Genomic DNA, 72,089 nt, shown 5'->3' with positions numbered 1-72,089 from the left:
ACGGGGTCGAGCGTGTGGCCAGTGAGGTGGGTGGGAGTGTCCACCAGTTGTTTGAGTCCGAGATTGGCAAGGTTGTCGAACAGGGTGGTGCTGTTGCTGTTGTTGTTTTTTCCAGGTGGAAGTTCAGGTCACCTAGGAGGATGTATTCTGGTGAGCCTAGGGCGTGCGGGCTGACGAAGTCGGCGATTGTTTCGCTGAATTGTGTGCGCGGGCTCGGGGGTCTGTAGATGAGTGTTCCTCTGAGGGTGGTCTTAGGGTCGGTGTGAATCTGGAAGTGTAGGTGTTCGGCGGAGGAGAGTGTGTCCTCAGCGTTGGTCGGGATGTTGATGGTGTTCTTGGAGATGATGGCGATTCCTCCTCTGATTTGGTTGATGCGGTCCTTCCGGGTGATCTTGTAGCCATCTGGGATGGCTATGGCAATGTCGGGGGCCGAGGAGGCGTTCATCCAGGTTTCCGTGAGGAAGGCGATGTCTGGTGCTGTTGTGTCGAGGAGGTCCCAGAGTTTGACGACGTGCTTGTGGACAGAGCTTGTGTTGAGGAGGATGCACTTGAGGTGGTTGTTGTTGCTTGGCTTGGCGGGCGGGGGGCAGGTTCGGAGGCAGGTGAATTTTAAGGCTAGGCAGGTGAAGGGTCCGTGGGTGCACTTTGGGGTGGCTCGGTAGCAGGTAGTTGGTGGTCGGTGTTGAGTGCGTTGAGGGCGGCGGTGTCGTATCTTAGTCGGGTAGCCTGGCTCCAGCGGGGGCCAGGCGTTCTGGCGCTGGGCGCGGTCCGGGCGCGGACGGGCGCAGACGGGCTTGCCTTTGGCTTGCCTTTCGCGCCTGCTGCGCGGCCTCCATATAAGGGGCTGTGGGAGGGATTAGCAGCTGGGAGGCTGGAGCGAGGCGGCGTATGGGAACAGCGGGGGCGGGGCCGCAGGGTCACAGCGGCGGCAAAAGTGGCACAGAACGAAAACGGGAAAAGGACACAGAAGGCAAATCAGGGGAGAGGGGCACAAAGGGCACACACCAGTTGAAAATAGGTGGTACAAAAGGCAACAAGGCAACAGGGCAACAAAATACAAAAGGCAGCAAGGCAACAGGGCAACAAAATACAAAAGGCAGCAAGGCAACAAAAGGGGCGAGGGACAAAGACCTGAGTAGGTAAAGGGGACGGCCGGGGACTCACGTTACAACAGGCAGCAGCAGGAGCAGGCACCAGCTAATTGCGGGGGCAGCATCACAGGAGGACCGTCTGGCGGCTGAGGGGGCGACCTACATGAGGGCAGGGTCAAAGGTTGCTCTCTTGCTAGGTTTGTACGGTGCTTTAATCATACTAATAGATTCATTGCATGTTGGTGTTTGTTTCCAAGATGTGACATCCAGCCCTCCCCCTCCACTTCCCCTCCCCGTCTCCAAGATGGGCTGATTCCAAGTTCTTACATGTCTTCCAGTGGCGATTTTTGGATTTTGGTGTTTGTAGTCCAGGAATTATAATGCAAACCAAAAATGACGGACCAGAATCCAAAGCTAATCGGTCTTGCCTATGTAAGAGCTGTTGGCTTTGCCAGTGTCTCTTAGCCATGTTATCAAGTAGCGCGGCTGCTGTGCAACATGGCTGAAAGTTAGGCAAAAAGTGCTATGTTGTTGTCAGCACTGATCACGAGGGGCAGTGATCAATTTCTTAGTACTAATTAATTTTTGCCTTCACAACAAAAATAAATCTGGAGCAAATGATAATAACACTTTGTGAGCAAATGTAAACTAACAAAAAATAAATAAAATATGCATTTATTCATCAATCTTTATATTAATGGGTAGGGAATGTGAGCCAAAGGCTGAGAGTGCTATGCAAAACACAAATTAAGTAACAGCAACAAAAGCAAATGGTAACTGCCATCCATAAACTGGTGAATTGGCTGCAATCTACTTGAAGCTGTCTGAAGTTGTCAAAAGTGAAAAGGATCATAGCATGACTGCGATGTCTGAATCTCGCAAATACATAAAAGGTAGTTCAGGAAAAGATCTCACCTTTTTAATCATCTCACCTCAAAGCTGAAGTTTGCTATATTGGCCCGCATGAAGACAGCAACAAAAGGCCATACAGAGCAGACTTCAGTGCCATCTACATTTTTGTAGCATCTTTGTTAGACCTGACAGTTTTTTGGTGCCCCCCCCCCCTCTCACACTGCCCCCCCACACACTTTTCGCCTACCTCCTCAGTTTTTCTAACCTTGTTTAGTTAGTGCATGCTAACACTGCAAACCATTGCTAAAGTGATTGTGCTCTCTCTCCTAAACATGGTAATATTGTCTCATCCCCAACTGGAATGTTTAATGTGTTCACAAACAACTAGTAAAGTGCACTACATGTGCCCAGAGCCTGTAAATTAAATGCTACTAGTGATCCTGTAGAACTTCTGGAGCCACCCACTTAAGTAGCCCCACTAACCATGTCTCGGGCCTGCCATTGCAGAGCCTGTGTGCAATTTACACTGCCATTTTGCCAGGATCAATCCTTCCCTCTTTATACCCCTATGGTAGGCCCTGGATAATCCAGAGGCCAGGGTGCAATGTATTTTAAAGGCAGGGCATGTACTTTTCTGTTTTGCTGAGCACTTTATGACCAGGTGTGTGTCACGTTTGCACCATGCAAAATCGTTCATGCGTGGTGTAAACCTTAAATGCGATTTCTGAAGCCAGGCGAAGCCATTGGGACTGAGAAGCTTCAAAAATCTGATGTAAAATAACGAAAAGCAAATCACAGAATTGCCTTATTCTGGGAAAGCATTCCATGGACGTTACATGGGTGTTCCCATGCATCTCCCATGGTTTTTGACACTTACCCAGATTTACCAGAATTGGTAAATAAGCAAATGCGACAAAAAACATATGTTATCCCTGGGAAGATGTAAAAAGGAGAAATATCTTTATTTGTCCCTGTCACCTATTCTTTCTAAGTGTGCTGCATTCTGCAGGAATTTGCCTATCAGGATTGGTGGCCTTCCTGCACAGAAACAATATTGCATGCTACATAGACACCCTTGAACCATGGTGCAAGGGTGCCTGCGCTGGCATTAGACAGCTAAAAGGGTGCCAGATCAGGGGAAATGGGCAAGAATATGCCCAGTTGTCTGAAATGCAGCTCATTCCTATCCTTTCCTTGTCCCTCAGTGCAGTACAGTAAGGTTACTTCCTGCAATACACTGCGTGAAAATCTCGTAAATATGCCCCCTACATGTCCTGGTAGTGAAAAACTCAGGAATTCGTTTTTCACCAGTACAAGGCCTATCTCTCCCATGGGATAACATTGGGATTACCTTGTTCCCTTTTTTAAGTGTGATCACAATTTTATGGCTAGGCACGGCGGCCAATATTATGCATATTTCTTTAATTGCCAACCCACAAGCAGCAACAGCAAACAATGTAAAAGAACTTAGAATAGTAGTCTTAAACATTCCAATGACCATATAATCCAGAGTGAGGCAGCCATCTTCCTTCTTTGTTGCTGCTCACAGCTGAGGTACGTTCGCCCTTTCTTGTACTTACTTTTCTGATTGACTGATGTTATAATTAAACTAAATCGTAGTTTGTCAAAAAATAACCTAACATACAAGTGAAAATGTATCATTCATATATCAAAGTCAAATAATGGCAATTCCAGCAGAAGTTGTATCTCCAAATCCTTTAATAATTATTTCTTTTTTCTTTTTTTCAACAAGTTAAAAAAAGACCATAGGCAACGCTTTTCATCCTCGCGGACTTCTTCAGAGCTACAAACAGGATAGAACACTCTGTCTAAATATCTTCACCATATATTTTCACTTTTATAACTTTTCTTTTAGCTCTAGAGAAGGGTCATTATCTAATATGTGAGATCTGGAGTATAATCAAAATCTGTCCTCCTTAATTCGGAGCCAGCACAGTTGAAAGTCAACCAGTTTCAAGGGAAGTAAATATCTTATATTTCAGATATAAAATGAGCATACAGCTGTCCTCCTAAGGCGAGGTACACATAATTGTTGAGCGACTGGGTTGGAGACAAGGGTATCCTCTGCGTTATTTATTATGTAATTCAATTAGTCGTTTGGTCGGCAGGGTAGCGTGGCGTCTATGTTCGTGCCCAGAACATAAACAAACATAGACAAATTTAGCTCATCAGTGATGTGGAAATATAGAAGTCTGTGAAATACAGGAACAAGTATAGTAGATACTCCAGTCAGTAACTCTGGTGTCCTACGGAGAATACCCCATGGCCATTTAGAGACTGTTCTTCACATAGACTTTGCACAGACCTCTCTAGGTACACATCACTGATGAGCTTGATTGGATGACATTAATTAGAGAGCTTGACCTGGGCTTCAAATGGACCCGTGTCTGACTTGGAATATTGAGCTGTGGTCAGGCCCTTATACAGTCCAGTATTCTTGTCTCTGTGCATCACGCTTGCCAAGTCATTTGATTCCCTCTTCGTAAGGGTTATTGCCTTTAGAAGCCCTGACAAAGTTCTCCCTAGAGAGCCAAATGCGTTGGCTGAACCTTCAGTTTTGAACTTTCATATAAATCAATCGATAAAGAACTTTGAAAATCCTACTTTCGATAGCTGGACTTTTGTCATCCTAAGCATGCCTTTCACTAAGCGCTTCACTTCTGCTTCAGTAGATGCTGGGAGTGTGGGCAAGTGATAGGGAGGCAGAGAAAAATGTGTTCTTGTTTTATCTTTCAGATAAGTTCTACATGCCACATACATATACATACCGACATACATACATACATGTTGAGGAGAATTGAGCAATAGGACATGTTGGCTTAAGAAGATTGACTATGGTTTGATCGGAACCATTTTTTATTTTTTTTATTTGGCAAGGCGTACAGCACTTAATAAAGTTACTTTGAGCTAATAAGCTTTATCAATTTTTAACAGTGAGAAATATTTGCCTATATTCTCAAGGGGGTCCAATGGGCACTTGCTATGATAGTATGCACAGATAGTTTATTCACATTCAGGTTTCTCTATCTTTCTTTCTGATTTCATGGGTTTGAGATTTCTTTACGATAGAACACACACTTGTTTTCTCTGGAGAGAAAGTAACCTATGATGATAAGCGGGCTTGCTGGTGAGTACCAGCCAGCGGCCTTCTCAGTGTTACGACTGTGAGGTGCTTTCTCTCTTTTCCCACACTTTTTTTTTCAGCTTATGGATGGGTTATGATGATAGGTTGATTAAATTAAGACACACCACAACACTTAGACTAAAGATGTATGAGAGGGAGTCAAAAAAAGGTTTAAGAAACCCCTCCAGTGTTGGAACCTTAGAATTCGGTTTTGTCCCGTTTGGTCAGGCCTTGTTGTCGTTAGTACAGCTGGGCTAAAGATCAAGCGTCATGGCCAGACTACGTTGGGTTTCTAAACCACAAACTTCATAAAGCCCCCGGGAACAAAGAAGTCTTAAAGTGGTATTGGCATTTGGTGGAAAAGATGGAAGCCGAAAACGACACCCCAGAGATTAATTGGAAGAAGTTCTTTCCAGCTCAAGACCTGCAACAAGCATGGGAAGTATCCTGCACTTTTTTATGGCACATTATAATTTCTACACCTCTTAGGAAAAATCATTTGTTTACTTTACACATATCTTATTGTACCCCCGAAAGGCTATCCAAAATGAATACCCAGGTGATTAAGAATTGTCCAAAATGTGGAGAGAGGGAGGCCGATGATATCCATATGTTTCATTCATGTCATCAATTAGACATATTCTGGAGTCAAATTGGTAAGATTATTAATGAAAGTTTAAAAACGTCCATTAAGGTAAGAACCTTTAATGTTATTTTTGGCCTATTAGATACCAACAAACTTAATACTTTTCTAATAGGGAACCAAAAATGTGTCTTGTTTACACTAATATTAATTGCCGAATGCCAGATCTGTATAAATTGGATTCTTCCCTCTCCCCCTAAGGTAGAAGACTGGGTTAGATCAGTAGACAAATTCAGGAATTTGGATAGACTCAGAGGGGAAAGTAAGCGTACAAAGTACTGGGGTCTGTGGGACACTTACAGATGGTAGGATAGGAAGGGATATCCAATGATTTAAACGAATACGATCAGGAGCCGCATGAGGTTTATAGGGGCTGGGATAGCAATGTATAAACCTGTGTGCAGATGGTAATCTGTTGGCATCAAGGCATGGTCTCCTACCTCTTTCCCAGGGGCGCGTAGTAAGAGGTGACCCTGTTGCTCTTCACAATAAGATCGTACAAATGAGGACAACAAAAAAGAAAATATAAAAAAAGACTTTATAACTGTGTGTGAAGATAGTGTGTTTGTGGACGGGGAGCCAGTGGAGCCCTTTGATGTCTGAGGTTATGTGCATGCTGGCTGTGAGCCTGAGTGTGAGCCTGACTGCTGTGTTTTGTGTCCATCCCATCTGTGACAACTATATTGTACACGCCACCAGTGCAAGAGCCATATCAGACACTATGTAGTATCAGAGTATCTCACAATCATTCAACTGTGTGAGAGTTAAACCATGAACTTCAGGCAGGAGAGCTCGGAAACAGCGGGAGGCAAGCACTGCTCACTTCTTCCAATTTGTGCTGTCTTTCATGAAGATGTTAGTTGTGAAGTATGGGTGCAGCCTAAGTCTGCATGAGTTCCTCCTGGAGGATTCCAGCATGAGTGATGTCAATGTTCTGCTTTACTAAGAACATTAATGCACATTGCGTATGGTGAAGCTGACATTGACATAGGGAGACTTAGGTAAGTAATTTATTCAACAGTGTTGTGTATCATGGACCTTGCATGTGGAAAGACTCTGTTTTCTGGATAGTGTTTAGTTCACACCACCTGGCGTTTACCAGGTGACAGCAATGGAAGCCTTCATATATCATGGTGTTTAACATACCAACTTTGCTTTGCTGCATTTATATTAGTTCCCTAAAGCTCTTGCCTGCTTTCTCAGATGCCGCCAGATTTTTATGTTCCCAACTACTTCTGTAAGTGTTTTGGAGTCCCAGAATTGGATCAGTCTCAAAATTGAAATGAGCCTAAAGCAAGCAAGAAAAAACAAAACAACATTTTCTAAAATATAACCTTTTGAGGCTTACCGTTTTTGCAGCTATTTTATTCTTTACAGAAGTCCAGTCTATCACCTGTGATCTCCTATATTTGTTTGCTGGAGATGTAGGAATGGCTCAGACTCGTCTTCTTGTTTGAACATTGAAAATTACATAGAATTGTCTCAAAGGTAGTGGAAATCACACAATGACGTTCCTTTACTGCATTCATGGTTTCTATTCCTGAAAAAACTGAAAGTTATCAGCATATGAAACTAAGCTTCCTATATCTGCCACAAGTGAATTAATTCCTGAACTGGACTAGCTGAAAATAAAGCAATAACTCAATGAACTATTGGAATGTTAGACCTGGCATCATTGGCATGGGTCTCCCTTTCTCTGTTTGCTTCCTATCTGTTATGTTGGATGGATTTAGATGCTCTGGAGTCTGTGTCACTGCTAGTCAGTGCCACAGCGCAAATACTCCCTGTGTAAAGATGACTGTATGACTTGGGCTAACCATAATGCCTTGGTCTGTGTAGCATGCTCTAATAGTGAGATACCCTCCAATTTACTGTTTACAATTGGTAAATTATCCGTTCTCATATACCACAATGGGCAAGCTGAGGATTACCTTCCCTAATCCTATCTGAGCTCAGGAACTTGATAGGAAATTCGAATTTGATATGCTTAAGTTCAGGACATTGAGCTACACCTTTTAGTAAGGACCCTTTATATATTCCATGTTTGAAAATGTCTCTTCTGGAAATGCGGTATTTTCTTGCCTAAGCTTTCCTGTAGACTTTGCTAGTATGTGAATTGACCGTCTGGTTTTGAAGCAGCAGGGCCAGCTGGGTCAGACCTGGCTGGGGAGAGAGATTGGCATTCAGCACATGGGGAGGGGTGACTCTTTAATCTGAGCAGGGCTGTGCCTGGCAAGGTGAGTGATGGCTCCACCTCCCACTTTTCGTCTGATAGCAGACCCCCTCATTCTGAAAGGGCAGGATGTCGCCTCATAAACCAAGTGCTCCCTGACCCCACCAAACTGGTTCTGGGTGGATTGAGTGATTTGTGACTTTAGAGAACAAAGACTTTTTAGGTATAAAACGCTGCGCTGGAACCTTGTATAAGTGTGTTCCTTCTGGATGTCAAGCCGAGACTCTGTCCAAGTGAACAGAGGAAAGGACTTTGAAATTTTCACCAAGCTTGCTGAAGAAACTACCCGAGGGCCTGAATTGAGAGCACCTCCTGCTGAAGTCTCAAATGGTCCCGATTCACAGAATGAACTTAAGACTCAATCCTAAACTTACTACTATTTTGGTATTCACAGAATGCACTTACTACTTTTGGTATTCACAGAATGAACTTACTACTTTTGGTATTCACAGAAGTTAGGATTTTGTCTTAAGTTTGTCTTAAGACAAACTTAAGACAGACTTAAGTTAGGATTTTGACTTAAGGGGAAGGTGTCGGGACAAAACCCAACCCTTTGTTGAGTACTCTTTCTTCATTCATGGTCAATTGATGATCCGATAAATTGACCACAATACTTTTCAGACTGGTCTCCTCCCTCTGCTCCGTGTCTGTCGTGGGGAGAATGTTTGCCATTGGGGTGGAGGTCGGTTGCCTCGTCCCTTCCCTATTCCCTGTTGGCCGGTCCCTTGTTTGTAGCTTGTCCCTGTTCTAAAAAATTCCGCAATAATGCACTTAGATCTGAATTGGAGGACTCCAATTGGTTGAATCTCACTCTACTAGTACTTGGTCCAGGTTCGGGCTCTTCCTCGCTGGACGTGTTATCAAACGTCCAGTTTGATGGTGTCCGCCTCTGATGTTGTTGCCTGGCTCCTCTTCCTCTCCTTGCCCCTCCAAAATGTTGTTGTTGTTCTTGGGCAGGTTGATAGTGTGAATCATTTACATAGGGAAACGCTCATTCGTGTGTATAGCGCTGTAAATTTCGCTGTAACCCTCTGATTTTCTTGGTCACCATATACTGTTTGTATTCATCTAGATCTTCCTTAATTTTCTGCAGATGTTCTTTTACGTCGGTAAAGCTACTATCACGACTGATGGTCTCCTCAAGCTCAATGATCTCTTTGAGCACCTCCTCACTAAGCCTCTGGGCTGTACTAATTATCAGAATCAACCAATCTCTGTTACATTTATTTGCAATATAGCTCCAGTCAAGGCGGAACTGTTTGTCATCCAGGAAAATACGAGGTTCAATCCTCACTATTAAGCTAGCTGGGGAGGCTCCTGCTCGATAGTACTCAGACATAAGACCCCCATGTAGGGCAATCCTTATGTGTTTTTTCTTTAAGTTACTCAATTTCTCCCATTCTTCTCTTATTGTATTACTACCTGTTAGGGGATTACCTTCAAGCAGCGATGGACCCGCCAAAATAGCAGCAATCTGTTCGTCCGTAAAGGCCAAACAGATTTTGACCATTCTAAGAATGTAGACTTATTCACTGTTAGACTGCGCAGCAAAAACACAATTTGTGTAAAGGGTGTCATGACAGGATTTACCAACCTCGAATAAAAATCAGAGTAACTGAAAGGGCTAGTCAGAAATACTCTCATAGCTGAGCCGCCGTACACAATATGGGAAAAAATTAGGATCAAAGAGGGAAACAAACAGCTAGGACGCCCTAGAGAAAAAAGCTGGACACTATCTTCACAGTGTGACTGGAATGATAGTCAGGTTTCACTTACCTATTCAGATATCTTCTAATCTGGGGTAGCCAAAGCCCAATAATACCTTCTGAGCCCAAACATTTGATGTGTTACAATATTGTGTTACTGCTGAATTGATACAAACACATACATTTTTGGGTACCAAGAGAAATGAATGGTGCGCATCTAACACAGGTTTTCACAGAGAATGTGAAGCTGCAAGAGCACAAATACATTTTAATGGGTTCTAAGCTTACACGGAAAGCAGTTACACCCACTGGTCTCCAAGTTATAACACTGAAGTTCCTTAGCATAATCAGACAATAGCTTGCACACCAAATCACTAAAGAGAGTACCAGGCATTAGATGGGAGGGCACTGCGCTGGGCAAGTCTGAGGTCAAGGTAAAGAGCCATGTCCTCAGTGTCTCGCGGAATCAAGGGAGTGGGGAGCTGGATCTGATGCTATTGTTTGGGCGTGAGTGACAAGAAGGTGTAGACATCGGCTCTGGATCTGTGGATACAGAGCATGTCAGTGAGTAGAAGACTAGCCGCACATAGGCTTGTGGTCGGGGATTGGAAATTGGTGAGGCTGTTAAGGTTGAGAGACCTAGATTGTGTGAGACTTACTAACTGTGTGTGAGGAGCATGAAGAGATTATGTTTGTGGACGGGGAGCCAGTGGAGCTCTTTGAGGTCTGAGGTGATGTGTGTGCAGGGTGGGAGCCTGAGTGTGAGTCTGGCTGCTGCATTTTGTGTGCATCCCATGTGTGACAACTATATTATGTCCACCACCAGTGCAAGAGTGTTTTCGTGTTGTGTTTGTATAGTGATTGTAATTCTATGTTGGGTCAGGAATAAGTGATAGTCATGAGTGTATAAGAGGGTGTGTGTGTAGAGAGAGTGGTCTTCTATGCATGGGGTTATGAAAATAAATTGGACATACTTATTCAGCACATCTACCGTTCAACAACATCCGTTGTCTTGTGGTTTCGGATGTATTTTTGTTCGTAGGCTAATTTCCTAAGAGGAAAAAACTAAATATCAACTCCAAGTTTTTTTAATTAAATTGTGTAATTGTATATATGCATTGTGTATATGTATTTTTTGGTTTTATTGAATAATCAAATGCACACATTGGACAGCACTTTACATATACCATGTATGTATTTATTGTCGTATGTTTCTCCTTACTGTGAAAAATAATATTTACAAAAATGATTAATCAAAGAAATAAAAAAGTCAATGAACATAATAAACTAAGAATAACATGATAATCCTACAAGGATGTTGTTTTTCATTAGAACAGCCGTCAGCTCATTCTAGCCGTAGTAGAAGCAATACAGGTCTGATAGGACACCCTTCTTATTTCATTAGACTTCTGCAACACACTCTACATCGGCATCCAAAACGAGCTCACGCTAAGACTCTAGACCATCCAAAACAACGCTGTCAGACTCATCCTAGACGTCCCCAGAAGCGCCCACATCATTCCCCACCTCGCTGAACGACACTGGCTACGCATCCAAATTAAAGCTGTTCATCAATACCTACAAAGCCCTCCACAAACCAGGACCAGCATACCTCAACAGCTGACTCCAACTCTACAAAACCAGCCAGTTATGCTCCACCTTTCTATCCTTAACATGAATCCCCCAGCGTCCGCAGAAGCAAGAGAGGAGGACATGCTTTCTCGTTCACTGGCGCCAAAAACTGGAACGACCACTGCATCTAACCTCCAAAGAAAAATGAACACCTGGCAGTTCAACTAGGCCTTACACCTGCACCTGCTGCAGAGCCTGGATACCCTCACAGGTAATAAGCTACACCTTTTAAATCTAAATAACATAACATAACAATAGATGGAAGCCACAATATTCCTATCCAATTCTGAGCCATGCTTATTGCTCATGCCACCTCTACCAACTTAAACTACGCCTAATTAACTCCCTTCTTCATGCCATCCACCTTCCCTATGTTCTTGCCTTGGTGACCTGTACCTCACTCCTTTACACCCAAAATACTGCTTATGGTGGTAATATCCAAATTGCAGCCATTTCCTTACTCATGATCCTTCCTGCCTGCACCATATACTTCATCTATGTGCTGAACATCTCTTCCTCCTCCTTTCCCTCCCCATCTGATCTTCCCCAGCTATTGCAATCCCTCATCACAGGCGCACCTCATACTGATATAATTCTCCCTATTACAGGATATCCTCTTTGGTTCTGCAATGCCACTGCACTGGTTAACCATTACTTTAATGAGCAGGGTCTTCCTAACATAATTCCGATTTCCAAACATCCCTCCCGGTTGTCCTTTTGTGTATTTGGTCTTAGTGCCCCCTCTTCTTACCCCTTGGTGAGGTTCTTCTAATAGACAATCTGGGCGCCCAGCAGGATTACAATACTCTCTACTGAGGAAAAATAAAACAGTCAAGCAGGAGAGTAAAAGAAAACATTAGCTTTTTTGACATGCTTTGAAATAAGTAGACTATAGTCATGAAATTTCCTATTGCAGTTTATTGCTAAATCTGGAAATGTCTACATGCTTCTGTTCATTTATCTTTTTTTAAAGAAAAACAAACAATCGATGAACGGAATGCAGAACAATATCATACATTCACCCCAGTACAGAGCCCCGGGCCTAAATCCATCGTTTTTTTGCTCCATATGCCATTCCAGTTTGAGGCCAGCCATATGCAAATCAGGATTCACCCTGTGCCCAATGAGAACAGTCCAGCCCGAACTGCCACGCCATGTCCTCCCTGGACTAGAAACAAGCATCCTAGGACAGGTTTTGGGGTTTGACCCCTCATCAGCCAGGATAGCTTGAATCCAGCGGCATGGAGATTACGGGACCCACATCTGGGCATACACGTCCTACTCTGGGCGACAAATGCAAAAAGAACAATTTATGAACAGAATGCAGAACAATGTCATACATTTCACTTCAGAACAGAGATCTGGACCTAAATCAGTCTATCGTTTATCTGCTCCCCATGCTATTCCAGTTTGAGCCAGCCATATGCAACTCAGTCTTGACCCTGCGCCCAATGGGAACAGTCCAGCCCGAATTACCAGGCCAGGTCTTCCCTATACTGAAAACAAGCATCATCGATCAGCCATGATAGCTTGAGTCCAGTGGCCCACATCTGGGTATACACGTCCTACTCGGGGCGACAAACGCAAAAAGAACAATTGATGAACAGAATGCAGAACGATGTCATAAATTCACTCGAGAACATGGACGTGGGCCTAAACAAATCCATTTTTTTTTTTTGGTCCCCATGCCGTTCCAGTTTGAGCCCCGCCATATGCATATCAGATTGACCCTGTGCCAAAATGGCAATAGTCCACCCTGAACTACCAGGCCAGGTCATCTCTGGACTGGAAAAAAGCATACTAGGACCGGTTTCGGGGTTTCGCCCTCATCAGCCAGGATAGCTTGAATCAAGTGGCATGGAGAGCACAAGACCCACTTTTGAGCATGCTGTTCCTACTCGGGACAACAAATCCAAACAGAACAATTGATGGACAGAATGCAAAACAATCTCATACATTCACTTCAATACAGAGATCAGGGCCTAAATCCATCATGTATTTGCTCCCCATGCCATTCCAGTTTGATCCCAGCCATATGCAGATGAGTCTTGACCCTGCGCCATATGGGAACAGTCCAGCCCGAACTGCAAATCCAGGTCCTCCCTGGACTGGAAACAAGCATCCTAGGACCAATTTCGGGGCTGATGAGGAGTTTTACCCTGAAGTCAGCCCCAGGATGCTTGTTTCAGGTCCAGGGAAGACCTGGCTTCGCAATTCGGGCTGGAGTGTTCCCATGAGCAACAGGGTCAAAACTAATTTGCATATAGCTGGGTCTAAACTGGGGTGGTGAAGTGAGCTAAAGAACGATGATGGATTCAACCCAGATATGTAACTGGGGGAGAGTGTCTGAAAAGTTTCAGCACTATGTCCATCATCTACTTCTGTTTGCTTTGTTTGCCTTAAGTTGGCATGGTATGCCCAGACGTGGGTACCTTGTTCACTTTGCCACTGGATTCAATCTAGCCTGGCTGGTGAGAGGTATTACCCTGAAACAGGTCCCAGGAAGCTTGTTTCCAAACCAGGGAAGACCTGGCTTGGCAGTTCGGGCTGGACTGTTCCCATGAGGTCCCAGGTCAAGACTGATTTGCATATAGCTATATCGGCACTGGGATGGTGAAGTGAGCTGGAGAAATATGATGGATTCAACCCAGATCTCCGACTGGGGGTGAGTGTCTGAAAAATGTCAGCACTCCTTCCATCGTCTCCTTGTGTTTGCTCTGTTTATTTTTAATCATTTTTCATAAATAACTTTAAGAGTTAAAAGGTTTTTAGTTTATTAATCTAACATGCTTCATTTATGGATTAACTGATTTATGTGGCATTTGTTTAATTGTATGTCTAAATAGCAGACACAATAACTTAAACTTTTAATATAATTTAGTTAATGCTATTTGACATCCTTAATGCTAAACCCATCAGAGCACTGTACTAAACATTGTGTATATATAGAATTACAAATCACACAACAATCAGATGCATCCTCTCATTGATGTTGAGTTTTAAAACTTCCATTGTCATCGTAGAACATTTTTGTCCTCAGAAATTCAGAGTGAATTAATTTGTATAATAATGTAATTTGTGCAGCATATTTTTCAATGTAATATATTGGTATCTTCCTCATTCAACCCATTAATATTTTAAATATTTTATATTTTCTGTATGTTTTATGTTGTAGCTGGGCGTCCCATTCATAAAATAACCTGGAAATGTACTCAGATTGGATTAAGTTGATATAGTGATTGCATTTCTGACTTTATTGATAATTTTCAAAGAATTCCAAGAGTACTTATGGTAATCTGTGACTGTCACAGATTTGCAGAAGACACACAATTGATGGACGGAATGCAGAACAAATCAAAAGATTCAACCCTAGTCAACAGATCTGGGTTAAATTCATCATTCTTTTGCTCACCATACCACCCCAGTTTAGACCTGGCCATATGCAAATCAGTCGTGACCCTGTCCCTCATGGAAACAGGCTAGCCCAAACTGCCAAGACAGACCCGCTCTGGATCGGAAACAAGCATCCTAGAACCAGTTTCAGGGTCTTACCCCTCAACAGCCAGGATAGCTTGAATACAGTGGCACAGTGAGCCTGGGTCTCACGTCTGGGCATGGCCGGCACACTTAGGGCGAGAAAGCAAAAGACACACAGATTTGGGCAAGTTTTCACAAGGGCAAACCTTTTCACATAAAACACATTATTCTGAATATGTCAGTTTTATTTATTTATTTGTTTCTCCCACCGGCAAAATATTTTTCCTGTGGAGATGAGATAGGATTTCTTGTACACCCCTGCCAATTTTGGCATGTTCACTCCCCTTTCCACCCAGAAAACCTATTCATTTCTGTCCTCAATATTCAGAATGGGAAGCTACCAGTAGAGCAGATGTAAAAGGGTTGTGAATAGCAGAAACCCATACCTTAGTGGATGTTCACCAGGTGTGTTCTTAAATACTTGCCCACCAACAAGCCCCTGTAAATGGATTTGTTCACAAAGAAATTCTAGCACACTGGCTTTCTGGCAATTTTCTGCATTAACACATCTATTTATTTGTGTGAAATCACATACTGTGGACCTGTAATGAGGATTTGCACTCATAAATTAACCTGTTAGCGCACCAAAGTACAACGTAGGTGCACAAATACAGTGTGTATTGGGCACTGTGCTATTAGATCACACTAGATCCCCCTTCTCAATCAGGCCTGTTCTCATTGGTCTAGTATTTCAGAAAACATTTGTTCTGCTCTATTTATCCATGGTTTTGGTTTTCTTATCGTGGAAGAATGAACTCTGATCTAATGTGGCCATAATTAACTCTAATGACCGCATCTACTGTACTTTATTGTTTCTAGAAAATATCTCTTCCTGGCTAGATCCCCTGGAGACGTTGCGAGAGCTCCCTGGCCTCTTCTCTTCTGCCATCTCGCTCAAACATACGAACTATCTTTAAAAGCCCTTTTTTGCATGTATTACCGTTCTTTGTTTCAGTAGAGATTCTGAAGCCCATTGCAAATACGTTGGCTGCATCATTTAGCAAATGTTGCTTGTAGAGTAGAAATTTCCCGACGCTGACATAAAAAGCTTGTTGACATTTCTTACTGGCATTAGGGAGCTCCCTCTCTAGATTATCATATATCTCTTGCTGGTAGGCCTCTTGGTTATTAGCTCCATACATTTCTGCTAAGTCAAGTTTTGCATAGACACAAAGTGGATCCAATTGAATGGCACGTTTGTAAGCCTGGATCCCTGCTGCTATAACATTCTCTGATGGCAAAATGTGTGCATGTATATTATTCATTAGTAGTTTCTGGTAGAAATAGCCCAGGTCTCTATGGAGAATGTTATAATCTCCATTGATGGAAATGGCCTGCTCTAGAATGTCACGGTATCTTAGAATGTCACGGTATATTTTAAACTTTTTTGTTAGAAAGACGTGTGCCACATTCCTCAGGACCTCAGGATCACGACTGTTCTGCACCACATCTTCTGCAAGTTCTTGACCAAAGTCTGAATGCTTAAGCAGTATAGCCAGGTAGGCCCTACACTCATAATTGATTGGCTCTTGGTGGATGACTTCCTTAAGTTTGGAAATAGCTTCTTCTTCGAGTTCACTGCCTGCATCATAGCGTGTGGCCACTGCATAACGTGCTATAGCCAGCCCAGCACAGAATTCCATATTTTTGGGGTTTTCTGACAATGCTGCCTGGAAACAGCTTGCTGCCCGCTCTCCGTATCGAAAACCAATCGCCATTAGGGACCAACCAATGATTCCTCTTATCTCAGGAATAGTTGCTGTAGATTGAGAAGACTGAGAAAGGAACTGACTGATTGTGTCAGACTTGTCGAGGTATTGCTCTACCATCTCATAGTTGCACAAGTGATAGTAAATCCAGGCATAGTTACCATAGATGACCAACTTATATCCGATCGAGTTGGCTTGTTGAACTTCTTCCAAAAGCTCTTCAGCTGTCTTAAGACTTTCAAGGGCCTCCTGGTATCTTCCTTCCCGCTGGTGTATATAGGCCTGCAGAGCGTAAAAGGCGGAACGGTTGTTGTAAGGCGTGTATTGAAGTCTGAGGTTGAGAGCTTGTTTCACGTGCCCTATATTAATTTTGTCCTGCTCCTCCTCAAGACTCCAGGTGAAGTGACACTGAAGCTCCTCTAGTCGCTCCTTTAAAGGCATGGTACTGCAAAGAAAAGAGGGTCAGGGAGAACATGTTATACATCCCTCACTTCTTGAGAACAATCAGCAGAACTTGTCAGCTTTGCAGTGCTTCATTTCTTTTCCACAACCTGTGAGCAGCATTATTTTTGCCTTCAAGTATGTGTAAGTGATTGTGTGTATGAGAGTGGGTTTTGAGAAGAAGGCTTGGTTCAGTTGCTTGGGGCTATGACAGGTGGTGAACTTTGAAACAGATGGGGGGGGGGGGGGCAAATACCTGACACAATTGTATGGAGCTAGTGAGGGGTATGAGTTAAAGTGAATTGGAAGTTGAGGAAATCTGGGGTGCCTCTGTCTAAGAAAATGTTAAAAGAAAGAAACATTTGAGACAAGTTGTGCATTCTACTTCACACCTACACAAATAAAGTGATCAACAAATCAATGCGTATCCAGGCAGTAATAATAGAACATTCATGGAATATTGCAAAACATCAAGGAAACTCAATACTATCTAGGGGTGTTTGGAGGCTTCCCTCTATAGGAAAGCAAAACATTTGGCCCAGCCAGTGCCTTTCACTACATAACTTCCCAAACACAGTGACCAAAACACAATTTGTTCACATAATCTGTGTTTGCCAATTCTTCAAATATAAAAAGAATGAATAAATAAAATGGAATTTATATTCTGTGCACATAAAAAGCAGCTACTTCTGGAAGGAAGTGACTTCACAATAAGGGGTCCATTAGGATGTAGAGTGGATCGCCACCGCCAGCATGGCAGTGGCAATCCGCCCTACATCCTACCTCGCCAACCACCCATTTCCCCCGCTATACTAGGCGGACGGAAAGTCCGTCCGCCACATTTCCGTCCAGTCGACTCGTTGACCGAGTGGAAAAGTGTCTGCTAGACACCGCCATCCATATTAGTGTGCAGGCGGAGAGCAGCCTTTCCTTGGCATGCAGAGTTCACAAAGGGGGCGCACATGGGAGGTACCTATGGTCACGTTGTGCATGCAAATGCACGACATGCATGTTTTACATTGCGGCTGGTGCTGCTTACAGCACCGCCCACCGCAAGGTTAAAAATCCATGATGCGCCCACCAGTGTGGTGGGCGCATCCTAATCTCCCCCACGGGACCGCCGCACATATGGCGGGTGGTCCCGTTTTCCATCAGGATGGCGGGTGGCTAATGATGCCCTAGGTCTCTTGAAGGATCATGAAACCTCATACATCTTTTTATCCTCCCCTGCCTAGCCCTTGATCATCACCAGTCACATAGGTAAGAACTATTGATCTCTATTGAGGGTTTTAAAATTAAGTTATAAGGTGGTAATTCTTTGTGAAACAATTATGGGCTGGAGTCAAGGGTGTGATGATGAGGGGAAATAATAGTTGCAGGCATACCTGCTTCTTTTCTTTATCTAAGGCTCTATCTTTAAGCAGATTGCAGGCAAAGAACAGGAGTTGATGGAGGACATTTAATTGCTTTGGAACTTCCCACGAGGAGCTTATATGAATAATACTTTACTTGAAAGGGGAAAAATTGAAAAATTAGGTTACACAGAGCATGCTATTACATGGTTTATACATAATAGTGTCCCATGGGTTAGACATCTTTTTAAGAGGCTCAGCCACTCAGTCAGTACCAAAGAAACAGCATATTTCTACAGCCCTATTTGTACGCATGGTGTGACAGAAATTGTAATCACAAATTTCACTTTTTTATTAAAGTTTGATTCCTGACAAGCCACATGAATGCCAAATAACTCATTTTTAATGAAGATGGTTCTTGCTCAGTAAAAAATGCGTATATGCTCATGCCATTTTTACCTTATCACCGTTCTGAACACCTATTAGTATTTTGGTCCTGGTTTTGCTCCCCACAGGGACACTGATTAGCTTTCAACATTTTACCTTCAAAAGACACCTCTCATAAAGGTGAGTAAAGACGTGAGACCCCTCATGACCGTAAGCAGTCTTGGACATCTTTCTACTGTCTGGTGTGGCATAGTGGGTGGAGAATGATGAACTGGAATGCGACCCGAGTGACTGGCAATGGATAGCAGTTTGAATGGGACTGTTCCTACTGAAGCATGATTAATACTAATTTGCATACATCCGATCCCATCCTTGAAAGTTTCTACCCTAATTGGGATCAATTCAAACTTCAGAATAAGGGAATTAGAAGTGACCATGTAGAAGCCAAATCACTTCAGACACAATTCCACATTTCCCCCCCCTCTGTACCTCCATCTCAGCCATGGTGTTTGTGCTGAGATTGTAATTAGAGTGATTAGTCAGAGACCAATATCAACTTTCTATCTCCCTACAACTCAGACAGCCCCCATTGCATCTAGAGAACTGACATGGAGCAGATATCACCAGCGTGCCATAAAGGTAAACGAAAGGCCATAGTAAATAGATACAAGAAGGTGCTTTTGTTGGGTCAGGACACAGAAAAAGGTTTTCATCTATGTGTAGAATGCAGCAGAATGTGTTTAACCTCGATGCAGGCCATAGCAAAAGTCGTTTGGCTCATTTACAGTTCAATGCAGCCACAACAGTCCTGTATCCTCCACTGCCACTGAGACATAAAACCTCCAAATTCCACTGTCACAGAGCCGGTCATATGTCTCTTCCTCCACTGTTCCAAATTCCTGACAGTTTTCCTTTAGGTTTATTTATTTTATTTTTATTTAGAGAGTTTTATATAGCGCAACGTGACCCTTGGGTATCAGAGCGCTTCACAGACAACTATACATTCTGTCGATATGTGATTCACATAGCATAACATTACCATATATTATCATAGTGAGGTAGATCAGTGTCGAGTGGCTTAATTCACATAACATAGCATTACAATACTATAATTAGTGATAGATAAGTGTCGAGTTATATTGTAAATATTTCCCATTGTCATGTGGTAGGTTAGGTGTTCGTCGAGGTATAGAAAAGGAAAAACCTAGAATACATAGTGCTGTTCTGTGGTAATGTACTTACATAACGTAGACATTGCCTCATAATATATTGAGTGAGGTAGAAGTGTCGAGGCTTAATTCACCTAACATAACATTACAACGTAATATATTGAGTGAGGTAGATAAGTGTAGAGCTATATAATAAATCTTTCCCGCTGGGATGCGGAGGTATAGACTGAAGAAATATCCTGGCATATATATTCTACGATTTGTAAGGGATAGTCTGTATTCCTGTCCAGAATGTTCTGCATTGTCCTTAAACAGTGTATCCTTCAGTTCCGGGACTCAATCACCTCCAGTTCACCTCCAGGTTGGGTCAGGATAGAAGTGTGGAGGATCCTTGGTGCTACGACAGTTCAATCAACACAAAGATGCATTAGCTAAGCAGATGAGAAAATCCTAGGGATAGTAGGAATAAATGCTGTGGAGGGAGGAGGGTAACCTGTGAGATGAAAGGAGAAGTAGGGCACAACTAATCTGACAGGTTTGGTGGAGTAGGAAAGAATAAAAATTGAGGCAGGACAGGAATTGTATAGTAGAAGAATGAGTAAAAGGTGCTGTAGAGGGTTGATTCTGATGTTTGGAAAAGAAGAATGGTGAAAAGAAGTCTGGGAGGAGATGTCTGAGAATTAGTATGAAGATGATGTCTTATCCTAATCCTTCATCGAAGTCCTCTCTGGAGAAGCTCTCTCGCCCCTAATCCCAATTGGCAATGCCTTCTGCACACAAGGCATCTTCCTGGCTCTCCAGACATACCAGACACTCCTTCTTCTAAGGAAATATACACTATACCATGAAGACCTTGCCAGCTTATGGCCTAATACTAACCTACCCTCCGTCATCATGATCATTGCACAAGCAGTCTATGTTCAACTCCATGATTATATCAACACCACCCAACCCTCTACACAGCTACCAATTGTGCTCCAGATAAAGTTGCAGCACGAAGCCAGTTATGTTACATATCAGAAACCTTTCATAGCGGTCAGAGAAATATAAGCTCTGCCCACTGAAATTGTTCAGTGTCTCAGCCACTTTTCACACCTTCCTCCAGCCCACCAACTTCCTTGCCCTGAAGTCTCAAAAGTGATTTACTGTCAACGTACGTCAGTGGTTCACCTCCAACTATGAAACCAACACCATCATATTCACATGTATACCTATAGGTCCAGGAGCCTCCCTGTTACCTGCTTAGTCTCCCCAGTATTCATCTCACCCCTCATATTCTTAAACCTTAACATGCAGCCCCTTGAACTCTATTCACTGATAAAAGGAGTAACATTTAGAAACATGCCAATGCGGCACAACTCCACTGAAAAGTCCCCTTCCTCCAGACATTCAGCACCTCTGGAACTTGTATTTAATCCAGAGCTAAAATGCCAGCTTTAACTTGTAATTTAACATCACCAAAATAGAATTTCTATTATTTGTCAAGAACAAAACGCAACAACTAATTCAAACCTAGATCAGAAACGTGAACAATGACTTCCCCCTCAAGGAAAAATCAGGAGAAAATGCTAGACAGCCAGGAGACGTCTTACTATTTAAAAAAGAAAAACTGTTCCTCCCAGAAAGTTCTTTCATTACTTCCTTCCTTCTCAAGCTTCTTGGTGTGGTGGACATTGTACTCCTCAATCTCCGAGAATCCTCATTGGGCCTTTGTGGGGAATCCTGGACTCAGCAGCCTGTCTCATCAAGTATCTCCCACTCCAATAGAATTCCACTTGTTAACCTTGATGGCCCACACCATTAGCATCTACAAATCCATCATGACTAGCACCCCGATTATCTTACTGACAAACTCATATCCATCATGACCAGCACCCCGCTTATCTTACTGACAAACTCACAATCTCTGGTGGTTCATGGCATGCCCTCTGCCAATAGACCATCCGACTGGAGACGAAAAAGTGTGCACAAGAAAATCAGACATATTTCATTTCTTCACCCAGAATCTGCAAAGAAAATACTGTATACATCAAAACTGTCAAACTCTTTACCAACTTCAAAAAGAGAAGAAGACACTCCTTTTTAAAGAACACTACATCACAATGCAGTACCAATCCACTTCTGCTCTAAGAACCCACCAGCCCTTTCAATAACTTGTGGACTGTGTCATTGCCTTCGACTCAATAAAGCACCATTCGGTTCCCTTTTAGCCAAGTATGCATTTTCAAATGCACATGCAATCAATCAATCAATCAATCAGGATTTATAAAGCCCAGCTAATCACCCAACAGCGTATCCAGGTGCTTGCAGGTTCCAGAGGCTTATTCGAACAGCCAGGTGTGGAGGGCCATTGGGAATTCTGGAAGGGAGGTGATGGTCCGGAGGTTCATGGGAGGCTGTTCCAGATCTTTGCTGCTGTGTGGGAGAAGGAGAGTCCTCCACTTCTGCTTCAGTAGATACGAGGAGTATGGGCGAGTGAAAGGGAGGCGGAGTGTAGTCTTTGCAATGGTTGGTGGAAGTTTAGGTGGTTGTTAATGTAGGCTGGTCCTTGGTTGTGTAGAGCCTTGTGTGCGTGTGTTGGCAGCTTGAATTGGCATCTCTACTGTACAGGGAGCCACTGGAGTTTTCCTAGGTGGGGTGTAATGTGAGTTCCTCGGGTAAGGCCAAGGATTAATCTGGCTGAGGCGTTCTGTATGGTCTGAAGTCTCTGTAGGAGGTGTGCGGTGATTCCTACGTAGAGGGCATTGTCACAGTCGGCTGCAGATGAGGGCTTGGTGTGTCCTGTATGTGAGAGTAGCCACTTGAAGATGTCACGTAGCATGCACAAAGTGAGAAAGCAGGAAGAGGAGACGGCGTTGATCTGTGATTTCATGGTAAGCTTTCATGCCAATGATGATTTAAAAGTTTCTGGTGTGGTTGGAGAGAGTGGGTGTGGGTCTGGGTCCCAGGTCTGATGGCCAGGAGTTGGTTCATGTGTCTGTTGCTGTTACACATACATACCTACATACATACAGACATATATATGCATGCAGAGAAGGATAGAGCAATTGTCCAGGAAGTCAGGAAAGAAGACCAATAGGGCAGTAGAAAATAATGGGGAATTTAGAGGCTTTTTGGAGAGAGCACAGTCCGAGAATAGGGATGGGGAGGGCAAATGGGTGGCACAGGTGAAATAGGTAGAGCTAGATGTTTAGCCAGAAGAATGCTCAGGCAGAGGCTTAATGAGGGCTGCTCAAGCAATGGAGATGGAGATGAGGTTGGAATATTGAGAAAGTAATGGTCACTGGGAAAGTGGCAGGGCAAGAGAAGGTCTGAAAAGAGTGAGACACGTAAAAAACCTAAACCACTTCAATGTTGTAGAGAATGTCCTCTACAAAAGCCAATAAAACAACATAAAGCAATGAAGAGGAGCTGGGTAGAGCAGCACAGGTTAGAGAAAAGAGCTAACGAAAATATCTTCACAGTGTGTCTGGCATGGTAGTCAGGTTTCACACACCTATTTAGATATCATTTAGTCTGTGGCAGCCAATTCCCCGAAATACATCCAGAGTTCAAACATTTGACAGGTCAGACCAGAGTGTCACTTGGAGACTGAAATATTTCACAATACACAGTTTTTGACACGAAGAGGAATTAGTGGTGAACACCTAACACAGGTCTATGCAAAAAACATGAATTTGTAACAGCAGACATCATTTTATAAGTTTAAATGGGTGCTAAGCTTATACAGACAGCAGCCACCCCAGTGGTCTCCAAGTTGGAACACTAAAGTTCCATCGCATATTCAAACAATTGCTTGCACACCAAATATAGTAGTTGTGGGAAAGTGATATGCTAGTAGAAGTTGGTAGGGACCTATCACTAGCAATAAGGCCAAAATCACGATATAAAGTCCATTCAAGGGCTCAATAAATTATCCCCTGGCTCAACCTTTGGTAGCTGGCAATGAGCAAGCACCCTTAACTTAGAAAACAGGTGTGTAAAGCATTTAAAAACACCAATATATTAAATAAGTAGGACACAACACACAATACAAATCAAACACCCATTATTAGAAATAGAAAATAACAAAATCCAATGTATGGTACTGGAGATAAGATTTTTTAAAGAATAAGGTGCAGATATACAAGCCACGCACGCCACATTTGCGCCACCATTGCGTCACTTTATGATGCAGCGGCGGCGCAAAGCCTGCTCCATGCTGTGGGGTATTTACAACGTTACGCATCTGGGAGATGCGTCACATTGTAAAGCCCTGTGCCACATGTAGGCCTTTTGGCGCAGGAAGGGGCGTTCCGGCGCGGGAACGCCTCATAAAAGTGGCTGAGTGAAATCTACTTTTAGAACCATGCTGCGTCAAACCCCTGCATCTGCTTGAAGCAGGCGTAAGGATTGACGCAGCATGTTAGGCATGGGGCACCCCAAGCCTTGATGGAGCTGCCTTGCTGCAATGCGTCACCTTTCCGGCAGTAGATGAGTTACACATCTGTCTATTCTTGCCCCATGGTGCGCCGCATTGTAAATGTGGCGCATCCATGGTGGCGTAAACGGTGTCTGCCATGACGCACAATAACTGGTGCATCCCTGCTGATATTCCGGGATGTGCCAGTTATTGTAAATCTGCCTCCATATGATTTCTACTGCCTAAAAACAAAAACAACCAACTTGGGACATCTGGTCACGCTTGCCTGGGACAAGGTCAAAGTTTGAGGCCGAACGCAATTGAGGGCGGGTTGGATACACTGAGCTGGAGGACTTGGTCTAGTTATTACCTTCACACTTGTTTTTCTGGAGCCTTTTTTTCTCTGCATCGAGTAAGGCACCTCTTCAGGCCGGAATCTGAGTAGATAATGGTGGCTTACTTCAGCGCAAGGCCACAGTGAAATCCTGGAACTCTCGTTGACAACAGGAGCTCCTGAGCTTTCAGCTGGACGAACATGGAATCTAGGCCGGGTAGTGGTTTGACCTCAGCGGCTTGCTCTCTTTTGGCGTCAGAGAATTGACTCTTGACGACAAGTCGTTCAACTTATGAAGCTATTTCTAAAAAGTTCTCTGTACTTCTGGAACTTCTTTGTGGGTTCAAAGTGTCCGAAACACCAATCTAAGTCCGCCCGCCATCCCGTCGTACAGTGGGACCGCCCGCCATAAGGGCGAAGTCCTGTGCCTGCCATTAGGATGCGCCTGCCACAGTGGCGGGTGCATCCTGCATCCCTAACATTGTGGTGGGCGGTGCACTTACATGCGCACAATGTTTCAATGTGTCAGGGAGTCCTTAGGCCCCTGGCCACCCTTGATTTTGCGAATCACTGACAAAATTTCAACCTCAAAAATTTTGAGGCACAAAAATATCGAAGTCAAGAATATCGACATCCTATCTACATCATAGTGAGTACAAAAACATTGAGAAAAATATCAATGTCAAAAATATTGTAAAAAATATAGTTTTTTTAAATGTTAAAATAATAATGTAAAATAAAGTAAATAATATATATATAATGAAAAGAAACAGTTAAAATAATTAAAAATAAAAACTGATACATATAATGTTAAAATAAATAAAACATATACATATGAAATATAATAAATTTACTGACGTAAAAATATTCATAAATAATTATCTTAGTAACTTATCAATTGTTAAAAACATTTTATGAATTATAAATACATATATACACATACAAAAATAATATTATTACAAATTTTACAAATATATTTAACAAATTTAAAAAATTACAATATTTTTATTTATTTTTTGATAAATTATACACAATATTAACTAAAACAATACAGAAAATATGGACAGCGGAGGGAAAGAAATTACTATTCCTACTCCAAAGATTGCAACAGTAGGGAAAGTGTTGGAAAGCGTAGGGGTAAAAATTACTATTCCGACTCCAAAGAGTGCAACAGTAGGGAAAGTGTTGGATAGCGTAGGGGTAAAAACTTACTATTTCAACTCCAGAGAGTGCAACAGTAAGGAAAGTGTTGAATAGCCTAGGGGTAAACATTGCTTTTCTCACTCCAGAGAGTGCAGCAGTAGAGGAAATGTTGGATAGCGTAGGGGTAAAAATTACTATTCCCACTCCGGAGACTGCTACAGTAGGGAAAGTGTTGGCTAGTGAAAGGATTGAAATTACTATTCCCACTCCAGTGAGTGCAACAGTAGGGAGAGTGTTGGCTAGCGTAAGGGTAAAACTTACTATTCCCACTCCTGTGAGTGCAACAGTAGGGAAAGTGTTGGATAGTGTAGGGGTAAAAATGACTATTCCCACTCCAGAGAGTGCAACAGTAGGGAAAGTGTTGGATAGCGAAAGGGGTTAAAAATAACATTCTCATCAATTAAATACGTTTTTTTAATTAAAGAATGATTTATTAATAAATTAACAATACATTCATTAAAAATACCAATAAATGAAATTTAATAACTACTTTAATACAATAAATTACTTTCCACCCAATTCCCTAATAAACACAAATCCCACTCCACATCAAATCTAACACAATTAACATAATTATCAATTAACCAATCAATAAAAAATTATTAAAAATTAATAAATAATTAACAATTAAATAATTATCAATACCAATAATTAATACTTAATAAAAATTAATTACCCAGTCATACATAATTAACAATACATTAATTATCAATACTAATACATATTAATACATTATTACCTAATTATAATACATCACTTCCCACCCTATTCCCCTATAAACACACAACCTGCTCCTAAACTGAATTAACACAATGAATATATTTATCAACTAATTAATTAATACAAAATAATTACCAACTAATAATTGATGAACAATAAATTAAGTATCAATACTAAAAAATAATAATGATTAACTACTTTATTATAATTAATGTGCTTCCCACCCTATTCCCCTATAAACCCGCCACCCGCTCAAATAAACGTACATAATTAATATAATTGTAAAACGATCAATTAATTGCCAATTAATAATTAATTAACAATAAATTAAATATCAATCCCAATAAATATGAATTAATCATCAATCAATCAATCAATCAGTGCATTTGTAGAGCACGCTACTCACCCGCGAGGGTCTCAAGGCGCTGAAGGGAGAGGGAGGGGCCGCTACTGCTTGAATAGTCAGGTCTTGAGGTGTTTCCTGAAGGTGAGATGGTCCTGGGTCAGTCGTAGGTGAGCGGGGAGGGAGTTCCATGTCTTGGCGGCCAGGTAGGAGAACGATTGTCCTCCGGTGGTGACTCTGTGGATTAGTGGGACGGTTGTGACGGCGAGCTGGCGGGTAGGAGAGTAGAATGAGAGGCGGTTGTTGAGGTATTCGGGGCCCATGTTGTGAAGTGCTTTGTGTGCGTGGGTGAGGATCCTGAACGTGATCCTCTTGCTGACGGGGATCCAGTGCAGTTTTTTCAAGTGGGCCGATATGTGGCTGTGGCGAGGGATGTCAAGGATGAGTCGTGTGGAGGCGTTCTGTATGCGCTCCAGTCGTTTCTGAAGTTTGGCTGTGGTTCCTGCGTAAAGGGTGTTCCCGTAGTCCAGACGGCTGGTGACGAGGGCCTGCATGACTATCTTTCAAGTGTCTGTGGGAATCCACTGGAAGATGTTTCGGAGCAGGCGTAGGGTGTTGAAGCAGGAGGATGAAATGGCGTTGACTTGTTTGGTAATCGTGAGCGAGGAGTCCAGGATGAATCCCAGGTTGCGTGCGTGGTCCTCGGGTGACGGTGCGGTGCCCAGGGCAGTGGGCCACCAGGAGTCGTCCCAGGACGGGGATTGTCTGAGGATGAGGACCTCCATTTTGTCTGAGTTCAGTTTCAGCCGACTGAGCTTCATCCATTTCGCGACGTCTTTCATTCCTTCCTGGAGGTTGGTGTTGGCGGTGGTTGGGTCTTTGGTGAGGGAGAGTATCAGCTGGGTGTCGTCGGCGTAGGAGATTATGTTGAGGTTGTGTTTGCGTGAGATGGTGGCGAGGGGGCTCACGTAGATATTGAAGAGGGTTGGGCTGAGCGAGGAGCCTTGGAGTACGCCGCAGATGATCTTGGTGGCCGCGGAGCAGAACGGCGGGAGGCAGACTCTCTAGGTTCTGTTGGAGAGGAACGCGGTGATCCAGTCCAGCGCTTTTCCCCGGATCCCAGTGTTGTGGAGGCGGTATCAAAGGCGGCTAAGAGGTCTAGGAGGATGAGGGCGGTTGTCTCCCCGTTGTCCATCATGGTCCTGATGTTGTTGGTGGCTGCGATGAGGGCTGTCTTGGTGCTGTGATTGGCTCGAAATCCGGACTGGAATGGGTTGAGCGAGTTGTTTGCCTCGAGGAATGCAGTCAGCTGTTTATTGACGGTCTTCTCGATGACTTTAGCCAGGAAGGGAAGAAGAGAGATGGGGCGGAAGTTCTTGAGGTCTTTAGGGTCAGCTGTGGGTTTTTTCAGAAGGGCGTTGATCTCTGCATGCTTCCAGCTCTCTGGGAAGGTGGCTGATGCGAAGGAGTTGTTTATGACGTACCGGAGGTGGAGTGCGATGATGGCGTATGCTTTGTTGTAGATGTGGTGGGGGCATGGGTCGGAGGGAGAGCCGGAGTGGATGTTGTTCATGACGTGGGTGGTGACTGTGTGCTGATGGGGGTCCAGTCGCTTAGGGTGGAGGTGGAGGTTGTTGGTTTGGAGTCCGGAGGCAGAGTCTGGGCGTCAAAGCTGTTGTGTATGTCTGCGATCTTGCGGTAGAAGAACGTGGCAAGGGAGTTGCAGAGGTCTTGTGATGGTGTGATGTCATTGTTGTTGGGGTTGGAGAGCTCTTTTACGATGCTGAAGAGTTCCTTGCTGTTGTGGGTGTTGTTGTCCAGCCGCTCTTTGAATGATTTCCTTTTGGGGGTGTGGATCAGCTGGTGGTGTTTGCGAGTGGCGTTCTTGAGGGCTGTCATGTTTTCTGTCATCCGTTCGTTGCACCAGGTTTTTTTGAGCGTGCAGCATGATTTCTTTGAGTCTTTGAGGGCGTCGGTGAACCATGTAGTTTTCCTGTTGCTGGTCTTGCCTGGGGGGTTCTTAGGCGTAGCGAGGTTGTCGGCGCAGTTGGTGATCCACTGTGCGACCGTTACAATTACATTACTTCACACCCTATTCCCCTATAAACCCACAACCCACTACAGAACTAAAATGCAAAACTTAATTACAAATAATTAATAATTTCTAAAAATTATTAATTCACTTACTATAATTAAATTACGTCCACCCTATTCCCCTATAAAACCACAACCGGCTACGGTACTAAAACACAAAATTCACTTTAAGAAGATTACTAACTTCTAATCAATAATACATATATTTAAAAAATAATACAAAACATAACAAAACATGTGGAACACATACATATAAAATACATACTAAAATACATAACACTAACAAAACATCAATATTATTAACATTGATTTCTTTACTATCAATATTAATAACTTTGATATTAACAAAAACAATATTTCTTACCTTCAGGTTGATATTCTGGTCACTGATATTCTTGATGTCGATACTCTGTCCCTACGATATTTAAAACTCAATATTAATGTAGGTTGTTATTAAAAACTCAATATGTTGTCTGTGCACCTGATTTTGTATTACTAATTTGCGATTACCAATTAGGTAACCGTAAATTAGGTAATGCAAAACCCTTTGCACCTGTGCGCATTTAGACCCCTATGAACGAATGGAGTACCATTTTTATTATTTTATTTATTTTTTACATTTGTATGGCGCTCAGCTACCCAACAAGGGTTTCTCGGCGCCTTTGACATTAAGTTGGATTGAAGGAATATGCTGAGTTGTATTTTAGCACAGTTGTTTCTGGAAAAGCCAGGTTTTTACATGTTTCCGGAAATTAACGTAGCTTTCCTCTTTCCGGATATGTGGGGGGAGTGAATTCCATAAAATTGGCCCTCTGACAGAAAATGATCTCCCGCCAGTTCTTTGCAATTTGAATCTGGGAACAGCGAAGTTCGCTGCAGTTTGGGAGCGAAGGTTTCTTGTTGGCAGGTAGGGGGAGGCCAAGGCTTGTAGATATATAGGTGCCGTTTTGGTTTTGATTTTGAACATGTAACTCAGGGTTTTGAAGCTGATCCGATGTTCTATCCTGAGCCAATGTAAATCGTTCAGGTGGTTTGATACTCTTTCAGACTTTGGTATCCTACACAGGAGTCGTGCGGCAGAGTTTTGGATCATTTGGAGTCGCTTGATCACTGCTAGATTCGAGCTTAGGTAGAGGATGTTTCCGTAGTCAATACGCGATGTTATTAGTGCGTTGACTACGTTTTTTTGTGTGACAGGGGGCAGCATCCAAATGATTTTCTTCAACCATTTTATTATGGCGAAGCAGAGGCCGCGACTTTGTTTGCCTGCTGTTTCATTGACAGAGTATTGTCAATAATGACTCCTAGATTTCTTACCTGTGTAGCTGGAGAGGGAAGATTACCCAGCTCAGGTGGCCAATGGGAGGGATTCCAGAGCTCCTTATTCCTTCCCAATAGGAGGACCTTGGTTTTATCCCCATTTAATTTCAACTGGTTGGTGGTCATCCAGTTGAAAATTTTCTTTAGACCAGTTTTGAGTAGAGAAGGGGCTGAGGGATTTGACTCTGATAGGACAAAAATGATATGAGAGTGGTCAGCGTAGGACATTAAAGTCAGGCCTGCGCAGTCCGCCAGGTCGGCCAGTGGTCTAAGGTACAGGTTAAAAAACAACGGGCTCAGGATGGAGCCCTGTGGAACTCCATGTGGAGCGGGAAACGTGTATGAGCATGCAATGCTGGATTTGATCTGGAAGGTTTTCTCGGTGAGAAAGGACTTAATCCACTGTAGGGCATCACTGCGAATGCCGTTTCTCTCTAGAGTAGCCAGAAGAGTTTTGTGTGATATGGTATCAAACGCCGCACTCAAGACTAAAAGAATGAGTGCGACCGTTTGACCCTCATCCAGGAGTTTCCGAATTTTTTCCGTTACACCCAGTAGGGCGGTCTCCGTGGAGTATCCTGCTCGGAAGCCTGATTGCGATGGGTGGAGGAGGTTGTTTTCCTCTGTGAAGGTAGTGAGGACGGAGTGGATGTGCCTTTCCATGAGTTTGGAAAATGCATGGAGCAAGGATATAGGTCGATAATTAGAAAGAACAGTGGTGTCGGCTGATGGTTTTTTTCAATAGTGGGGTTACCATAGCGTGCTTCCAACTCGACGGGACTGTGGAAGATTGGAGGGAAGCATTTAGCATGTCTGCTATCGTGATCAGGGGGGTAGTGTCAAGTTGTTTTAGAATACTTACAGGGAGAGGATCGCAGGGGGAGCCTGATGAAATGGACTTCAGGGACTATTTTAGGGAGTCCATGGTTACAAGGGGCCATTTCTCGAGGGAGTTCACTTTTTCCGGTGACCTGGGGATATCCTGCTGTGTGCAATTATCATGGGGTCTGGTAGTGATGTTGAGGATAATGTTTTCTATTTTATCATTAAAAAATGTCGCAAGGTCTTGACATTGTTTTTTTGTTAAAGGGCGAATAGTAGCAGTTGTTTGAGCACCTGCTAGGTCCTTCACTGTGTTGAATAGAGTCTTTGCTTTGTTTGTGGCATTGTTAATGGAGTTGGCCACGTAAAGGGCCCTGGCTTTGATGCAGGAGGAGTGATATGCGTTTCTTGCCTTGTTGTATGTTTTCTTATTTTCATGGTTATAATCTTTGCGCCATTTCCTTTCTAGTGCTTTACATTTAGAAGTTTCTTTTTGCCTCTGTTAGGGGAAGGCATTGATTGGCTGCAGTTTCTAACCACTGGTTGGTGGCTATAGCTAGACTTTCCACATTCTGGTCGTGAGAGGGTGTGCTAATTGTTAGCGCTTGATTCAGTTTGTTTATGTCGAGTAATTTCCAATTTCTCATTGAATGAGCAGGCCATGTAGTATTTCTGGGGGAGAATGTTCTGGTTAGGCTGAAACTGATGAGGTGGTGGTCTTACCAGCATAAAGGGCTGGTTAGAGTCCATTTTAAATCAGGGATATTTGTGATTATGGGGTCTAATAGGTGTCCTGCCTTGTGCGTAGGACCGGAATTGAGGAGTGATAGGTTTAGGGCAGTCAGATCGTCTATTAGATTACAGCAAGCCACGTTTGTTTGGTCCTCAAGATGCAGATTTAGATCCCCTAGGAGTGTAAAATTTTTGTAGTCTAACAAAAATGGAGCGATATGGTTTGCTAGGCTGGCTGTCCAAGTATTGGCATTCCCAGGCGGTCTATATATTAGGAGTCCAGAGAAAGTAAAATTGGGGTTAAGGGTGATTTGAAAAGAGGCGGCTTCACAGTCTGGGATATTAACTGGGAGCATATTGCAGGTAAAATCTTTGCGAAATATAATAGCGATACCTCCACCCACTTGGCCTTGTCTATCTCGTCTTGTGATGGCATAGTTGGCTGGGAGAGCAGTTGCTACATCCGGGCTGGAGCTGTCGTGTAGCCAAGTTTCTGTGAGGAAGAGAGCACTGGGTGCTTCTTCTAATAGAAGGGTGAAGATGTTGAGTTTGTGCTGTGGCAAGGAGCTGCAATTTACGCTAAAAAAGGAGTAATTGCAGCTAGTGCGTTTTGGGCGTTTGGAAGGGATTTGAGCTAGGGGTTCTGGGTCCGGGTATGGTTGGATATTTGTGAGTTGAACATTGCAATTAATGCAGTGTGTGTCACCCAATGGCGAGAGCTCTATGCAGTCGCGATGTATTGCGGGGCGTAAAGCTTTTAATTGCGTGGAGCTCATACCTGAGAGGTGGTTAGAGTAGGGTTCCCTGACCCATGCCCCATCCAGTCCCGGACGGCCCCAGACGGGCATGTCTTTGGATTCTCTTCGGTGCGGCTTTGGCGCGGTTGCTGCGCGTATTCGCTGCGCGTTATATGGTGTGACTGGTTTATGTAGAGGACGGGCTATTGTTCAGCCCCGCCTCTACAAATCAGTTTGCCCAATCAGTGCCTGCCCCTGCCTGGAAGCCGGAAGAAGGTACCACCCTTCCTAATATAAATTCACTAACTGTGATTGCGCCCCTGTAGGAATTGATATTAGGGAATAGCTATTTTCTTACGTACCATTTTGCATTCCCTAAATAGCATTTACCTAAAATTCGCTATTTAGGGAATGCAAAATGGAACTTTGATACATGTGTCCTGAAGTGTCTCCAGGGAAACTACAGTACTGTCAAAAGGAAGTTCAGTATTTGGGACACATCATTGTGAAGGGAGCTAGAAAGGTATCTCCAAAAGTAGCGTAAGCGATCGTGCAGATGAACCCACTACGAACTCAGAAGGAAGTCAAGAGGTTTTAGGTAATGGTTTGCTACTATAGACAGCTGATACCAAACGTTCCTTTAATGAGGAAAACTCTACTGTGGTTGACACACAGAGATGTGTCTAATTCGATTACATGAGACAACAAATGTGCAAAAGCGTTGCTAAAGTTGAAAAAAAATGATGTTGTCGTGCCTCAGCACTAGGAATGCCTGATTATTCAAAGGAATTCACACAGTGAGAGATGGGTACGCTCTCTCATTGTTGACCCAGATGCATGGAGATGCCGGAAAAACAATTGCCTACATTTGTACTGCATTTAACCTATAGCTGCAGGTCTTCTTGGTTGCCTTAAAGTGGTTGATGCGATAAGCACTAGTCCAGAAAAGAGTGGGGACATAGTGGTGTGATACCCTTTAACTGTAATGGTCTCACACTCCGTCGAGTTGTTATTAACAAGAAAGAAAACCCAATATTTACCCACAACAGACTTGCTCGCTATGAATAAGCCATTCTCTCATCCGAAAATACTGAGATATGCAAAGATATATAGGGATGCATCTTAACCCTTCAACACTGTTGCCAGTAAATAATACTGATTGTGATGAAATTGAACAGGATTGCCTAGATGTCACAGATTTATGCACTAATCTCTGACCTGATATTAAGAAAACCCCTGATTGAGCCTGGCCATGTATTGTTTTTGGATGGCTCATGTTTAAGAGGTAACAATGTAACACTAGGAGTAGCATATGCTGTGTGTAAAAGATGTTATCAAAGCTTCATAGCTTCAGAAAGCCACCTCAGCACAAGTTGACAAATTGATCACCCTTGGAGTTTAACTGCACAAATGATGGTTACCATTTTTACAGACAGCCATTAACTATTATCCCAACGGGCATTTCTGACCTCCTCCGGTGTTCCTATCAGAAATGGTGCTGCCTACATTAGCGATTTGTTGGAGGCTTTCCAGTTTCCAGGAGAGTGGTAATAGATATGTTGCCATGGGCAACAGATATATAGATTCAGTTTCTAGATACGGTGCTTTCTAGGACTACACATGCAAAGAAAATTTCACCTTTGAGTCCGAAGAGTAGAGTTCCTTTACCATGTTGATGAAAGTCACTGGCACATAGGATGACTTGAAAAGGGAGCAGGAAAATGTGTCAGAAGCAGACCAAAACAGTTGGGTAAAAGAGGTTTGTGAGAAAAAGGCAAACTACATTTGGATGTTGGCTTATTGGAGACCAGTATTACCAGACAGTCAGTTTCAGTTTCAGTAAAGCTTTATTCGATTTTTGTAAAATATAAAATCAAAAAAGCTACACATATATATCTATACTACTATTATAAAGGAAGAACTTTGAACCTTTGAGGCGGGTAAACTCAGGAATCACAGCACCAATCACAACACCCAATACAGCGTTGGAAAGGGCAGTTGCAGCAGAAGGACATAGGCTATGCAGACGCACACCATATACATTTAAAAGGTAAAAGAACCGTGCCAGCAAAGTAGTCCCTTGTGGGCGTGTCTGCGTTGTGCTGTGGGGGCGTTACAAATGGGGGGGGGCATGTGGTATGTTCCACCCTTTGGGCTGGTCTGTTCCCATGAGGCACAGGGTCAAGGCTGATTTGCATATGGCCATGTCTGAACTGGGGTGGTGTGGAGTGCAAACCAACGATGGATTTAGGGCCAGATCTCTGTACTGGGGTGAATGTATGACATTGTTCTGCATTCTGTCCATCTACTGTTGTTTTTGCATTTGTCACCCCGAGTGGGATGGGTATGCTCAGACGTGAGTGCCATGCTCTTCTCGCCACTAGAGTCAAGCTATCCTAATCGAAAACGGTTGATAGCCAGAAATTGGTCCTAGCATGTGTGAGTCAGCTCCAGGAAAGACATGACTTAGCAGTTCAAAGGGCCTAGATGTTTCTCTTAGGCACAGGGTCATGGCTGAGGAGAAGTGGAGTGCAAAAAAAATGATGGATTTTGGCCCAGATCTCTGTATTGGGGTGAACGTATGAGATTGTTCTGCATTCTGTCCATCATCTGTTGTTTAAACAATCTGCACTTCATGCCATGTCTCATATACCGTGCTGGGGGTGTGGGTGGCTGCGGGGCGCGCGTCGTGTCAAATATTTCATAGTTTTTTCTTCCCAGGTTCTGCACATTCCAGCTCTGGGTGTTCACCCTGCTCCCTTTAAATACCTCTGCACTCCATAATCAAAACCCACCCTTACTCCTTTAAATACCCCAACACCCTTAAACACTAACCCATCGTAACCCTATAAATATACCCTGTACCCAAAACCCAAACCTATACCTAAATCCTAAAAATACCCCTGTACCCCAAAAACCAAACCTACCCCTGAACCCAAAAATACCTCTGTACTCCAAAACCCAAACCTAGCCCGAACCCTTAAAATACCCCTGTACCCCAACACCCAAACCTACCCCTGAACCCTAAAAATACCCCTGCACCCCAAAACTCAAACCTAGCCCTGAACCATAAAAATAACCCTGTACCCCAAAACGCAAACCTACCCATGAACCCTAAAATACCCCTGTACCCCAAAACCCAAACCTAGCCCTGAACCCTAAAAATACCCCTGTACTTCAAAACTCAAACCTAGCCCTGAACCCTTAAAATACCCCTGTACCCCAAAGCCCAAAACTACCCCTGAACCTTAAAAATACCCCTATACCCCAAAACCCAAACCTAGCCCTGAACCCTAAAAATACGCCTGTACCCCAAAACCCATACCTATCCCTAAACGCTAAAACTACCCCTGTACCCCATAACCCAAAACTATATCTGAACCCTTAAAATACCCAAACACCCCAAAACATATACCTCAGTACCCCAAAACATATACCCCTATACCTATACTTACCTTATCCGAACATTTAAAAAAAACATGCTTTTACCATTCATGCATTTACAACGTATTTCATTGTAAATGTATGCATGGTAAAAGCATATAACATGTAATGCCATGCGTTATAATGGCCTTGCGGAGTCATGGTACTTTCATAATGAAAGTATGCGGAGTGATGGTCTGTGGAAAGAAAGTTGCAGAATAATGGGTGTTTACCCTCCCCCGGTAAGTGCATTGGTGGCACGGCGGCCCACATCTCCAGCAACATACTCATATTTTTTCAACACCGATTGGAAAAATGCACAGGTCTCTCTCATTGATGGCCAGCACCGACATACACTTTTAGACACACCTCCCGCCACAAGTTCTAAAATTGCGAACTTTAGAGCTGGGGAGCTACGTTTGAATCTCGGCATCAGGTCAACATCCTGTGATTCCAGGCAAATTGCTTTGTCTCCCCGTGCCTACCACAAATTAATGTGTTCTTCTGTAATGTAAATTGTGCTCATGCCACATTGTCGAGTTCGCGCTATATAATATTGCAAGGAAAAATAAAGTAAGGAAACTCGAGTTCACACACTACTGAACGCGCACTCTTAAGTGCATCAGCAGTGCACTGTGAATCGGAGCGTTTCACAGGCCTGTCACAGATAAGAAATGCTATCAAAACGAAGTCCTACAAAACAATATACTACTGGCCGACAGCAATTCATACCCGGACAACGTCGGGACGGGCTGCTAGTATATATATATATATATATATATATACACATCATTATTTCATAAAAAAATACATAGCCATCATCCATTAAAATTATTAAAAAAGACATTAAATTTGTGCATTTGTCAGAATAAAGCATTACAAAATCAGAATTAATTAATTAAACAGTTTCCAATAATCTCCGCTTCCTCAGGATGCTTTTTAAAAAACACATCATGACCATATTACATTTATCGTTTCCTAGTTGTTATAGACTTAAATACGCTGGTCTACATTGTCGCCAATAACCCTGTCTCAGATATTGTTTAATCCACCTCCTACATTTGTAATCATAATATTTACAGACTAAAATCAGATGGAAGGTGGATTTAATAGACTGGTTATCACATGGTCATGGTACCAGGGTTCTTGACCAGTCATTTCTTTCTGGAAAAGTTACTAAGCGGAAAAATAGTTCAAATCTGAACCTGGTCAATATAAAGTGGTCAAAACCCACAGCACAGATTTATAAATAAGGTTGATTTGTCTGTCTAATCAATGTCATTTGATGCTGGATTACTGTGCTTTTCGTAAGTTCACATGTTACACTCAACGTATCAAAATGGGTCATACATAATCTTTTTAGGCCCTTCCTTGAAATTCCGCTATTTGGTTCAGGGTTACTATACAATTCGGGTATTTACAGGTCAATTAATGTATTCTGGACATAAGCTAACCACTGGATACTTTTAGCTTTGTCCAGGGCCATCGAGTCCTTTATGATATCCCTATTGAGACCCAGGGCCCACAGTCCATACCCTGTGCCCTAAAGTAGAATTGGCTGTAATTTTATTAGGTCGGAAATATGTTCCATCCCTAATTCTGCATTACAGTTAAATACAGACGCACCCTGGGGAAGCGATAACAAATATCTTAAAAACCCGTTTTCGGCTATTTGAATGGAGGATGCGTCCCGGATTCCCCAGATTCCGGCCCCATATAGGGTTATGCTCCTACATTTGGCCATATATATTTTTAGCAGGATTTCAGGTGGTCTTTTTCCTAACTGTTTTGCAAAGTTCATTAGGGCCGCTATAGATCTTTTGAATAATAAAGTCCTAGATTTCATGGCTCCCACCCATGAACCTGAACCATCGAGTAACACCCCCAGGTAGGAGAAGGTTTTGGCACACTCAATTGAGAGGCCATCCGTCTGGATTGTCCTACATTTGGCACGATCTTTCCCGCATTTTATCACGAAAGACTTTTTGGCATTAACTTTTAACCCTCTTTTTCCCATAAATTGATTGTATATTGCTAATGCCCTCCTTGCACCTATCAGCGTGCGGTACATAAGCACCGCGTCATCCGCATAAAGGAGTGAGACAGCCTGCTTCTTACCATATCTGGGAGAATCAATTGTGCTGGCCTCCAACTCCCCCTCCAAAGCGTTCGTATAGATGGAGAATAGGAAAGGGGCCAGCATGCAGCCCTGTCTCACCCCCTTCTCAATGCGAAAGGGCCCTGTGCATTCTCCATTTTTTCTGTGTCTTACCCTAGCCGTAGCCCCGGAATAAAGCTGGCGTAGGAATTGTATTATGGCCGGTTCCACTCCTATTTCTTCCAGGGTTTGCCATAACTTCAGGGGTCCACACAGTCAAATGCGGCTGTGAGATCAACGAAGATGGCATATAAAGATTCTTTCTTAGATAGAGTATCTTTCCCCTGAATGATTACAAAATTGAGAACTTGCTCCACCATGCCCATCCCCTCTCTAAAATCATATTGGACAGGACTAAAGATATTATTGTCACTTGTCCATATTTGAAGTTTCTCTAAGATCACCCTCCCTGCAATCTTCATAAGGGAGTCTAGTAGGGAGATTGGTCTATAGTTTACTGGGCTCTCTCTGTCTCCCTTTTTGAAGATCGGTATTATTACCGATTCAGACCAGGTTTTGATGAAACCCATTGCACAACAAGCCTGCAGGACAAGCGTACAAATCGGAGCCCACAGATCAATAGTCAATTTAAATATATCATTTGGTATTCCGTCTGGGCCCGGGGCCTTACTTCCTTTGCTCTTATTTATTGTCATCACGACTTCAGTATGTTGAATTTATATATCTATTGGTGCGTGTTCCATTATAGGTACATCCACCTCAGGTATCACTTTAGCGTGGCCATCATTTCCCCCGTCCTTTTTAAATACACTAGAAAAGAAGTCAATCCAGATGGATTCATCAATGGCAATCTCTATTCATGCAATGTCTTCCTTTTTAAAGTATGGGGCTTTCACTGCTTGCGAAAACAGTTTCGGATTTTTACTTTCCGACGCTTTTACTAGATTATGCCATGCCAATTCTTTAACCTCCTTTTTTCTACGGGACCTCGCTTGATTGTATGCCCTTCGGCAGTCTCTTATTCATTCGTTATCTCTGGGTTTAATGCTAAGAGCAGTTTTAAGCTTGTTATAAGCCTTTGTGCAGTGGGTATCAAACCATCCAGTAGTCTTATCACGGATATTATTATTAGTTTTAGTGAGAGAATCCTGTATTACCATGGTAATATTTCCGTAGGCATCCAGCATTTCTTTGTGTGTGGAATCTTCATCTAGGCAGACCTGGATATATGGCAATGCCTTAGAAATGATTCCGTCATTTGTTTTTACGGGATCTAATGTGCTCCACTTCAATGCAAACCCATTATTGCATGCCAATGATATACTTTGCGTCCATGCCAACGACTCGATAGTCGTAGATTTACTCCTTTCCGATAAGGATAAATATAGGCTAATTGGCAAATGGTCACTAAGGCCATTCATATGCGTCTCATACTTCTCTACCCTATTGGCATGTTTATTAGGAACTAGTATAAAATCAATCACCGACTGGAAACCCCTTGATAAAAAAGTTGAACTAAACTCCACCATTGGGGAGCCCCTCAAATTTGCAAACCCAAAGTCCAGGGTAGCCATAATGACATTCATTTTCTCTCCTTTCTCCGTGTGAATAACGTGATTTGTACCACTGCTTTCTTCCCATTCATTTTCTCGGGAGCTACACACTAATGACTTACATATACTAATGTTAAAATCCCCTCCCCATACCACAATTACATCTCTGCTATTGACAAAGTTTGCATGGATTAGGTCTTCCGTAAGATTACTCATTACCTCCATAAAGTTACCTTTACTGGTGTTATTATAGAGGTTTACCACCACCATGTTCAGGCCCGCCAATAGCTGGATAGAGACTATTTGATAATAGGATGTATATTTCATCATTTTTATCCCCCGCACATTCATCAAGTTGGAAACATAGACACAGATACACCCTTTATGTCTACCATGCATAGAGGGCACTGCTGGGATGTTGAAGGTCTTATATCCGTCTATATGTGTTTCCCCAATTACCCATGTTTCCTGTATACAGAGGATATCAAAGTCATGTATAAACTCTGACCACTCAGTGCTAGAGATCTTGTTCTCCAGACCATTTATGTTCCAGAACATTACCCTTACCAGCCCGCGTGGATTTGCTACCTTTATTGACGGGAATTTAACACTATAGTTTGGTGGCGTCGGTGCTTCCAATGTGGCTATTGCCACTACACCCCCTTTATTCCTCATAGGGTTATCGTCAGTTGTACTAGTTATTGCCTGAACACTATTCATGTAAGTCAGGTCATTGGTCAGACATTTTTTATATCTAGTCGCTCCTGTTATCTCGGTCACCCCTACTAGATCTAATGCGTTCACTATTCCCGTTGGTACGTTCCCTATCTCTTCCATTCTAGGGGGTATTACTTTTTGTCCTGTACCATGCTTTGGGATACACCGTGCATTTTCCCTATACTTCCTATCAACTTTACTCATCCCACACAGCCAGTCACAGTCATTTAGACCGGACAGTACTGCTAATCTGTTTTGCCCTGATGGCGTGGTATTCCCCTGCCATCCCCCATATCTGTTTTCCTCTGCTCCCTTCCCAATGTCTAGCCTGATTATGGGGTGCATTCCTGGCTTGCTGCCATGTATTCCAGTTATCCTTTCTTACTTGATTCGTGGGGCTATAAAAGAAGGCTAGTGGTAGGATCTCAATGCCTAGTCCCCTGGGACCCCCCCTGATCCCCACTTCCCTCATAATCCTATCAACTGGCACTTTACTGTTAACCCCTTCGCTGCTCATGACGAGCTCAGCTCGTCATGAAATAATGTATTTCAAGCGTTTCCAGCACAGGATGGGAATTGCCTTAGCAGTCATGTGGTTAAAATGAATCACAATGCAGTCCCCCTTGTTTGGCTTCCTTGAGCTACCTACCCAGAAAACCTGTCGGGCCATTATGATATGTTGCCCTGCCAACCTCCCTTCTAAGGTGTTACTAGACAGCCAGTGCATGACTTTATTTTGTAGCTGGCTGTAGTCCTCTGTCACTCCCTCCTTAAGAGGTGGAACATTTCCTAGAACTAGGACCAGGAATGCTGATTGTGGCGGTAAATTGAGTGTCCGTAGTTTAATCCAGGAGCTGTCAGGCTTATCAGCAGGATTTACCCCCTCCACCGGTACATTTAAGGGATTTATCCTAGGATTACTGTGTTCTTTGGTATTATTACTCTGTTCTATACCCTCTTTTTTAGCTGGCTCACACTTTGTTTTATTCGGTCTGGGTTCCTTCACTATACAAGTTGGTATCGGACATGAGGGAGGTTTACTGGTTGTCCCCTGCTTACTTAGGTGTATAGCCATACCCCCTCTTTGATTTTTGGAAGCTACATTCACTGCCCCAGATTTGTTATCAGCGACTACCTTGACAAGATTATCTACCAGTCTGTTGTTTCCAATGACACAGTATTACCATGGATATAAACACTAAGGCAGGGATTCAATGGTGGGACATTTCAGAAAAAGTTGGTATAACCCCAGATTCTGGATGTTAGCAGAGGAGATCTGCCTTTGGTGTAATATGTCAACAATTGAGTGCAGGAAAGACAAAATGCAACACTGTGACACAAATAGGGAGATCAGGCGGTCTTTTCAATAGGATGCAGGTAGATCTGATCAAAATGCCTGTGCAAAACAGACTGAGATGTATCCTGATGTCCGTGTGCATCTTTTCAAGATGGGTGGAAGCCTACCCTCCAGAGGACATGACAGTCTCACTGTAGCAAACTGTTATTTTAAGAATTAATACCCAAGTTCGGCATGTTGATTTCCCTTGAGTCAGCTAGAAGAGCACACTTCAATAAAGAAGCGTTGAAAATGATCTGCCCAATCCTACAAATTGAACAAAGATTACAATGCAGTTACAGACCAGAGGTCTCTGGTATCATAGAGCAGGTTAATGGTACCATCAAATCTACATTTGCAAACGTCCGTGCTTCAACGTCTCTGAAATAGCCAGATGCATTATATTTGGTGTTGATGAGCATTCAAAGTAGACCAGACAGGAAAACGGGGTTGTCTCCCCATTGAAATACTGATAGGCAGGGCAATGAGATTTCCTGAAGTTCCTAAAAATGCACCATTAAATATCACTAATGATATTACCTTGAACTACTGCAAGGGATTGGCTGATGTGGTTCACTATATCCCTCATCAAATTTCAGCTGCAACCCAAGAGCCACATTAAGAACAGTGCCACAACCTCAATCCTAGTGATTGGGTTCTGATTGAGGGCCTAATTCTGATGCGGGTTGGAAAGCTTCCCAACCGAATCGGTTTGGAAATGGTTTCCGATCCGCTCGGATCGGGAGAGTCCGACCGACTTAGTACAATGCAGCCGGATGCTACTTGAAACGATTTGGTTGGACTCCCATTGACTTCAATGGGAGCATATGTTCCTAACCGCATCATAATTGGGCCCTGGGTCAGGAAGACACGTTCCCGATCTGATTTGGAAGGAGCAAATGTCATTAGGAGGCCTTCCTAACCACATCAGAACCAGCCCCTAGGTGTGAATGCTTTCCTAACCGCATCAGAATCAGGCCCTGAATATCACTTTCTAAAGTCTTGTCTTGAACCTAGGTGCCAAGGCCCTCTCTAGGTGATCCTGACTGCAAATACTGCTGTTAAGTGTGCTGAAGTTCCAAACTGGATTCATCCCTGGCCCACCAAGAGAGTGAGCAATCCAGAAGAAGTTCCAGTGGTCTATGTTCCTGGACGAAGATCATTGGTGACTGCACCACCAGTCGAGAGATCATCCAGACCAGTAACACCATTGTCAGTACAACAGCAGGAAGAAGAGAGGGGTGAAGACCAGAGGCAAGTTCAAGAAACTGTAGTTACACAAAGGGTTGTTGAGATCTCTAAAGAAAAAAAGCAGAGATTGAATCACAGCATGGAAGTGCCATCAAAGTTGTATAAGTGCAATCAGTCAATCATCATTAAAGCAAAACACTGTCACCCCTAGGGGTATCTGGGCACTGGGTCTCAGCTGAAGAAACAGGTCTTGAGTCTCTTTCTGAAGTCTGCCAGCAAGGGAGCTGTAATGGAGCTGGAGGGGATGGGCATTACAGGTCTTGGCAGTGATGCAAGAGAAGGAGCAGCCACTCCCACAGATGCAGGGTCTGTGTGCGAGGACAAGTGATGGTGAGTCAATGGGCCCGATTCACAGAATGAACTTAAGACTCAATCCTAAACTTACTAATATTTTGGTATTAACAGAATGCACTTACTACTTTTGGCATTCACAGAATGAACTTACAACTTTTGGTATTCACAGAAGTTAGGATTTTGTCTTAAGTCTGTCTTAAGTCTGTCTTAAGACAAACCTGAGACAAAATCCTAACTACTGTGAATACCAAAAGTAGTAAGTTCATTCTGTGAATGCCAAAAGTAGTAAGTGCATTCTGTGAATACCAAAATAGTAGTACGTTTAGGATTGAGTCTTAAGTTCATTCTGTGAATCGGGCCAAATGTGTCTACAGGGTTGGTGAAAGTTCAGTCAATGGCTGATATAGGCCGGTCATGGGTCTTGAAGGGCTTTGTAGGCATGTGTGTGGATCTTGAACTGGCATCTCTTCTGAATGGGAAGCCAGTGGAGGTCTCTCAGGTGGGGGGGCAATGTGGGTTCCTTTGGGGAGGTATGGGATTAGCCTGGCTGCAGTGTTCTGTTTGGTTTGGAGTCTTCTGAGGAGCTGGGTGGAGATGCTGGTGTAGAGGACATTGCCGTATTCGAGGTGGCTGGTAATGAGGGCCTAAGTGAAAGTCTTTCTGGTGTTGGTTGAGATCTGTTAGATTTGGGGGTCTCTAGTTGGCATAGGTAGGTACCTGTGACAAATAAGGACCCTTGCGTCTAGTCAGGTTAAGGGGGTACACTCCTAAAATAACCCCTGCTCACCCCCTTGATAGCTTGGCACGAGCAGAAAGGCTTATCTCAGAGGCAGTGTGTAAAGCATTTGTGAACACATACAGTAACCCAGTAACAACACTACAGATGGACACCACACAAGTTTTATATAAAGAATAAGTATTCTTTATATAGAGAATATATAAAGAATAAGTATTCTTTATATAGACTTATCACAAGACCACAAACGACAAAAATCCACAATACTGTAATTAAAATGGCAGAATTCGCTTAGTTCTCTTTAGATGTTAAAATGCGACACATTGAGTCAATGTACCTTAGGATGCGTAACGCTATACACTGAAAGTGTTGCAGGGAAGGGGATGCGTCTGTCCCTTGTTTGCAGGGACGGTGATGCATCGGTTTCTTACTGCTATTCCCTGGTGATGCGGCTCGCAACGCCGTGTTGCGATGAAGATCCAGTGCGATGAAAACAAAGTTGGCGTCTCTTCCTTGCGAGAAGATGCGTGCACGCCTGATAGCCTTGAGGCAACTCAATGATTCTTCTGAGCCGCAACAGGCCCTGCTACATGCTTCTTTAGTGATGCGGGACGCTCCAGCGAGGCGATGCAGCAACTGCAGCAGCGACACCCTTGCTCAGTGATGCGACTGCAGCGGCGGCGACATTCTTCTCCGGTGATGCAAGACGCTTCTACAATGCGATGCGACAGCTACAGTGGTGACACCCTTGTTTAGTGATGCTGTGGCAGCGACACGTATCTTCTTCGTGAGTCGCGCTTGCAACACCAGTCCTTCAGAAAACCCAACACAACTGCAGGCACTTCCAAAGAACTCTGGGGAGCTGGCGGTTGAAGTCTGTTGTTCCTGAAACTTCAGCAGGAGGCAAGCTTTTTCTCAAGCCCTTGGAGATCCTTCACAAGCTGCAGAAAGTACACACAACGTCTCTCTCTCCTCTCTTTCACACTTAGGCAACCACCGCAGGTTAATCCCCCAAGCAGCACTTCAGCTTAGGGATAGTCTCTCCTCAATCTCTCTGGTTCCTCTCCTCAGTTAGGATTAGGCTGCTTCTGTGGGTGACACAACCAGTGCTGCAAACCCAGCAGCAGCATTTGGTTTACAAGCCCTGGGCACACTCAGTGCACTGTACTAGGGTCTGACAAGTAAACCAAATCAGCAAATCATGGAGTCACTAATCTATACAACAATTTACCAGAGGGAACACTTGGACTGTGGTTTAGTTTGTCCACCAAGGGAAAACCTCCTTTTTACTGGACAGCAGTGGCACAGTCCCCAAAGCATCTAACTCCAGCAAAAACACATGAGGCAACAGCAAAGAAATGGAAGGGAGACCCACGCCAAGGTGCCAGGTCTAACAGGATCTAACTGAAGATTTTGAAGAGCATGCAAAGTGTGTGGAAGCAGGAGGAGGAGGCGAATTTTTTGATTTGTTGTTTCATGGTTAGTTGGCTGTCGAGGATGATGCTGAGGCTGCGTGAATGGTCAGTCGGTGTGGGTGTAGGTACGAATTCTGCAGTCCATCAGCTGTGGTCCCATGCAGAGGTATCCTTCCTGAAGACCAGTACTTTAGCATTGTTGGAGTTGAGTGGGTGGCAATTGTCTCTCATCCATTTAGCTATGTTGTTCATGGCATTTCAGAAGTTGTTCATGGCATTTAAGAAGTTGATTTTGGCATTGTAGGTGTCCTTGGCGAATGAGAGGATCAGTTGAGTGTTGTTGTCTGTGTTGATGATTATATTGAGTCTATAGAATCAGATGACTTCTGTGTTTTAAACAAAAATCTGACATACCTTTAGTAAATTAACAAATAATTATTTTTGCTTACAAAATACATATAGCCAACTCACTAAAGTGAAAATATAGCAAGCTGTGCTATTAATTAAATAAGAAATAATGTATCTTTACATGCTAAAACACATACAGTCATCTCACAAAAGTGAGAATTAGCAAGTAGTGAGAGACATGATGATTGTGGGGTCCTTCCTAACCTAGGGAGAGGACAAGGTAGATGCCTTGGACTCAAAGAGCACATTATAGAGAAATGATTTGTTGGTGGTCCCGTCCTCCTAGGACCACCCCAAGCACAGGTATGTGCAAAAATATAATCCCAACCAAAGGCCCTGCAAAGCATTATGGGACGATATTCTAGAATGCAGTGAATATTATAGTATCCAATATCAAAACACTCCTCAAGGGGCAGGCTCTGGGGCTCAGCTGAGAGCTAAACTATATTATTCTCTAAACTCTAGAATCTCGCCCCATAATGCTTTGTAGGGCCTTTGGTTGGCATTGCATTTTTGCCCATAACTTTGCTTGGGGTGGTCCTATGAGGATGGGACCACTGCTGAATCGCATGATATGCGTTTTGTGTTCAAGGCATCTGTTGCACTCCCCCTAGGTAAGGGGTGACCCCAAAATCATCAACTCTCTCATTGCCTGATGATTTTCAAAGTTCACTTTTGTGAATTGGTTATATGCTTTATAGCATGTAAAGTTAAAGTTGATTTACCAAAGGGTTGTGGGTACAGTAGGTGCCTCCATTACGTAGCGGAGTGGGAATTCTTGCATGAATTCCGTGTTTTCAATGAAATGCGTAGTTATCAAACCTCCTAGCAGAGCGGAGTTCATTGCTCAGGGATAGGAATAAGTATAAATATATTGTGTATTCAATTTTTGTAATAACAGTGTTAATGATTACCATGGTACTAATAGGATTTTAGTTAAAACCAGAGTCAGAGATCAAGGCAAAGAATGTTACTAATTCACCTTCACACAATACTATGAAAGATCCATTTAGTTACTCATTTGTTAGATTACAAAACAGGTGATTTCTGCATTGTTTATTTTAGGTTATTACAAAAATACAATAACGCAAAGATATGTTTATCTGAAGAAGTTTGCACAGAGCTGGAGATATATATTGTAAGACACGGGTTGAACTGTAAATTGAATACTCATTTTCCACACTATTGCTCCCCTGGAGCTGATTTAAAATTCAGGTTCTCACCCAGTGAAGTAGTGTGGCTCACTGGTTAGAGGCGGCAGACCCTAGAGCAGAGGACGGCCCGGGACCAGGGTTCGAATCCCGGTGCGGCAGGTTTCTGGATCAGGGTCAGCGGACTCGATAATTCTCTCGCCTCGGTGCCCACTCTGATCAGCGATCACACTCGGCAACTCTGGGCATTAGCTTGCCCCATCTTCACTAACGGCCCCACCAGACCGCCGGGGATGCCTGGTCTCACCCTGGAGATACCCATTAAGGGACCATCTCTCAGGGAAGCCAGGAAGGGTTTCGCAGCGGTCGAAGCGCCTTGGGACCCTACGGGTAAGTAGTGCGCTATATAAATGCCTATACATTTACATTTACATTTACATTTACCCACTCATAAGCTGTCTTCCTTAGTTCCCTGGGACCTGACAGCTTAGAGTGCACTGGATACTGGTGTAACTTCTCTTGTAAACAATGAGTCAGAATGTGAGCATCGAGGATTAAATTGGACAGCCCCTAATAAGTACTCCCCCGGTTACCTTTAATCCAGCCCTCAAGTGCCTTCACTGAGATGTCTACAAAGTCCAACCAGGACTGTTTGTTTACTTTCAGGGTGTCCCTGAACTTCACGCTGGACTGCTCTGGGATAAGACCAAGTTTCCTGACTAGACATTTCCTCATATGTGAGAGGTATTCTGCCTCATCCTTCTCCAGGGTCAGGAGCCAATCTTTCCCAGCTAATTGGATCAGCCCCCACAGGAGTGAACCCCACTATTTGGAGTGAACCCTTGTCATCCTAAGGGCCTTTTAAAATTCTGTCATTTATTTGTCGATGTCATCCCCCTCTTCATACTGGGAAACTAACCCCTTGGGAAGCCTAGGATCAAACCCACCACTCTTACACATCTCAGCAGCTTCCTCATTTTCGCTGCCACTATTTCTTCTCTCTTCCTCCCTTGCCCACTACTTTTTAACTAATTTCAGCTTCTCCTTCTCTATGGCAATGGAGCTAAATGAACCTGCAGTTGTCTCTCCTCAAAGGATAGCTGTGGTTCCTCTGGTGGGAGCTATCCTTTCCTTCCCCAGCTGGACGTTTGTGCCAGGCACTGGAAGTTATGGACAAGTTGTCATAATCCTCCTCCTGAAGGTTCTAGGATTGGTCAGTTTCCCCTTCCCCTCCACTCTCTGGAGCTGAATGTGCCCAGGCCTTAGGGAACCTAATCAGTTCTGCCTTCATAATCTTATTAGCATTAGGTAGCGCCCTGGACCTGCACTGTACCCTGAGCTCAGCTACTGTGAATTTGGACGGGCTAGCCATAAAAATATCCATTGTATCTCAGAGATAGAACAATTTAGAAAAATTCAATATGAATTTAAAACAGTTTAGTTCAAATTCAAAATTCTATTTCTTTTCTGAGTGCATATAGGATTTTTAAAGACGTTTACCTAATTACTGTATGGTGTAGTTTAAACACAGGTGCTGTTCACACTGCTGAACATCAAATGTTGGAAGATGATTTATTAGGAGGTGTGGTAGCAATAAGGCCACAATAATAATATAAGGCCGAGTCTCAATTAATTATTCTGTTTCTCAACCTTTGGCAGCTGGCAACGAGCAGGCAGGCCTAACTAAGGAGACAGGTGTGTAAAGCATTTAAAACACTAATACAATAAATAAATAAAAACAACACACAATAATAATCCAAAACCAATTTATAGAAATAGGAAATATTATAATGACTAAAATGACAAAAATAGAATGTGGGTAAACGGAGATATGAATTTTAAAAAATGAAATGTTTTCTAGTGCCTAAACATTAAAAGCGCCAACTAGGGACATCTGGCCATGCTTGACCGGGACAAAGTAAAGGTTTGAGGGCCACTGTGATGGAGTGCGGGTCGGATGCACTGAGTAGGAGGCCCTGTTTACCATCCCATTTTATCTGGAGCTTTTTCTATCAACGTTGAGCGAGGCACCTCCTGAGACCAGTATACGAGTGTGAGGCCTTGGTGAAAACCTGGAAGTCTTGTCAATGACAGGAGCTTTGGAGCTTTCAGCAGGACAAACCTGAAATGCAGGTTGGATCGCGGTTTGGCGTCAGAGGATTGACTCTCGACGACATGCCGTTCTACTTATGAAGCTATTTCCAAAAAGTTCTCCAAACTTCTGGTACTTCTTCCAGAAAGTTTATTTGTGGGTTCAGGGTGTCCAAAACACCAATCCAAGGGTCTAGAAGCTCTGAGATTGTCCTTAGGGTTCTTTCGGTGGAGATGATGCAGGTAGCTCTTTTAACCTGCTACTTTCAGGGAGCCAACTCCTTCACTTTTAGAAGCAAGGAAAATTCCTAAGAACTGAAGTTCCAATGTGTGCAGCAGGTGCAGTCATCCAGAGTACAATCCATTAAAGTGAAGGCCAGCGTTGCAACAGGGCAGTTCTTCTTCTTCGTCTTGTTTCAGGCAGGGATCTGAGTTGCTGGGCAGCTCTCCCCATTTGGATTGAGGGTTATTGGGTGAAAAGTAGGGGGTCATATTGTTGACCCAGAAAGAACTATTTTTTCAAAGTCCAAAATGGAGAAACTCCCACCCACTAGCCTGGCTAAGTTTCCCTAAAATGTTCCTCCCACCCGACTGGTAAACTAATTACTGGGGCTCCTGTCTGGCTGGGGTGGGAAGCTGTGGGGATGAGCCAGTGACCTGCCATTCCCTGCTTGAAGACCAGTTTGGCTATTCCACACCCATAAGCCTTATATTCTGCAGCTGCAGTTCTCCTCCCACCAGAGGCTTCTTTTGTCTCAGCCCAGGACACCGCACTCCTCATTAAGGTTTGTTGGCTCAGCCTGGCAGAGACTGGCCAGTCAGAAAAAACCTGCTGGAAGGCTGGATTTTAGCTCATCAGAAAAGCAATTTATATCACTTATTTTTTGTGATAGTTATAACAGATCTAACCCTGATAAGTTCTTGGATGTATTCTAATTATCACTTTGAAACTATGAAGTATGTTTTGAGCTCCCTCCTATCTATAGTTACATTTTCTTAAAGTATTTACATTTTAGCCTATGGCGCCAATGTGATACAATGGGGGAAAAGAAGATGGCAGTCTTTCCCTCACCACTTTTATAATGTCTTTGCTTATAGTTACAAAGCGCCCCACCCCTGGGGCACCTACGGAGGCCTTAGGGGTAATATATATGTAAAAATAAGGTCATTCAAGACTTTAGAAGTACCTTCAATTCCAAAGTCGAATTTGCGTATAATGTAATTTTATAAGCAGCCTGCAAAGCAGGGCTGTTTTTAAAATGGCATTAGGCAACACAGGTGTGCCCACTTAAGGTCATCAAAGTCATTGGGCCTCTAAACCTGCATGTCCTGCCTATACTTACAGGTAGGTTGTAATTTCCAACTGTAATTATATGTAATTACCATGTACCTTTTCCACAGAGCACTTGCCCTGGGTCTGGTTAGCAGAGCCCAGGGCACAATCAGAGTCAGAACACCAGCACCTTGGATTCAAAATGTGGGCAAAAGGGGGGGCACTGTAAACATGGTCTTGATTTCTCACAGCAGTGTAGTAATTCTTTGGTAACTGATTCAAAGTGAGTCCATAAAGAAGCTTAACCAGTTTTCTTTTGTTTCAGACTTTCAGTCAATATATGACCTGTAGCCAACATGTGTTTCGTCTATGGGTGCTAATCCCAATTACATTGTCTGGGGTAGAAAGGACACACCCAAACAGTTTTGAACTATATCGCCAGATGTTATATTTTGACGTTTTGTAGAGCGCACATCTCACTCTGGAGGGTATACAGGCATTAGATGAGAGGGGACTGGGCTGGCCGAGTCTGAGGTCTAGGTAAAGAGCCATGTCCTCAGTGTCTTGTGGAATCTAGGGTGGGGAGAGATGGCTCTGATGTGCAGGGAGAACCTGAGGGGGAGGTTGTTCCAGGCGATTGTTTGGGTGTGAGGTACGAGGTGTAGTCACCGGCTCTGACTCTGAGGATGCAGAGCATGTCAGTGAGCTGAAGTCAAGCCTGAACATAGGTTTCTGGTAGGGGATTGGAAGTTGATGCTGTTGTTAAGGTAAGAGAGACCTCGATTATGCAAGACTTTATAACTGTTTGTGAAGAGTGTGAAAATGGTGTGTATGGGGACAAGGAGATAGTGAGGCACTTTGAGATGATGTGGGTGCAGGGTGGAAGTGTGAGTGTGAGTCTGGCTTCTGCATTTTGTATGCATTCCATGTGTGACAACTATATTATAACCTTCACCAGTGCAAGAGCCATATCAAACGCAATATTGTATCATAGTATCCCAGATTAATTAAACTGTGATACTTATAACTCACAATTTTCTTTGTTAATCCATAAACTGCAGGCAGCACAGCAGGAGCTAATCACTGCACATTTATTCTGACTTGTAGTTTGTATCATGAATGTGCTAGTTGTGAGGTATGAGTGCAGTCTGAGTTTGCATGAGAGATAACATTTCCATAATAAACTGATTGCTCCTGGAGGAGTGCAGCATGACTGATTCCCTGATTTACTAAGAACATTAAAGCACATTGCATATGTTGCAGTTGACATTCAGACATAGAGAGACATAGGAAAGTCATTTATTCAACAGTTTTGTGTACCATGGACCGTGCATCAGGAAAAACTCTGTTATATGGATAGTTGTTAGTTCTCACTGCACTGGTGTTTACCAGGTGACATTGATGTAAGCCTCTATATGTCAACAAAGGTGGATGTTTAAAATACCAGCTTTGTTTTGTTGTGTTTTGATTCCTTCCCTTATGTTTGAGTGGGTTGCTTACCCAGCTCTTGCTAGATTTTAATGCTCCTGACTATTCCCGTTGTTGTTTTGGAGTCCTGACAGTGACACTAGTGGAGTATCAAAGTTGAAACAGGCCTAAAGCAAGCAAGGATAATCAAGATAACATTATCTAAAAATGATCTTTTGACGCTTACCTCGTTTTGCAGCCGCTGTATTCTTTACTGAAGAAAGATGTATCGACTGTGACCTGTTAAATGTGTTTGCTGAAGGTATATGAATGTCTCCGACTCCTCCCCTTGACTCATCCCCTTGGTTCAAAGTTGACATTTCCATAGAAGTGTCTCAATAGTAGTGGAAATCATAGTCTGAAGGTTAATTGACTGCATTCATGGTTTCTATTCCTGAGAAACTGAAAGTGTGCACCATTTGACATCAAGGGCCCTTATCTGCCTATGGACAAAGTCCAGCGCCTGTTGTTATGTGCCTGCGTTGGGTACAGTGAATTAATCTCCGAGCAGTAATGGTTGTAAATAGAGCGAAAAAACACACAAGATGATGGACGGAATGTTGCACAATCCGAAAACATTCACCCCCAGTCACAGATCTGGGTTTAATCCATCATTATTTTGCTCACCAAGCTACCCGAGTGGCAGAGTGGGCTAAAGAACGGTGATGGATTAAACCCAGATCAGTTGACTGGGGGTGAGTGCTTGTATTGTCAACGCTCCGTCCATCATTTCCTTTGGTTTTTCTTTGTAAATAGAGCAATACATTAAAAAAAATTTGATTATATGAATTCACTTTACACACAGCAAGCGCAAACAGGTGCCTGGTTCTGCCTATCATGATAGAGCCACAGACATTTGCCTGCATTTTCAGTTGGTCATGGCTATTTACCCATCAGCTTGCCAAATAGTAGAAATGCTTTACTATTTGGCCCGCAGCCCTGGATATAGCAATAAAACATCACAATTAACCCAACTGCTGGCTAAATATTAGGGGCCTTATTTATGAAGGCCTTGCGCCGCCGCTGCGTCACTTTTAACATAGGAAAAAGTGACGCACCAGTGGCGCAAGGCTTTCATAAATGAGTCCCTAGACATTCTGCAATGTTTTTGCGATGTTTGGCTGGCAGCTGCGCAAATTACAAGGAAACTTCCCTGTTCACCTGGCCACAGGCTAAACAGCAGAGGTTTTATATTATTTGGAAAAACCACAGTTGATGGACAGAATGCAGAACAATGTCATACATTCACCCCAGTACAGAGATCTGGGCCTAAATCCATCGTTTTTTTGCACTCCACACCACCCCAGTTCAGACCTGGCCATATGCAAATCAGTCTGACCCTGTGCCTCATGGGAACAGTCCAGCCCGAACTGCCAAGCCATGCCTTCCCTGGACCGGAAACAAGCTTCCGAGGACCAGTTTCTGGCATTCCAGCCGTCTTCAGCCCAGCTTGCTTGAATCCAGTGGTATGGAGAGCATGGGACTCACGTCTGAGCATACCCATCCCTCTCGGGGTGACAAATGCAAAAACCACAGTTGATGGGCAGAATGCAGAACAATGTCATACATTCACCCCAGTACAGAGATATGGGCCTAAATCCATCGTTTTTTTTGCACTCCACACCACCCCAGTTCAGACCTGGCCATATGCAAATCAGTCTGACCCTGTGCCTCATGGGAACAGTCCAGCCCGAACTGCCAAGCCATGCCTTCCCTGAACCGGAAACAAGCTTCCAAGGACCGGTTTCTGGCATTCCAGCTGTCTTCAGTCCGGCTTTCTTAAATCCAGTGGTGTGGAGAGCATGGGACTCACGTATGAGCATACCCATCCCACTCAGGGTGACAAATGCAAAAACCACAGTTGATGGACAGAATGCAGAACATTGTCATACATTCACCCCAGTGCAGAGATCTGGGCCTAAATCCATCGTTTTTTTGAACTCCACACCACCCCAGTTCAGACCTGGCCATATGCAAATCAGTCTGACCCTGTGCCTCATGGGAACAGTCCAGCCCAAACTGCCAAGCCATGCCTTCCCTGGACCGGAAACAAGCTTCTGAGGACCGGTTTCTGGCATTTCAGCCGTCTTCAGCCCGGCTTGCTTGAATCCAGTGGTGTGGAGAGCATGGGACTCACGTCTGAGCATACCCATCCCACTCGGGGTGACAAATGCAAAAACCACAGTTTTGGCTGGACTGTTCCCATGAGGCACAGGGTCAGACTGATTTGCATATGGCCATGTCTGAACTGGGGTGGTGTGGAGTGCAAAAAAATGATGGATTTAGGCCCAGATCTCTGTACTGGGGTGAATGTATGACATTGTTCTGCATTCTGTCCATCAACTGTGGTTTTTGCCTTTACAACTGACAGCCGTGCCGCATCAGGTTTTAAGCCCAGATCCACCTTTATTCCTGTCATGCCTCATGATGCCTTAGATACCTTCCATGATTGTGTCAGCAAAGAGCTGTGTAGATATAGACAGAAAACAAGAAAACCTAGTTATAATAATAACAACTTATCCATGGCTCAGAGAAATTCTTTGAAATCTCTCATAGAGGACGACAGTATCGTGATCTGCCCTGCGGATAAATGCGATAATATCGTCATCCTTGATAGAGAACAATATATAGCAGAAGCCAATCGCCAGTTGGGAGACCAGAAGTTCTACCGTCCCACCACTTATGAACTATACAATAACAGCATCACCACTCTCTGGGATAAACTTAATAACTGGAAATACAAGGGCATTCTTGAGTGGGAGGAATATAGATATCTAAAAAACAATCACCCGTCCCTGCCTGTCTTATATCTTTTGCCCAAAGTGCATAAGAGCAATCCCCCAGGAAGATCCATCGTGTCTTCGAGGGGAAGTGTCTCAGAACATTTATCCAAGTATGTAGACAACCATCTGCGTGATTGGGTTCATGATCTGCCCAGCTACATAAAGGATACTAAAGATTTTTTTAAGAAGTTACAAGAGTTGAAATGGGAAGATGACTACCAACTCATCACCATGGACGTCCAAGCCCTCTATACCATCATTGACCACCAACAGGGCTTGGCAGCATGTAAACATTTTTTGGATGCACGTCCCCTCCATTTCAGGGATCATAGCACTATGCTGCTTAGGATGGTGGAATACTGTCTCTTGAATAATTTCTTCCTTTTCAATGGTAACCTTTATAAACAGGCATTGGGAGCAAAGCATTTTCATGGATCCAGCTATATCAGACCATCTGTGTCACGTCACCACTTGGTGGCGTTATATAGATGACCTGTTTGTAGTCTGGAAAGGATCGGAGAATGATGCCAGAATTTTTATTGACCTCCTCAACATTAATGACAAGAATATTGTCCTGACGAGTAACATTAGCAAGGTCATGGCAGAGTACCTAGATGTCAGTATTGACATCCAAGACGGGCGTATCTTGACATCCCTTCACAGGAAGGCCACTGCTGGCAACATCATTTTCCATGCCCTTAGCAGTCACCCCGAAACTTTAAAGTGGAGCATTCCATTTGGGGAGCTGTTAAGGGCACGGAGATACTGTAACACAGATGATGCCTATCAACGTGAAAGCTTAGTTATGCTTGCACATTTTAAGAGCAGAGGCTATCTGGCATGGGTGTTAAACAAAGCCAAAGCTAGAGCAGATACCATCTCCAGAGACAACACACTGGAGAATAAACCATCTGATGGTGATGACAACAATGAGAACACCACACGTCTCATTCTAACCTATAACACTGAGTCACGACAGGTGCACAAAATATTGGGAAAGAACTGGGATATCCTTAAAAGTGACAACGTCATAGGTGAAACTATTCCCAACAGACCCAGCATTACGTACAGGAAAGGGGAAAACATCAGAGACCTTTGTGTACGCAGTGATATTACCATCTATCCTACTAGCCAGGGACTGGGTCTTAACCACATGGCTGCTAGGCGTTTTCCCGTCCTGCGCTAAAAAATCTAAAACACCATAAATCATGACGAGCTGGCCTTGTCATCCGCGCACGGCAGGTAAGCTCCATGACGAGCCCAGCTCCTCATTCGCTTCGAAGGGGTTAAGGGATTTTTTCCTTGTGACCACTGCAAAGCCTGCAAAAACAGCACACATGTTAAGAAAATCAAATACAATGGAGTAGAAAGGGAGATCACTCAATTTCTCACATGCAGTACCATGTTCGTTGTCTATGTTATAGTGTGTCCTTGCAAGCTTTGGTACATTGGCAGTACGACTGCCCATGCTAAAAAACGCACATTGGAACACTATTGTGCCATTGTACGCAAAGACGAAAAGTACCCCGTGGCGAGACATTTCCGTGATGAGCACTTCTCCAACCCAGCATTATTGAGCTATTTCATTCTGGAGCAGATTGAGAGGAACCCCAGGGGCGGAAATAGAGTGTTAAAACTCAGACAGATTGAGTCTAAATATATCATCAATTTCCAGTCTAAGGTTCCAGGAGGGCTGAACCAGGACGAAGAACTGGCAGTCCACCTCAAAGAGAACTAATACACTGGTCCTACGTCATTTCTATTGTAATTTATTTGCCAACTGCCTACCTCCCTTCACACTTGGGATTAACAGATCTTTGACCCCTTTCTGTGGAGGCAGTTATCTCCGCTGTGAACAGCATCTCCTCATGTTTTTTCCAAATGCTGTAGTCAGTTTATTCATAGTTTGTACACATTATGATAGGTTTTCTCTAACATTTTAACTCATATTTAACTTTTGTATGTTTTGTTTGACAGTGTTACGTCACTTCACTTTTCTTCATGACCCATTCCAGTCCTCATTCTTTTTCGTCACTTTCTGCACTGGGCAAGTTTAGAAGGGCATCAGTTACAGACACGGGACATGACAGGATTCTAACAGGTCCGGCCAACCAGGACTCTGTCCCCGAACCCGGCGTTGTAAGGTATTTTACCTGTTAAATGGACTACACCGTGCTGGGACTCCCCCCGCCCCCCCCCCCCTTTGGCCTGGCATTACACCTTACAGCTATATAGCTGTTTTGTTGTTCAGTCACCATTGCCAGATATCCATCCGTAATTTGACATTCTGTCTCTGCTACCTAGTGGATTTAATAACTATCACATACGAGTATTTTACTCGTTATATATCCACATTTCACAGCGACATGTATCCCACATGATCGTTTGTATTTGAACTAGAGGCCATCTCTATGGAGATTGAGGCTTTCATAACCCTTGAACTTGGACAGGTTCTCACTAGACCACGTGGTCAGACCACTTTTGATATTATATTGTCTGGCTGAACTCTGATGCGCATTTATATATGTATAACCTCTTTACCATTCCAAGATGTCTGCCGTTTTCACGTTGGGACGGTTGTCATTTGTTTGTGTTCACAGGATATTCACTGTTGCCTTTATCTTTATTAACAAGGTTTGCACACGCTCTCACTTACGTGAACAAGGCTTGTCTCAAGCCGAAACATGTTGTAGGTGTAATTAAACACCCTTGGACTTACTTTCTGGCGTGGAGTGGCGTTTTTTCTAAGAGCGTGGATATTGGTATTTGTTTGCTGATATATATATATATATATATATATATATATATATATATATATATATATTCACTTAGAAAAACATAGGTTTCAGGCCTTATATAGTTAGGAATTAGCATTTAAAAAACCTTGCAAATTCACTTAAAAAACCATAGGTTTCAGGCCTTATATAGTTAGGAATTAGCATTTTAAAAACCTTGCAAATTCACTTAAAAAACATAGGTTTCAGGCCTTATATAGTTAGGAATTAGCATTTAAAAAACCATTGAAATTGCTCCTATATAGTTAGTTGTACTAACTATATTTCGCGCACCCGCAATCCACTGCTGATGATGTCACATATTACATCATTCATGACATGGTCAGTGACATCACTGATGACATCACTGATGACATCTCAAATGACATCACTGATGACATCTCATTTGACATCACTGATGACATCACTGATGACATCATCCAGTGACTGTGTGTTTCTGTAAAGTTTAAATATGTTTTACATATTGAAGAATGAGTGGATGTATAAGTGTCTGGATGAAGGATTTAGTAGGTGCGTGACTGACTGTATGAGTGAGTGATTAAATGTGTCTTATTAAATACAAGGGTTAGTGACTAAACTGTCTGAATGTGTGCATCAGTATGTCTGTTGTTGTGTAAGCTGCTGCATGTGTTGATCAGTAGTTATATGAGTGGCTATATGGGTTATTGATTGGTTGCCCAAGTATTTGAATGGGAGACTGAGTGTGTGTGTGGGTGGCTGGGAGGTGTGTGACTCTGTGCGTAGATGTGTGAGCAGTTGATTCACTAGGTGTATGAGTTCAAGAGTGCATGTTGAAACAGCTATATGGGTGGTTGACTGTGTGCATGGGTGTGTTGGTGAGTGAATGGATATCTCAGTGCTACATGTCCAAGTAAGTACATATGTAAAACACAGTGCATGTGAGAGTTGGCATATATAAATGACTGTACATGGGAGCCAGTGAATGTGCGAGTGGCTGTATGGATCATTGTGTACTTGTATCAGTGATTGTATAATTGAGTAAGTAGGTGTTAGTATATGTTTGAATAAGTAAGGTGTTGTGTGTATAACTGTATAGTTGAGGAAATGGAAGTGTGATTGATTCTTTGCATGACTGACTAGGTGTCTCTAGGTATCTCACTGCGTCAGTGGTCCATTGGATCGGGTATTCCGGATCAAACTTCCTCGTAGCTGGTGTGAGTGGGAACATAAGAGATTTGTCCCAATTCACGTGTATGCCCGAAAGGGAGCTAATCAGGACCACCTCGCGTAGTTCCCCCGGCAGGTGCACCTCTGATTCTCGGACATATAAGAGGGTGTCATCCAAGTATGTAGACACAATCAACCGGTATGTGGGGAATCGTATACCCCTGTGTCCATGGTATTCGCGTAGAGCGCTTGCAAGAGGCTCGATTACAAGTGCATAAAGAATAGGGGAGAGGGGGCATCCTTGCTTCGTACCCCTGCCTATATCTATAGGGTCCGTGGTCAGCGAGCCAATACAAATGCGGGCCATGAGAGAAGAGTACAGTGTAGCGAGCAGCTGAAGAAACAGCGTTCCCACACCCAGAACATGTCTCAGAAAAGGCCACTCCACAGAGTCGAAGGTCTTTTCCATGTCCAGAAAGACCGCAACAGCAGAAACCTCCAGGCGAGTATGTTGAAACGCTGCAAATACCATTTGTAGATTGTAATTGAGGTTGCGACTGGGCACAAATCCCGCTTGCTCCGGAGCAACCATGGAGGTAACCATGGGGCTGAGGCGATTTGCAATCATTTAGCGAGTATCTTCGCGTCGACGTTTAATAGCGACAAAGGACGATATGAGGCACAGTCCCCCGGGGGTTTCCCTGGTTTAAGAATTGCAATCAAGAGCACCTCATGCATAGTGGGCGGCATTGAGCCGGTTTCAGCCATGTCCTCAAAGAGCGCAAGGAGCCAAGGTATCAAGCGATCCGTGAATGCCTTATAAAAGGCCACAGTAAGACCGTCACTACCCGGCGTGCTCCCCGCTCTCATAGCAGATGGCACCCAGACAATTTCCTTCCGCTGAAACGGCAGCGCCAGAAACTCTCGATGTAGAGCAGATAGCCAGGGCAGTTTAATGTGGGTAAGATAGTCCAGTATGTGTTCCTCTGGGACAGGGCCGCGGGAGAAATAGAGGGACGTGTAATACTCACGAAATCAGTCAGCAACCTGCTCCTCAGTTAGTGGGTCGTCCGACTGGTCACACCTCATATCCGGCATTGACACCCTGCTCGCCAACTGTGCCAGGAGCGATCCTGGGTGCTCCCCATAGGATCTAGCAGTGGCATACTTTCCCAAGTGCTTTACTTCGGAGTTGGCTTCCTCGTGCTATTCCCGCAGTGTTTGAGCAAGTTCCCGCAAAAGGGCCTCACTATCGTCACGGAGGCGGAGAGTCTCCAGATCCTTGAGCTTGGTCTCTAGGGTCGCTAGCCTACCACGGATAGATTTGAGTACCCCCGCATGTTTAGAGATCGTGACCCCCTAATATATGCCTTAAAGGCCTCCCATACAGTCTTAAACGATTCAACGGTCCCTACATTAGTGTCGAAAAACATCTCAATCGATGCCGCCAGTTCCTCCTTAAAGGAGTCGTCCAGCAGGGAATATGGGGGAAACCGCCAAGCGAATGGCGGGATGCAATCCGCAGGCGCAGAGACAGTTAATAGCAAGGGAGAGTGATCTGAATATGTGCGTGGGAGTATCGAGCAGACCTGTACTCTGTGCAGGAGATGGGAAGTGATCAGCCAGTAGTCAATCCTAATGTGTATGTTGTATGGTGCCGAATAGTGCTTATATCCCCCCTGAGTCGGGTGACGGTGTCTCCACACGTCCTGCAAGTCAATGTGAGTCATCACCTTGTTCAGTGTTCTGGCAGAGGCCAAAGGGTGACGGTCAGGACCATCCAACCTGTCAATGTTAAGATCCTCTCCCCAGAGGACATAACTCTCAGAGTGCTTCAGAACCTTGACCGCTAGATCTGAATAAAATTCTGGGTGGTCCTAGTTATGTCCATAAGTGTTAACTATGCAAAACTCCTTGCCCTTCCCACAGCATTTTGTGATTGTATAACGTCCTTCCCTGTCCGTCTCCAAGGGGGAGAACTTCAATTGTGACTTAGGGTTGACCCACGTGAGGACCCCCCTAGCATGCAATGTGAATCCCGCCGCGTGTACATCACCCAGGAACCCCCTATACTGTAAAGTATGACTATCTGGGCAAAGGTGCGTCTCTTGTAGTAGCGCTATGTCAACTCAGTGTCTATTGAGGTATTGAAGGACTTTCCTCACCTTTAGGTGGTCATTTAGACCCCGGATATTACAGGTCAACAGTATCAATTAGTCTAAAGGGTACCCTGGTGGTGTCATCTGGTACTCAGTAGTTGAAGCATAGAACTAAACATTGTGGCCTGCACATCGAACATCCCATCATGCCTTGTCTCCTCTGTGCAAAACAAAACCCTAACCCCCCCAAGAACTGTGAACTATACCCCCAAAGCCCGAGCAGCATAAGGCGATATCGCCCCACCCTCCACTCATCCTCCTCCCCCACCTGCCCAACCCCAACTAGGCCGTGATCTACCCCCACCCCTGCAGAACTCCGATAACGTCCATCCCCGTCACCCAGAACCTGAAGCAACAAAACAAACCCCTTCTTTAGGGAAGTGGAATTCACGCGGGTGAGTCAAACAATGTTATATAGCCACCCGCCACCCCCCCCCCGTCCTCGTGCAAAGAAATCTTGCCTGAACCCGAACTAGCATTCAGTGAACCTACTGTCCTGGTGCCGTAAAGTAGACCTCCAGGTGCCCACATGGAGTGCAGAGTTAGCAACATCGTAAGTCACTGGGTGCCTTTTCGCACGGAAGCGCATAGTTACTGGACATTGCCCCATATCCATGTGCAGCTGAGCACGAAGTCACAATCATGGCAACAGGGACCCCCAGACCGCACCCCAGCAGTTATAATGAGTCAGAGATGTCACCAGTAGTGCCCCTCAACCCCCGCCCCATCACACCCAAAACTTGCTAGGGGCAACCTCTGCAAACCACCCCCACCCCACAAGGTCGCCACAGGATCCATCATAACTCCCATTTCCAAAGGCCTCCTGCCCAGACCTCTCCGCCGTCACAGCTCGTACTGAGAAACTTCGTGTCAAGCAGAGCAGTTAATCCCGATCGTCCAGGGAGCCCTCCATTGCCTCGGTGCGCTGCGTTCTGTCCGGTGGGGGCCGCGATTCTCTGAGCCATTCTTTAACGGCCTTCTGAAGAGCCCTAGGGTCAGAGAAGATCATAGATTTTCCTTGTCTGTTGACCCGGAGCTTTGCGGGGTATAGCATTGCGTAGTCGGTGCCCATTTCTTGAAGTTGACGTTTCATAGGCACGAACGGTCTACGCGCTTCCTGCACTTTCGCTTTAAAAACTGAAAATAATGAGAGCACCTACCCTTCGTAGTGTAACGTCTGTTTTTCTCTGGCTAACGTCAGTGCTGTGTCGCAGTCCCTTTAATTAAGCAGTTTAGCGATTATGGGTCTTGGGGCGCACCTGGTTTTGGTCTCGGGCCCAAAGATCGATGAGCTCTCTCAACCACAAACATTCCAGAGAAAGCTGTGTCTCCGAAGAGTTTCTTCAGCAGATTTTACACAAACATCTCCATATTCCCGGTCTGATTGTTTTCCAGGAGACACGTGAATACGGAGGTAGCCTCTCAGGGAACGGGTCTCTAAGTTCTCCATCTTGTCTTGCAGTATCTGCATCACTCTACCCAACTGCTTATGTTCCAAATCCAGGGAAGTTTGGGCCTCCTCCACCTCCGTGAGACGGTGTTCAGACATATCTATCCATTCTGCCTGTTTGTCTAGCCTCTCCGCCAGGCGATCCATCCTGTAGGTGAGTGCGTCCATCTTGGACCCCAGAGTAGCAATCCCTCTGTTGTTAATAAAACAGCGATAGTATTAAGCATTCACTGAAGACATGCTATTGTGTCTTTGTTTTAGTTTTCCCGCTCATACTTGAAATACGGCCAGACTCCATTTTGTTTTCTGGCGTCCATCTTGTGTGCTATACATTGCCATGTGCTCGCCACGAGGTGAGTCCTACCTCACTGATTATCACCCCTGGAGTTTGCCCAGCAACAAGCTATAAATAGTTACTTGTGCGTCTAGCGCATGCTCAGTAGGAGTCACATCTGTCTCTGATTAGCGTAGATTGGAATGTGCATTTTGGCGGGTCTCAAGAACCGTTAACTCCACCCATGTATCTATCATGTTCAAGAAATGTCCATACATGGTTGTAAATCATGTTTTGAGCTGTAACCGCCTACTTATGAGCCCCTTCTTTGTGTATAAAAGGGGACCGCATGTCTGAGTTCTTTGTGCTACCTTGTACAATACGGTAGAGTGTTGTGCGGGCTGTAGTACCACCTTTAAAGGTTTATTAAACTATGTCTTTGTATTTCCAGTTTCCGTGCCAATTTCTTTGTGTAGTCTGAGGACTCCGTGCACAGAATGGCAATTCCCTTTGCATTAGCAGGCCTTGCTGAGGCCTGTATTCATCAATTGGCGCCCGTCACGTGGGGCTCATCGACGACAAATGCTCGATGGATTGGAACCTTGCCGGGGATGTGACCACTGCCAGCGGCGCCTTTTAGTCCTGGCATCCCGAGGTATTCTTCCTTTCCTTCCGATCTGACCATCTGGGTGGCGCCGGTCATCGACTGAGACTCTTCTGTTGGTTTGACGCATAGTGGCCGTTTGGGCGAATTTGGAACTTGGCAGTTGGAATCTGGATGCTCTTGATTGGTAAGAATCGTTGTACGGTACTTGCTGCGAGCCTTTGGTACTCTCGATTGGCAAGGCAGTTTTAGGATACGCTTGCCGCAACTAATTTGTTTGTTTGTTTGAAGTGACTAGTCATATTGTTTGGTTTGAATTTGTACATATATGCGTTGCAACACATATAGGCAGGCAATGTGGAGATATTTCTCCTGAACTTTGGATTTGAGCAGCGCAACGTTTTAAGTGCCATTTTAATTATAATATCGCATAGTTTGCACTATTTTGGACATGCCTGTTTTTAGCGCACTCCGTAAGTGGTGCTGCTGTTTTGGAAATGGCCGGATTATACTTGAAGAATCACAGCCGGCTCCCCTGGAAGGGACGCCGAATAGGGATATGTATGTAAAGTTTGGTCTTTCCCCCATAATGTACAGCACGTTATGGAGGAAATATACCAAAAAGGATCCTGAGTTACGATGGCCTCTGTATGGATCGTTTGATTTGCGGAAAATTGAGTATGTGGAGCAGTGTATGTGTAAACGGCAAGTGAGGCAAGACATGTTTGAGTGTATACGTATGTGGGTGAAAGAGGTGCGAGAGCGTGAGAAGCGTGAGCAGGTACTGATTGAGAAAGAGCAACGTAAGAGTGAGTGTGAGAGAGCGCAAGAGTCGAAAAAGCGCGAAGCAAAGGAATTAGAAGAGAAACAGAAGAAAGAACGTCAGTTGCAAGTATCTGGCCAGTATCCTGTTCGACAGCCTCTTTATCCTGTCCTTAATAAACCTGACGATGATTTTTTGTTATTAGATCGCTCTCCGCCCCTGTAGGCTGGCCCGTCTGCTCCGAGAGGAGGAGTTCAGGATTCTGGACCGCCCGCGCAGAAAGTGGATACGCGGTGTATGTTATCTGCCGACCGTATGGCTGATTTCCGAAAGATTGCTTATCGGGTCAACAAGGATACTGTCTCCCTTGCAGATTTATTGAAAGAGCTTGAAGTATGGGAGGATAGGAAGAAATTGTACTTTACTGAGTTTGTTTCTAATGAAGTAGTGACAGCTTTCGGAAATATTCCGATGTTCTTGAACCAGATGATGTGGTAGCTGATTCTAAAGAGTTGCGTAAAGGTCTTCTTCTTCCTTCTCAGGTGCCTGATGCGGTTCGACGGTTGTTTGCGTTGCGGGATGAGATGTTTCGGCTATGGGATGAAGCGCAGAAAAGGAAAGCTGGTAAGGAGAGAACAAATCCAAATGGCGACGGGAAGCAGTCATCCATCTTTTATTCAGATAAGATCGATGCAGTGCATGTTAAACCGATGCGGGAGGCAGCGCCTTTGTATGTTCCTCCTGAAGGAGCGGGTACTAGTTCGGATAGAGGGTCTCCTGATGCTCAAGGGTACTTCATCTATAACTGGGTTTATACTACTTACCAAAAGAATCCTGCCGCCTTTTATGAGGAAGTTGAGGGGGACCTAAATTCCTGAACTATGACCCTGGCCGATATTGATTTATTTTTCGGGCTTATATTACCCCCAGATATGTGGAGATCTGTACGAAGGGTAGATGATTTTGTAACATTTAAGGCTAGATGGGTGGATCTTGAGGATGAGGATAGAGAAAGGAAACCTGCACAGAAACCGCCCCAGTCGATTTTAGATCTTCCTGCTGCTATTTTGACTAAATTAAAAACGATTATCCCCCCTAAAAAGATTGATTGGACTGTGTTAGCGTCATGTAAACAGAAGGTAGATGAATCAGTCTCAGATTTCTTTACACGATTTGAGGAAACTTTCCATGATTTCAGCGGCCAGTCGCTTATGGACGACACGGATCGACAGCTTTTCGTTGATAAATATGTTTCGAATTTGTTGCCCGGACTAGCAGCTCAATTGAAAGCGAGGGAAAGCTCCTGGACGACTTTGTCGCCAGCATCCATCCTGACAATGGCTCAGTATTATGAGCGTCAGGAATTAGAAGCGAAGGGTAATGATGAGAAGAAATCTAAAGATATAAAAACGAAGGTTATGTTAGCACAAGTGTATGGACCGCCTCGTAGAGGTAATGAGAGAGGCGGTCGGAATTTTCCTGGTTCTTCCTCGAGGCGCACTGATTTGGCCCGGAAAAAATTTGCATATTGCAGACCCAGAGGCCATTGGGCGAACGAGTGTCCATTGTTGCGCGCACAGCGGCAAGAGCATGGGAGGGACCGATGAGGAGTAGGGGAGGTTCTTCAGGCCCTAGGGGCAACACGAATGATCCAGCTAGGTTTGACTCTGGTATGCGACCGCAAGATGGGTCCAATGTCTTTGATCGACGAAATCAATACAAAATGTCTGAGTATGTACCTCCTGAACAGCACGATTCACAGTATGCATAGGATTGCGTAGGATGGGGTAAGGAATCAGTCGAAGTGCCAGTAGATCAAAGGGGTCCTTACGTTACAGCACATGTTTTGGGTTCTACTGATCGGCTCCTGGTTGATACAGGAGCTACTCATAGCGCTTTGTCTAAAGAATTGGTTCCGAGGGCTGCCCTGTCTGCCTTAACAATCACGTCTATAGGGTTCGATGGAACACCTTCTCTTAGCCCACTATCACAACCTCTTGCACTTCATGTAGATAAAGTTTGTTGAACTATGTCCATTTTTGCTTTCCCTGAACACGCCTGATAACATTGTGGGCCTGGATATGCTCAAGCATTTTCGGGCTACGATACGATGCTCCCTTGAAGTAGTACGTGTTATCTTGAATGACAACTATCCGACAATTGAGAGGGTGTGTATGATTAAAGAAGATTCTGCATTGGCCTCTTTACCTCATAATTTGTGGGCTACTTCCGATACTGATGTGGGACAGATGATCATCCCCCCGGTACACATTAGTATAAAGGAGGGAGCTTTGTTGCCACGCCTGCCTCAGTATCGAATTTCACAGGAGGGGGAGGAGGCGCTAATACAGATAGTGCAGGATCTGATTAAAGTAGGGGTTGTTGAAGAAGTTCCATACAATGTGTGTAACAGTCCTATACTACCGATTTTGAAAAAAGACACTGACACTAGGATTTATCGATTTATTATCGATTTGAGGGAGGTCAATAAGATAGTGATACCTCAATACCCAGTGGTTTCTGACATTACGACACTTCTTACTCTGGTCCCGCCAACTGCAACAACGTTCTCAGTTATAGACTTGTAGAACGCTTTCTTTTCGATCCCTATTCATCCTGACAGCCGATACCTTTTTGGATTCACTTTGAATAATAGATCATACAGATTTTGTAGAGTTCCTCAAGGCTATACTGAGAGTCCTAGCATTTATAGTCAGGCATTGAAACGACAGTTGGATTCTTTTATTTTACCTGAAGGCGTGGCGCTTATACAATATGTTGATGATATCTTGTTGGCAGCCAACACCCCCGAACAAAGTGAGGAGTGTACATTGTCTTTGCTTACCTTCCTGGCATCGCACAATCACAAAGTATCGAAAAAGAAATTGCAATATTGTAGACCAAAGGTAACCTACTTAGGTCACCTTTTGTCTAAGGATGGACGTGCACTTACACCAGACCACATTCAAGCCATTTTAGATACACCAGCACCCTCCACGCAGAAAGAGGTTTGAGCTTTCCTGGGTCTCACTTCCTTTTGTAGACTGTGGATATCAGGGTTTTCATATATAGTTAAACCACTGTTAGCACTTTTGACAAAGGATACTCCAGCCCCCCTTCCATGGACAGATGAATGTGAGAATGCTTTTCAACAATTACGTCAGGCCCTTTGTTCAGCAAGAGTGTTAGGCATCCCTGATTACACGAAGCCCTTTACATTGTATGTACATGAGAGAGATGGATGCGCATTATCAGTGTTAGTGCACATGCACGGTGACAAACAGCGCCCTTGTGCATACTTCTCGGCAATGCTTGATCCAGTTGCTCGAGCATTGCCTGGTTGTCTTCGCTCAGTTGCAGCAACAGCTGTGTCAATACGCCAGAGTGAAGGAATTGTGTTATCTCATAAGCTGTTGGTGCTGGCCCCCATGCTGTTGATGCCCTTTTGAATCAAACAAAGACGCAGCATCTAACTAGTGCTCATCTGACAGGATATGAGCTAACACTGTTGGCTCCTCATATTACATTGAAGAGATGTGCAACACTGAATGCAGCCACGTTGTTGCCCTTTCCAGTGACTCGACTTGAGGCGCAAGAGACACATGACTGTGTCTTTGTGACTGAGGAACAGACAAAGGGTCGTATTGACTTGCAAGATACGCCCTTTACTGATGTGGATGGAGAGTTGTGGGTGGATGGGTCTTGTTTGAAGTTACCAGATGGAACTACCTCAGCAGCATATGCAATTACTACGCTACACACAATAGTGGAAACAGCACGCATACCGCAGAAATCGGCACAAGCAGCAGAACTGATAGCGTTGACACAAGCATGTGAGCTTAGTGTAGGGTTATGCGTGAATGTCTATGCGGATAGCCGCTATGCTTTCGGAGAAGCGCACGATTTCGGCCTGCTCTGGAAGGAAAGGGGCTTTTTGACATCACATGGAGCACAGATAATGTATGGAGAATTAGTACATAACCTCTTGACTGCATTGACCTATCCGAAGAAGATAGCTATAGTGGAATGTAGCGCACACAAGAAAGTGACAGATAAAGTGGGACAAGGAAATGCCTTTGTAGATCGAGTAGCACGTGAAACTGCGATGGAGCCTGGCTCCACTTCAATGTATGTTGTGAAATCACAAGCTGAGTGGTGGCATGATGCTAGGGAAGAGGTGTTAGAGATACAAAAGACCGCTACTGATAAAGAACTAGAGCAATGGTCCAAAGACGGAAAATTGGATGATGAAGGTTGTTGGAGGAACAAGCAGATGGATAGGTGGAAGTTACCCACAGCCTTCGTACAACCTATGGTTCAGATGGCACATGGGCTAGCACATGTTGGAGCTTCGGCAATTGTGAAATTGCTTATGCAAGTTTGGGAGCATCCAGAAATTGCTAGCACGGCTAAGATTTGTCTTAAATACAATCCAGGAAAGGGGACATGAACTCCAGCAGGAGGATTTGCAACACCCACTGCACCTTTTGAAGTACTGCAAATGGATTATATTCAGCTGGAATGCTGCAATAATCTGAAGTATGTCCTGGTTGTGGTTTGTGCATTCAGCAAATGGTTGAAGCATACCCTACGAAGGACAATACAGCAATGACTACTGCTAAGGTGCTGTTGAAGGAATTTTTCCCTCGCTATGGTGTTTGTAAATTGTTGTGGAGTGACAACTGGCCCCATTTTGTGGTGGACGTTGTTAAGTATGTCCTGAAAGGATTAGGAGTTACGCAAAAGTTCCATGCAGTGTTCCACCTGCAGTCAGCAGGATTGGTGGAAAAGTATAATGGCATGTTGAAGCTCAAAATAGCGAAAATACAGGCTTCTACCTCTCTGACTTGGCCAGATGCTCTGCCTTTGGCATTATTGTCTATCAGATCATTACCGCATTCTCGGACGGGCCTAACGCCCTATGAGATTGTTTTCGGGCGCCCCATGAACATATGGGGCGCCAGAAACTGAGCTCAGTGTACGATGCACCTTGTGTTTTAATGAATGACTATTTGGCTAAATTAACTGATAGCTTGGTTTCCATTCATCAACAGGTTCGAGAAGCACTCCCGGACCGGTCCACAGGAGAAGGCCATAATCTCCGGCCTGGTGACTTCGTCCTCGTGAAGTCCTTTGAGAGGTCGAGCAGTCTGGAGCCGAGGTGGTGTGGTCCCGAGCAGGTTCTTCTCGCCACAAGAACAGCTGTCCGAGTCACCAACCGGAAGAACTGGATACATTCCATCCATTGCCGGAAGGTGCAACCTAACCTGGTGGAGCCTGCTGTATTGACCGATCATCGAGATATCCTGACTGCGGAAAGAGGCCGTGCTGTGGTACCTGACGAATCTGAGTAGTTCTTCCTGGACCCGACCATTCCTGGATCAAGACGATATAATCTACGACCAAGAAAAGAATCTGCAATTGTGTGAGAAGTTGTCAGAACGGTCCCTAGGTCAGTGAAACGGAGAGCCGATGAGGCAAGGGGGGGGGGATCAGCCCTGCATTAGTGTAGTGACACCCGTCTTGGCCCGCTGGTGAAGAAAACAACGGCTACCTAGGGGTAAGAGTTCTGACAACACTTTAGTTTCAGGAAGATACTGTGTGTACATTTGTTCGAATGAATAAGAAGACGATTTTTGGTTCTGTAGGTTTCATTGCCTTTGTAGCAGTTGTTGCTACAGCCACGTGGTTTGTAGAGGATAAAGCTCCTGCCCGTGAGCTATATGTTGTTTCTACTCCAGTCCCAGATGAGCATTTCTTCTATACACATCCATATCAAGAGCTGAATCATCGACAGTCGTATTTGAATAACACTTTCATCCAAATGTTGCATCACACCCACGTTGCTACGAATGCCACAAACTGTTGGATATGTGGGATGATGCCGGTGCATCAAAAGAAAGGGGGAACACCGTTCATACCTCTCCCTTTCTCTCATAATGGCTCTTGTAGAGCATGGTACACTTTGCTTTTTGCTACAAGAAAACCCACAGTGGGTAGACTGCTTTTCAGACTGAATAAAGAATGCCACCAAGATAAGAAAGGCTATCCACAAGCCAACAGAACTATATAAGAGTGGAAAGAATATCGACCGGACAATGAATCAACGCGTTATATCTTTACGAACACTAGAGACACTGTTGGAAAAGAGAAGTTTGTGATTTCAGTGGCCCAAGCACAAGCAGATTTATGTGTACAGAGTGTAGGCCATATTCCTGTAGGTGTTAGTGATTGTATTGTTGTATTGAATATTGATGGCCTCAACAATAGCACATTTCTCGCCTCTCATAATACTTATTTTGTATGTGGAAACAAAGGTTATTATCGATTACCGGCTGGATGGTCCGGAGTATGTTATGTATCATTTTTACTGCCACCTGTATTTTTGGCACCTGCATCATATCACAAAGATTTGAAATTACTGAACAATGTGACTGTAAATAGATATAAGCGAACTTTGTCTGTAGATGACATTGACCAAACTGATACTAGTCTGCAGCAGTATATATATTTCAACCTAGGATTATTTTTCTTTGTGGGAGCTGCTCTGAATAGTAGAAAGATACGACGATTGACGAGAGTAGTGGAAGCTATTACTAATGAAACTGCTGCAGCCCTTGGAAATCTTACTGAAGAGCTGCAAATTACTAGGATTGTTGCATTACAGAACGGAATGGTTTTGGATGTAATGTTAGCGGATAGAGGCGGGGCTTGTAGAATTATTGGAAGCAGTTGTTGTGTCTTTATCCCTGACCATACTCCTTCTGTGTACAAAGCCATTAACAAATTACATAAAATTGCAGCTGATATACATGTTGAAAACGGATCTTGAACCTTTTCCGGTTGGTTCTGGACTTTGATTTCTACATGGGGTTGGAAAGTTCTCACTGGACTTTGTATAGTTGTTGCCATATTATTCACGTGTTGTGTATGTATTCAATGTAGTCCAATGATATGTTCTTTATGTGTTCATTTTGTGTGCCCAATAAACAATCTGTTGCAGAGGCTACCCATCAGAAAACTATACCTAGAGAGATAGCCGACATGATGAGCATTGATATAAACGATGAGTATTTAGATTATCCAAGGAAACCGAATATCTTCAGCAAATGCTGAAAGGGTCGTCTGTTGTAAATAAAACAGCGATAATATTAAGTATTCACTGAAGACATGCTTTTGTGTCTTTGTTCTAGTTTTCCCGCTCATACTTGAAATACGGCCAGACTCCATTTTGTTTTCTGGCGTCCATCTTGTGTGCTATACATTGCCATGTGCTCGCCACGATGTGAGTCCTACCTCACTGATTATCACACCTGGAGTTTGCCCAGCAACAAGCTATAAATAGTTCCTTGTGCGTCTAGCGCATGCTCAGTAGGAGTCACATCTGTCTCTGATTAGCGTAGATTGGAATGTGCATTTCGGCGGGTCTCAAGAACCATTAACTCCACCCATGTATCGATCATGTTCAAGAAATGTCCATATATGGTTGTAAATCATGTTTTGAGCTGTAACTGCCTACTTATGAGCCCCTTCTTTGTGTATAAAAGAGGACCGCATGTCTGAGTTCTTTGTGCTACCTTGTACAATACGGTAGAGTGTTGTGTGGGCTGTAGTACCACCTTTAAAGGTTTATTAAACTATGTCTTTGTATTTCCAGTTTCCGTGCCAATTTCTTTGTGTAGTCTGAGGACTCCGTGCACAAAAGGGCGAACCCCTTTGCGTTCGCAGGCCTTGCTGAGGCCTGTATTCATCACCTCCCTGGAGTCCCTTTTCCTTCGCGAGGAGAAGACTGCGGATATCCTGCGGCGTTGGTTTCTCTATGGGCTCTGTCTCTCCTTGATCATCCGCTGACGGGGGCCCGCCGGGTTTGGGCTTCTTGGGGTCAAAGGATAGCTTAGGCTGACTTCTATCTGTACTCACCATTGTGCTGTCCAGTGGCTATATATCTCTTAGCTGCAATGGGTATTGGCAGGGACACCGTGTGCTGCCGCCACAACGACTCAGCTCCCCACCCACGGCGAGGGCACTCACAAGGTCAAGGGCCGCTCTCTACAAGAAGGGATCATTTATGACCCCTCTCCTCAGGCAGCACCAGGCAAGTTGTTCACTCAGGCAAATGTCCAACGCACAGTATCGCCTGAGCAGCCCCCAGTCCAGCACCTCAATCCACTCCCTGCTGCCAATTCCATCAACAACCTCCAGAGTGCGGGAGTACCGGGTCTCCAGGCACCACAGCCCTTACAGTGCCAGGCAACCAGGCTCTCCACTCACAGAGACCCCAATTTGCAGTCTCAC

The 72,089-nt window shown here is 44.0% G+C and overlaps 1 protein-coding gene across 1 annotated transcript; it reads right to left on the bottom strand.

Annotated features, from left to right (window-relative positions):
- Window positions 1-14,536: 14,536 nt before the first annotated feature.
- Window positions 14,537-52,074, bottom strand: LOC147734795 (interferon-induced protein with tetratricopeptide repeats 5-like). Its single transcript, XM_086953070.1, has 2 exons — window positions 52,026-52,074; window positions 14,537-16,993 (listed from the first exon to the last, which is right to left on the bottom strand). The coding sequence occupies exon 2, from the start codon at window positions 16,987-16,989 to the stop codon at window positions 15,676-15,678; it is 1,314 nt and encodes a 437-aa protein (XP_086809196.1). The 5' UTR covers window positions 16,990-16,993; window positions 52,026-52,074; the 3' UTR covers window positions 14,537-15,675.
- Window positions 52,075-72,089: the final 20,015 nt, after the last annotated feature.

Source organism: Lissotriton vulgaris, chromosome 1_2, assembly GCF_964263255.1.
Source record: "Lissotriton vulgaris chromosome 1_2, aLisVul1.2, whole genome shotgun sequence".
Taxonomy (NCBI): Eukaryota; Metazoa; Chordata; class Amphibia; order Caudata; family Salamandridae; genus Lissotriton; species Lissotriton vulgaris.
The sequence above is the reverse complement of the archived record's forward strand: the minus strand, read 5'-3'. Positions and strand labels throughout refer to the sequence as shown.

Excerpts from the sequence above, each read along its gene's own strand:
- LOC147734795 (XM_086953070.1), bottom strand. The coding sequence starts at position 16,989 with ATGCCTTTAAAGGAGCGACTAGAGGAGCTTCAGTGTCACTTCACCTGG.